General features: G+C 39.5%; 1 protein-coding gene across 4 annotated transcripts; it reads left to right on the top strand.

Annotated features, from left to right (window-relative positions):
* Positions 1 to 16,160: 16,160 nt before the first annotated feature.
* LOC131217028 (probable protein phosphatase 2C 11) lies at positions 16,161 to 66,108 on the top strand. Of its 4 annotated transcripts, none has more exons than XM_058211711.1 (13): positions 16,167 to 16,385; positions 17,441 to 17,518; positions 29,711 to 29,780; positions 29,887 to 30,009; positions 35,752 to 35,815; positions 41,608 to 41,716; positions 42,331 to 42,484; positions 55,054 to 55,179; positions 55,308 to 55,431; positions 59,674 to 59,750; positions 60,411 to 60,463; positions 65,270 to 65,324; positions 65,683 to 66,108. In XM_058211711.1, the coding sequence occupies exons 4-13, from the start codon at positions 29,893 to 29,895 to the stop codon at positions 65,875 to 65,877; spliced, it is 1,074 nt and encodes a 357-aa protein (XP_058067694.1). In that variant the 5' UTR covers positions 16,167 to 16,385; positions 17,441 to 17,518; positions 29,711 to 29,780; positions 29,887 to 29,892; the 3' UTR covers positions 65,878 to 66,108. The 4 variants fall into 4 exon arrangements, with proteins under 4 accessions (XP_058067696.1, XP_058067694.1, XP_058067693.1 ...); XM_058211710.1 differs by having other exon boundaries at positions 17,436 to 17,518; XM_058211713.1 differs by lacking the exon at positions 65,683 to 66,108 and having other exon boundaries at positions 16,161 to 16,385; positions 17,436 to 17,518; positions 65,132 to 65,273.
* The last annotated feature ends 5,981 nt before the right edge of the window (positions 66,109 to 72,089 follow it).

Genomic DNA, 72,089 nt, shown 5'->3' with positions numbered 1-72,089 from the left:
AAGTAGGCCCCAGCTCGACTCGACTCGGATCAAATCCAGCTCGAATCGAACTCGGATCGAATTAGTTCGGTGACTCGGTTACTTTGCCATTGATGTTGCTCACCAACTGTTTGATAAAATGACTCAACGAAATGAGGCTGGTGGCAAGGAAGGTTTGGCTAGTGGCAAGGTGGCAAGGAAGGTTTGGCTGGCTGGTGGCAAGGAAGGTATGTACATGAAACAAATACCTTTTCTCTCTCTCTTTTTTTTTTTTTTGTTTTTGTTTTTTTATGTTATTTAAAAGGTGTTTGAGAAAATACCTATAAAACCATTGCCTTTGTTTGTAAAACAGTGGGATTTTGAAGTTGCAGTTAAGGTGTTTGTGGAAATGCCTTAATGGTGAACTCGGCTCGAACTCGGCCGGAGTTGCTGACCGAATCGAGCCGAGCTAGCCAGTCAGGCTTGAGGACTGAGCCGAGCCGAGTTTGAGCTGAGGTCAACCAATGTTTGAGCCGAGTCAAGCTGAGGCCAGCTCGACTCGGTTCGACTCGATGTACACCCCTATATGCAAGCCTAAGGGTGACACTCCACTCCCATTATCCTCCATGATCTGCCCTTAGTGTGGAAGCTGATTACATGGTATGCAACACACCACAAACCTCCCTAATGTGTTAATGTCACAGGGTTCAATGGATTCCACCATGATGCATGCGTTATATCCACACTGTCCATCTATTTTTTAAAATCGTTTAAAAGCATGGGAAAAAAATTTAGACAATGAAAACTCAAGTGGACCACATCACATAAAGCATTGAGAACAATGATGCACATCGTTGAAACCTTCCTATGGCCCACTATGATGTTGATTTTTCATCCAACCTGCTCATAAGGTCACACAAACATGGATGAAGGGAAAACGCAAATGTCAGCTTTATCCAAAACTTCTATCCCAAGAAGTTTTCAATGGTACGTGTCCAATCCCAACTGCTTTCTATGGTGTGGTCCACTTAAGCTTTGGATCTATCTCATTTTTTAGCTTATTTTTTAAAATATCCCATAGAATGGATGAACAGTATGAATATAACACATTTATCCTGGTAGGGACCACAAAACCTGTTCCCCGCAGTTCCTCGCTCCCACCACATCAATAGCTTCCTCATTGGTTTATTTATTTATTTTAATTTTAAGAATTCAAGTAATGCTTACAAAATGCTTTGAAAGTCACACTTGCCGAAGTATAATGTCTAAACTGGTAATCAGGTGGGACCCATCATGATTATTTCTTGGACTAAAAATAAAGTTTATTCACGTTCTAGAACTTTTATTTGCATTTAATGCGGTTTGTTAATTAATATTTTTCAACCGTCCATTTATTTTCTTGTCGTATTGCCAATTGAATGAGAAGGTCCTATCTAACCTTTGGTCCAAAAAGTCTATGTGATGCATTTGGTCAAAAAAAAAAAATCTATCTGATGGGGTCCACTTAATCAATGACTTGGATTTGACCAGTTTACTGTAGTAGCATTGAGCAAACTTGCAAGGCTCATGCAAATACAAGCTTTTCTCACGGAGGAGATGTTTTCAGGGGACACCATCCCAAGCTCTTTTGAGCCCACCATGAGGTCTATGTTATATCTGCTTGGTCCATCCGTTTCTCCGGCTCATTTTAGTGCATGATTCCAAACATAAGGGGGAATCAAAACTCTTAAGTGGGCCATATCATAGAAAACATAGTTGGTTTAATGCTGGAGGGCAACAAAAGTAATGAATTAAGCTGACATTTGAGTTGTCCCGCAATGGGAGTCACCTTAGGAAGGGTTGGATGAAATATATACATCACAGTGGGCCTCAAGAAGGTTCCAATTTTGACTTTTCTATCCCCACATCAATGAGAGTTGATTGATGGAGATGGCTATTGTGCCGGACAATCTTTTTTGTTTTTTGGTTAGCTTATTAGTACGCTACATTGTCAGTCCACACTTCACTATTAGCCAACCCCACTGGGGATTGATACCAACACCTCGTTGTCAAAACCAGGTATCTTTCACTCAGTCTACCACTTGAGCTATGGATCAGGTTGTTTGTGCCGGTCAATCTATATTCCATTCTTCAAGCATAGTTTCGTAGGATGAAGATTGGCAGGTGACTTATCCTTTCTCCTCTTTTTGATGGATAAAAATAGCTTTTTATTATGGGTGTTCTGTATTGGTCTGCCTGATTAAGTCTTCCTTACTGGCTATGAGAATCTGCGCTTGGTTGGAGAGATGATCTTATGCTTATGCATATACACCGACTCAAGGCGGGCAGTGTGGCCCACTTCAGTTTTGGATCTTACTCATATTTGAGCTCATAGGCTAAAATGAGTTGAGAAAATGGATGGACGGAATCGATATGATACAAACATCATAGTTTATAATGCAAAGATTAGGGTTACATGAGATTATGTAACCCATTACAGCCAAGTTGCATCAGTTTTTTTTTTTCCATGACCAAAGCTGCTTGTATTATCCGGAAAGTTTTTATTTGTTGACTTATATAAACGGTTCAGATCATAGAAGATGATCAATGTTAAAAGGCTAAAGTACTGGTGGACTGTAAATTACGTTCGGGATGTATTCAAGCAAACCTCCCCAAGGAAAGTTCCTATAAATTGAAAATGCAAACCCTCAAAGGAAGTGGATTTTGTACTTAGTAAATTCTGTGAGGCCCACGTTCGAAGTATATATCTTATCCCTGACTTCGATATGTTTTTCCATATCAATTTTGAGCATAAATCCCAAAATTAAAGCATATCTGAAGCTCAAGTAGACCACATCACTGGAAAAAGTGGAGACAATGATGTCATAGTTGAAAATGATGTTTATTTGTCATCCAATGTTCATGAATGCAAACATGAATGAAGGGAAAACATAAGTATCAGCTTGATCCAAAACTTCTATGTCTCCTAAGAACTTTTCAATCATAGGTGTTCAATTCACAGTGGTGTGGTCCACTTGAGCTTTGGATATACTTCAAATTTGGTCTCATGCCCTGGAATGAGGTGGTCAAATGGATGGACGGTCTGGATAAGACATATATTATAGTGGGCTCCAGATAGTTTACTCAGAGTGTACTAACTATGCAATCCACTTCTAACACCCAGCAGCAGTAGGGGTGCTATTACTAACAAAGTGCCATGTGGGTGGACCTTTCATGAGATCTACACCATCCATCAGGTATATACCCATCTTTGTTCCAAACATCAGTTGAAGCACGCCAAATGAATGGACTAGATGGAGTATAAACATGGTGGCGGGTCCTACACATAACTAATGGTGACATTGCGATTTTCTATAGCATGGCCTACTTGAGTTTTAGATCATCATGCCTGCCTGAGTTTTGGATCATCATGACTTTTGTTTCTAGAGCGAACGTGGGGCAACTTAGTCAATGTACTGGTCAATCTCATTGAAATCCCGTCCACCTACAGCAAATGGGTATGTACACTAATGGAATGGACTAGCTTGGGAGCTAGTAATTAGAGGTAAATGGGAAATAGAATTGGAGATAAATGAATTGAGAGTAAATAACTTACATAGTTGTGTTTGGATGGAAGTAAATGAAATGCATTTGATATCCAGATATTCTATTTGGATGAGAGTAAATGGGAGGAATTAAAATGCATTTGAATTTTTCGATATATTTATAGGAATATATGTAACATCTCAAATTAGCTTTAATATCCCAACTTAGTTACATATTCAATATTTAACATAATGATTGTAATAAGCATATTGAAATAAATATTTTAACAAAAAAATGAGGAAATTTCAAACCTTGAGTAAACTACAAAGGTGAGATTCACAAACAAGCAACTTGTCGACTTATTTGACCGTCCTTTTATATGGCCATCCTTTTGACGGTTTTGATTATTCTTTTAATGTAATTTTAGTGATGTTATCGATCATTGAATTATTTTGAAGTATTGTTAGCATGACACATGTATGACTGATATACGTGTACCTTTGTTTATACATGCAACTCTCTAAAGGAGCTTAAAAAGACATTTAACCCAATTTACTTCCAAACTCTCTTTTGTGGATATGATTTCATTTATATGCACATTTACTTTCATTTCATTCAATTAACATGCACCTACTCTCATCCAAATACACTTTAATTACCATTTACTCTCAATTACACCCATTTACCTCTAGTTACTCTTGTCCAAACGGCCTAAGTCAATCTTGAAGTTATGGAATCTCAATTTGGTGGTGACCCCAACACCACCCAACTAGTCGATGTAAAAGCCCTATGGGCCCCACCATGATGTATATATGTGGTTTATCCATGCCATCCACATATTTTTTTCAGCTCATTTTAGGGCATAACCCAAAAAATGAGATAGATCCATAGCTCAAGTGGACCACACCATAAAAAACACTAGGGATTGGACGCCTACCATTTAAAACTTTTTGGGTCCATCAAAGTGTTTATTTGCCATCCAACCTGTTCATAAAGTCATGTGACCTTAGATGAAGGGAAAACACAAATATCAACTTATCCAATCCTTCCATGGCCCCCAGGAAGTTTTCAATATCGGGTATTCAATCCTCAACATTTCATGCAATGTGGTCCACTTGAGCTTTAGATCCGCTTCATTTTGGGCTTGTAAACGCTAGAGGGCGAATTCACTGAAACTATGAGAGATCTACTATCTTCTTTCCACTTGGTTGCCTCGCTCTATGGCTTTTGTGATGGAGTAAAAGTAGCTCATTTTAGGGCATGACCCAAAAAATGAGATAGATCCATAGCTCAAGTGGACCACACCATGAAAAACACTAGGGATTAGATGCCTACCATTTAAAACTTTTTGGGTCCATCAAAGTGTTTATTTGCCATCCAACCTGTTCATAAAGTCACTTGACCTTGGATGAAGGGAAAACACAAATATCAACATCCAAAACTTCCATGGCTCTTAAGAAGTTTTTAACATTAGGTATTCAATCCTCAACATTTCATGCAACGTGGTCCACTTGAGCTTTAGATCTGCTTCATTTTAGGCTTGTGAATGCTAGAGGGCAGATTCACTGAAAGTATGAGAGATCTACTAACTTCTTTCTACTTGGTTGCCTCGCTCGATGACTTTTGTGATGGAGTAAAAGTATTATATTTGACTAGAGTTGTCACTAACCAATTATTACAATTATACAGCCGGTTAGAGCTCGTATAAATGCTTAAAATTGAGAACTTGAAGATTCTTAACCCTAAGATGACTCATGAGTTTACGTTTTAGAGATTCTAAGGGACCACAGTTATAGAGAGGGAAGGTGTTAGGCATCCACTATGCCCATACGGATGTACGGTCTTTACTTCACAAGGTCTAATTAATTCCTGAAGAATAATGACAATTCTCATGTGCAGAAAATGTAATGCCATGCAATGATACTAGTGATTAATCAATCTGAATTTCTGATGGGCATGATCCAACTATATCTCCAAACCGTAGAGCATACGTTTAAAACGATCAAGTGCATGACGCAAATGATGCTTGATGTTGTATGTATGCTTATGATAAAACGATGGTTAACTGATTAAGGTTTCTGGTGGATATGTTGTGATTATATCGGTAGATCTCAGAGCATATGCTTGCTAGTAAGATATGATGGAAAATAATGGAATGTAACGTATATGTTAAACGATGACCAATTGGCTAATGTTTATGGTGGGTAAGATCCAATTATATCGGCAAGCCATAGAGCATACATCCGCCAGTTAGATGCGTGAAAACAATGTAATGCACTATGATGTTGATGTATATGAGGAGCATGGGAGTTGAGAGGGGAATGAATGTTGCACGAGGCTAATGCGCTGATTTGATGAAACTAATAGAGGCTTGAATGGTTAGATGAACGGTAGTGTTGCAAGGTTAGATTGAGTGGCTCAGTGTTGAACTTGGTGGCTTAGGTGGCTTGGACTCTGGCTAGGCTAGGTTAGACCAGGGCTGCTCTCTCTCTCTCTCTCTCTCTCTCTCACACACACACACACACACTCTCTCTCTCTCTCTCTCTCTCTCTCTCTCTCTCTCTCTCCCTCCCTCCTTGGTGAAGGGATGACTAAGGCTAAGGCTAAGAGATTTCTGAAAATGGGAGTCGGTTGAAATGAGAGTGGATCATTGTTTATGATGCTTGGTGTCTGTCTCTTGAAATGAGAAGGGATGCTTGAAATGAGAAGGGAATGAGGCTATTTATAGTCTCTCAACTTGGTTTTCTTATAATTCATGGTGATCCCATGGGCAAAATGTGGTTGAATGACTGTGATTGGAGATTGTCATATGATATCATCTCATGGGTTGAATGAAGTGGTAAAAAGTTAAATTTGGAGTAAGAAAATGGGCATTAGAATAAATGCACCTCAACCACACACTTAAGGTTCGCAAAAAGGAGAAACTGCCCGAAAGAAGGGGAGTGCCACGTGGTAGGCGTCAACCTGGCTACCGCCGGTCCCCACTTGGACTCCCTGCTTTGGCAGACATCATCCTCTAAGCATGTGAAAGTTCTACTGTGAGAGATGTTGTTATAAGGTTTCGACCATTTCTCTGATTGAGCTTGGTTTTGGGCTTAACTGGGCTGTTAGGTTGGGTAGGCTAACTGGGTGAGTTGATTCGCTGATTTGACTCAAGGCTCTAGGGTTTTAGGTTATGCTAACCAGGTTAACTACTTTGAATGGGCTGAGTTAAGGGTTTATAACTAGGGTTCCTAGGGTTTAGGCTTCCAGGGCTATGATTTAGGATTGGGGTTTAGTTGTCCATCCATCCGTTCAAACTCAATCAGCTTGTTAGTCTGGGGTGGGATGTCTACATGGCTCTTCCCTAAAATAAGCTGGTAAGATAGATGGATGGCACGGATAAAACATATACATCATGGTGGGCCCCACATAGCTTTTCCACCAGCTAGCTGGGTGATGTTAGGTCACCACTCAATTTGAGCCTAGACTTTATAGTCCATCAAAAAGTCAAGGGTACAACATGATTTAGATAAATTTTTAATGCGGTGGTGCCATTCAATTTAAATCGAGGTAGGAGGGTGTTAAAAGTAGTTATTTAATGAATGCATAATACTCCCACTGGGACCTACCTAGATCCGAACGATATTGTTCAGGGATCCGTGGGGCCACATGATGTGTGTTTTATGTAAGCCATTCATCCATCTTGATGAAATCAATTTTGGGCATGAGTCCAAGAAAGAGGTAGAATAAAGGCTCAAGTGGACCACACCACAGAAAACAGTGGGAGTACATTCCTATTGTTGAAAACTTTTCAGGCCCACCATGATGTTTTTTTGTTATCCAACCTATTCATAAGGTCACATTGATCTGTACAAAGGGAAAACATAAATATATCCAAAACTTCCATACCCTCAAAAAGTTCGAAATATATGCTTTCAATCTCCATTGCTTCATGTGGTGTAGTTTATTTGAGCCTTCAATCTACTTCCTTTTTTAGATCATGCACTAAAATGATTGTTAAAATGGATAGACACTATGAACAAGACATAATATATATGAGCAGCTGACATGTTATAGTGGGATGTGGTTTGGCTAGCAACCAAATGCCGTCCTGCTAGTTTGGTGTTGTAACGCCCTGAAAATCGGGAGTCGAGCAAAGCTCAACTCCCGAGTTCCAATACATCACTTATGCAATATAGATAATGATGTTTAAATGTTGTCCATATTAGTGCATTAAACATGAGTGAGATAACACTAAAACAACATATCATACTCCAGAGATAATCAAAATAAACGAGTGGAAGACTGAGATAGGTATATATAGTATGTAATTGTTTCTCAATCCTCAGAGTATGAGTATGATTCCAGGCTAAATATATACATGTATTGTTTCAAAATTTACAAATATCAAAGTGTAATTGTCTAACTAATCCATGCAATCTTATAATCCCGTCGAATCAGAACAAGGTCTACGAAGACCCGCCTGATAGCTAAACATAAGAGAATTCCTCCTCCTCGTCCATGAAGTCCATTTCAGTTGTATAGACTTCGCCATCACCTGCATCTAAACCAGAGTCTGAGTGGTGTTTTAAAACACCATCCTAGGTGGGAATGAGTAGCTAATTCAGTGGAACTATAAAGAAAATGTTAACATGTTATCAATTTAGTCAAGCAGTAATGATAAAGCAGTACAACAATCATGTCCTAAGTACTCTTGTTAATGCAGGGATGATATGCTATAATGATGCATGCCCTCGCCTGCACTCTCTCAGCGACATCATCTCATGGTCGCGCATGCAACACTCCCGCTGTGCTCAACTCCATTGCCAAAGGCACATGTAATGTGGTGTATGTGCGTGTTAGCCAAGTTCTTAATTAGACCTATTCATACAGCAGGTTTGGGAAGCTAAGGTACCTCCATTTATATCATTTACCAAAACAATGATCTATCTGGGGTTGTCAATCCTAATTAATCACATACGATAGACAAGTTTGAGAGTTTACACTCTATGTCGCTACGAGAGGCTCGTCACCGTCATTGTAGGTCTATTTTGTACTCGAGATCATACCACCAACACCCTACCAACTGACAGTTTATTTTCGAAGGCTCATCACCAACCCGATTGGGGACCACAGTCAGGCTGTGCCAGGGTAGGCCAACAGTTTGAATACAGTGTCCCATACCACAGTATTCGGCTCACGAGTTCGGGTTGCTCACTGGTCACTACGGGGAGGCTCGTCACCCCAGCGTAGGCCGACAGCTCGACCACTGTATCTCATACCACCATGCCCGACTTATGAGTCTTAGCGGATCGTGGTACCATGGTGAAAACAGGTTTTACAATGGTAAGCGGTACATTAGGTTCAAGCAGTAGCGTCCATACATGGTAAACACACAATAGGCTAATCGGGTTATTTGATAAGTTCGATTGGTACGAGCGTACGCTGAATTAATTGACATAGAGTGCGCAAGCCCTCCACGTGGCCTAACCACTGTCGACAATCACCATACGGATCGGATTCATCGAACGTATCTAATGTGGCGAAACTAGTTCGGCCACTTAATCGGGAACCATTGCCGATTGCTTGGACTACATAGTAGTCCCAATCATACTCAATTGCAAATGGTAGTCATATATATTAAGCATAACAACATTTAACGAACAATTCAAAAATAAATCTCATTTGAGCATTTTATTAAACACTTAAACTATACATTACTACATACATGACATAAATTAGTTATAGCATATATTATGGCAAATCCTTTTATAAAGGAGTTGTCATGCATACAACGATCATGCATTATAGGTTATTTAGTCATGGCAAGTACAAATCATAAATTCAATTTCATTCAATCATTTCAACAAATACATGGAATGCATTTCGTATTATACATAGACTAAGGTAGTTACGACATATATTATGGCAAGTCCTGTCGCAAGGGGATTGACATACATCGATCCAACAAACATGAATCCTAGATTAATAGTCATGGCAAGCTCACATCATGATTTCATATCCATTCAAACATTTCAACAAACACGTGGAATACATAATATATTCAACATAGTTCGCACATGTATAATTCATCGAAAACGTCGTAACTAAGATCATATGGCAGCAATTAAGTCAGACATAAATCATTAGCTGACATTGAAAGCCTTGAAAACCATAACCTAAGCGTTTATAGTCCGCACCTTTCGTCAGAAACTCGTTTCGAACTCAGTTCGAATCCTACGCTTCCGTTTACAGAACAATGGCTACCTAAATCACAAAATAGGTTAGCTATAACGTCGATTACTCTATTTGAATTCCTAAATCAATATTAGGGTTAGGATTTCTTACCCAAATCGAAGTTGGAATCGATGGCGTAGTGATGGTGGGGTGGTGATTTGACATATGGAGTCGTGGGAGGGATTCTCAGCAACGATCTCCCTATCTCTGCTTCTCCTCACTCTTTCCTCCTCTCTTCTCTCTTCTCTCACCTAGGTTTGAGAAAATCGTATGGAATGAGAGAGGGGTGGGTTAAGGCCCTTATATATGCCCAGAACCGATGTCAATGGCCCTAGGGCCATGGTATACTTGGGTTATAGCTAAAAGGCGCTTGTTTCTGACAAAAAAGGCTCATCTGGTGGTCCGTTACTCATTTATGGTGTAGGGTAAGTTCCCTAACCATGGATCTAAGCCAGGTTATGATTTAAGTATGATCGGATTAGCGGATCGACCGTGAAGGACCCGTATCAAATCAATGGTCGTTGTTACTCGATCAGGGCCATAAGTATAACAATAGGTGCAGAAAAATTTTCCTGATCGATGGGTGTATTTGGGTCAGAATATGACGGTCCAAAATCTTCAAATTCGCCCGCAAGCGAATGACCTAATTTACTTAAGTTTGAGATCTTTTTCTAAAGATATTCGCATATCTCACACGCTTCACTCAAGGATCAACTTGTGCGTTTCTGGATACTATTTGGGCTCGATTCTTGCGATGCTTGTCAAGCCCAATAACACGGTCATAACCTTATAGTTTCGTGGTAATCGGACTTTCGACGCGCGGTCCAGGCCCGATACGGAGTTTCAATGTGCTCCCGAGAGCAACTGGGTTTTGAGGTTGCTCCTACATTTTTAAGTAATGTTGAGTTAGTAATTTTAATTATTTTGGGTCTTGTATTTTGTATAGAAAGTGGTTCAAGCTAAATCTGTCAATCGTTTAGTTTATTACTTAACTAAATTTCGTCATAATTCCGACCGAATAAGGTCCTAGGGTAGTTCTATGCTCCCTTTTTGGCACTTTTATTTAGTATATTATTTTAATTTTTTTTATAGTAGTTCATCATCAAGTCTACTTCATCTCTACCAAATTTCATTGGATTTCATATTGTAAAAAATTTTAAAAAAATTTAGAAGTAGCAGCTATTTGGACCAATAATTTTTTGATAGTTGTCACATCAATCTAGATTTAACTATATTAAAATTTTTATTATAATTTTCACTTATTTTTATATGAAATTAGACATATCAAGTTTCAATCTGGCTTTTGAATCACCTAAATCGAAGTTATAATAAGAGAGATATGACTTTTTAAAGTCGATCGAAAAGTGCAGAAATTCGTGGCGAGGGTCCACCAAAACTTGGTGCACCGGCGAGGCATCGCGGTCGGCACGATGCCATCACGGTTCACTGGACCTAGGGCGATGCCGTCACTGCTTGGGCGAGGCCTCGTGCTCACCTGGTAGTGGTTCTGCCACTCGCTTTCTTGAAACAGGCGTATCTTCCAATCCAGAATGAGTTACGCGACGTGTCATATATGAATTTGAGGTAAGAGAAGCTGATCTATCCAAATAACTTATTTACTTTGGGAGATTCCATAAGGTTAATGGTCAAAAACCCATTTTATTTATAAATTTACTATTTATAGTAAATTTTAGTTTAAGTATTGTTCTTCATCATTTATACTTTAGGATTAATGTTTAATATGAAAGTACTTAGAAAAATTTGAAGAATAAGGTGGTGAAAGGTGAGATTTTTGAATGAAATGGGTTGAAAATGAGATTTAAGACTTTGAGATTGAGTTCTGAGGAGGAGTAAATAAGGTGTTATGATCGACCCATTGCTTAAGGATGTCTAACTCCAAGTTGGCAAAAATCTGGAATGTTACAGGTGTAAAAGCTCTATAAGCCCCACCATGATACATATGTTTTATTCATGCAGTCTATTCATATTTCCAGCTTATTTTAGGGCATAGTCTAAAAAATGAGGCAAATTCGAATCTTAAGTGGACCATACCATAAAAAAAGGTATTGACTAACGTCCATGATTAAAAACTTAATAAGGATAAGTGTAAGGGCCTGTTTGGAACCCCCTAGATTTGGACCCACCAGAATTGGAAACCCCATGGATTGGCATTCTTCCCCGTGTGTTTGGCACCCTGGAGTGTGAATCAACTTTAATTCAAAAATACCTATGCACGGTATATTTATAGGGGTTTGAATTTAATTACTATATAAACTTTAATATCCCTAATTAGTGAGATATATAATTTTTGACACTATGGTCGTGATAAGTCTGCTGAAATATATGCTTTGCTTGAAAATGATGAAATTCCAAGTCTTAGATGGACCGTAAGCTTAAGATTATATCTAAGGGACTAACCAACAATTTTTAATCGGTGATTAATATGGACAATGTTTGGATGGTGCTGATCATCATTAGTGGGCCATGTGCCCAATAGAATAATAGTGTACAGTGACACACATGTTACACATGCAACTATTGAAATGATTTTAAGTGTAATCCAAGCTCTCACCCCAGATTGCAAACCCTCTCAAAAGAGGGGATTAGAAACCCCCCAATTTGAAACCCCCAATTACTTTATGGCACCAAACAACCAAGGGGATTTAAAACCCCCTCCAAACCACGATTGCCAAATGACCCCTAATATTCATTAGCCATCCAACTTGTTGGTAAGGTCAAATATACATAGATGAATGGAAAACACATAAACATCAACTTACTCCAAAACTTTCGTAACCTCCAAAAGCTTTTGGAAGATAAGTATTCAATCCCCACCGTTTTCTTCCTGTGGTGTGGTCCACCTGAGATTTGAATGTGCCTTATTTTTGGGCTAGTTCATTTTTAGGCACATGTCCTGTGATTAACTGGGAAAAATCGATGGACAACACATAAATCATGGTGCTGCCCATGGAACTTTGACAGCACATAACCGGCTGGTGTTGGGGCCGTCTCCCACACGCGGACAGACGCGGTTTGGCTAGCGACGCCGCCACCAGCCAGGTGGCTGGTAGTCGGTGCTATGTGGACCCCACCATGATGTATGTGTTTTATCCACGCTGTCCATCCATTTTTAAATATAATTTTAGGGTTGACCTCAAAAAATGAGGTAGATCTAAGTTTCAGGTGGACCACACCATCAGAAAACGGTAGTGATTGAATGTCCATCATTAAAAACCTCATAGGGCCCACTGTAAGGGTTATTTGACATCTAACCTGTTGATTAGCTCATACAGACTTGGATGAAGGGAAAAAAAAAATATATAGCTTGATCCAAAACTTTTGTAGCCACCTGAGAATTTTTTAATGGTAGTGTTCAATCAACACTGTACAGTCCACTTGAGATTTGGATCAACCTCATTTTTGGGCTCGTATCATAAAATGATTCGGAAGAATGGGTGAACGGCATGGATTAAACACATAAATCATAGTGGGGCCCACAGAGCACTAACCACTAGCCATTGGCTAGGTTTTTAACGGTGGGCGTTCAATCAACACTGCACGAGTGGCAGGTGTACCCCAATTCAAACCGTCCAAATCGCGGGACCTACTGCAAATATGCTCTATTCCCAAAATATCATACCCATCTGTTAAATGCACATAAAAAAATGTTATTAAAAAGGAAAAATCAAACGGTAAGGAGTTTATTAAACAAATCGTCATTATTTGGAAGGTCATGATCTCTCAATAAATATAAATTTCGATTTGGACAGTTCATATGAAAATAGGAACATGCCGTCCCTAAGGATAAGTAAAAATATTCCATGCTCTCACGGAGTATGGTGTAATAATTCTTCCAAATCCGATTTCCTGACGAAGCCCTCTTAACCACATATATATAAAAATTCGATTTTAGGGAGCATGTCATATCGGGTTAAGACACCTGTGATAGTCCACCGCCATTTTAAAATGGTGGTGACTCTCTTCATCCCTCCACGTGGCATAATTGCATGCAAGACACTGGGATTTAGACAACTCACTATTCCACTTTTTACGATCCATTAAATAACCATTGATTGGACGGTTAAGATTTATTCGACGGTGTAATTTTATAGACATGTACACCCTCAGCACGTGCGGCAATGTGGGGAGGCGGACTGACTACTGACACCGTGGGCCCTACCATGATATATATGTTTTATCCACACCGTCCATCCATTTTTTCATCTCATTTTAGTATGAGAACAAAAATTAGGGATATAAAAATATCAAGTGGACCACACTACAGGAAATAGTGGTGATTGAATGTCCCACTGTTAAAAACTTCTCAAGTCCATACAAGTTTTGGAAAGCTGATATTTGTGTTATCCCTTCATCCAGCTCTTTGTGATCTGATCAACAGGTTGGATGGTAAATAAACATTAAAATGGGCATTTAGAAAGTTTTTAACGGTTTCTGTTCAATCACCACTGTTTTCCTATGGTGTGGTCCCCCCAAGATTTTGATTTACCTCATTTTTGAGCTCATGCACTAAAATAATGATCCAAAATGAATGGACGGCGTGGATAAAAAACCTATATCATTTTGTGGTGCACACATAGCACCGTCCAGTAGCAACGTCCTACTTAGCAGTGTCAGTACGCAATCCACGTGCAATTTAACGGACACTTGCTGCTGGAAGTGCGTGCAACGATGATTTGTGTGGCCTACCGTAATGAGTACGTTACATCCACTCCGTCCACCAGTTAGGACACATCATGTTAGTTTTTGAACTTAAATTTCATTTTGATCAGAGACAAATGTGGGCCACACCACGGTGAATAGTGAGATGGATGCGCACCGTAAAACCTTCCTGCAGTGACATTTTTTTTCTCACGTGACATCGAAGGCAAGCTCCGCCAAAATGAAGACAATTCCAGAGCCTGTTACTCACATCCTACGGGTTGGACAATAAGTTGGGTCCACCCATCGGACAACTTCCAACATTTCATGCTAGTTCAAAATCGAACCCGTCCAATAGATTTGAACAACAATAAGGATCACCTTATGAAAAAAATCAGCCCCATGATACACTCATCAGATGGGCTGTGAATAAATAAGAAAATTCATATGTGGTCTCCCTGATGTGTGGATGGAGGTGATTCTTTGTTAAAACAATCCTTATTGTGCAGTCAAATTATTGGACGGGATGGATGCAGTAGATACATGATATCTTGGAAGTAATCCGTTTGCTGGACCACAACCTATTATTCAACTGGTCGGATGTGATCATTTATCTTGGAGGTTTTAGCAGTAAAATTTCTTTGTGAGCAGGTTCTGGCCCACCTGAGATTTTCCCATTGATCTTACTTTTGTTATGTACATTTGTACGGATGTGCCGCAACGGATGGACGGAGTGGATTTCACAAAACGTGAGCTCCACAAAGTTCAGGTGTTGCATGTGCTCCCTCCATCACTGGGGGTTGTAGAGAATTCCAGTACCATGAGAGGTGAAAGAATCTTCTACATTCAAGTCTGTGGGCCCTCGTGTTGCAAAATCCACCCCGTCCATCAGTTTTCTATCCTCATTTTAGGCTAGGAACAAAAACCCATACCAGCAACTGAGGTGGGCCATACCACGGAGAACAACCGGAATGAGATGCCAGCCGTAGGTTTACCAGTGGAGTCAACATATCTGTATGTATCTTTCAAAAAATCCATTAATCGGGCGTAAATGACCACGATGAAACGAAGATATAAATATCATCAGCATCTAAAATTCAGGTGGGCCACAGTGCGTGAAATCAGAAGTTATTGTTCCCATTGGTGTGGCCCATCGGATGAGTTTTTTTTTTTATCAGTCCTATTTTTCTAACGGTTCAAATAAGGGTTCTCACATGATGGACGGAGAAGATTCACATATTACGGTGGCCCCACAGCTTGAATATTTTTTGCGCTCCGTATTGTAGAGGATTGCAGAGGATGAGTCACCATAAGAAATACTTTGATATTCCGACAGAACATGATGGATGATACGCAGGCACGTCCGAATTACTCAGAAATTGCTTACGTAGTCTACAAATAATTCAAACTAAACAGTCTAACCATTGGCACAGTTTATATGCATCACGAAACCAAAAATAATCATACATTGTCATGGACATATCAGAGTATTCAATGGTCTTTATTTCAAGAACCAACTGTCCACAAATCAGAGGTTAGGATTGTTCAACCAACTTGATTTTAACTCAAAGGCAGTGGTTTACACAATTTAATCGGTTTAATTTGTGTTAATATGACCAGGTGTAACATTTACAAGTGCTCGAGTATGAAGCGTCACACTCGGCCAGAGTATCAAATAACTCCCATTTCAGAAAACCACGGGGAAGTGGATGGAGAGTCTAGCCCGGTAATTTCAAAATACACCCCCCTTCGCTTTCAATCGCACTACAAATCTCTTTCTCTTGAGAGGCAGGAATGCCCCACATTCTGCCGTATTACCCAAAACACCAAACAAACGTACCGAGAAAAGCGAAAGTAAGGGAAGAGAATGTATAAAAAATAAAAAAAAATCACCCAAACGCTCCCACAAGATTAAAATCCAAGTCGTTGAAATGTCTATCTTCTCTTCTCATTTCCTGTGCTTCGTTCCTCCGCTTCATTTTTCCCCTCTTGGAATTTCTCTCATCTCTTGAGGATAGATAAGTGTACGGAAACCCTAGCCCTATCTCTTTCTCTCTCTGAAAATGCGAATCTGATTTTGTTTTTGTTTTGTGGTTAGTGGATCGATCTGGAATCATTTGTTCGTAATTTCGTTTTTGAAGTCTGGATTTTGAATACGGATATCGATTTTGTTTGATCCTGTTTGGGTAGTTTCTGGGAAAATTAGACCGATGATGGTGGCAATCTCTCTCTCTCTCTCTCTCTCTCTCTCTCTCTCTCTCTATAATCGTTCTTTAGAATCGTTTTTCTATGCGTTTTTTTTTTGGTCGTAGAGATTAGATTTTGGCTTCTTTCTGCGAGATCTCTCAGTTTGGGATATTAGCAGATTTTTCTTCAGGGGATTTGGTGGAATTTGCTAATGACTTTATGGAATTGTGCGGTGGAGATTTGATTTCTCCATTTTTTGACCTGAAAACGCCGGATTCTGTTTGATACAAAATGATTTTCGGGATGATCTGAGATGGCTATGTTGGGAATTGATTGGACCGAGGCTGACCTGATGAGATGCGCTAAGGATGCGCCGAAAAAGCTAGAGAAAAGGCGTGATGTTGCACCAGTGGGCCCCGCCATAGGACTTTCAGATCATAGGCTGTTCGACAATATCCTTTCTCTTCTTAACGCATCTTGATTCTTGTATGATGTTTGCAACCATAGCTTGTGAACACACTAATGATATTTCACAAACAGGTGTGTAGAGAATTACGTTACACTGGAATCTCTTGAGGCCTTGTTTGGTAGGCGGCCTAAAAATGAGTTAATCTCATTTTAGCCAACGGTAATTATGCATTAGAAAACAAGATCTCTAATTCATAATTACTGTTGGCTAAAATGAAATCAACTCATTTTTAGCTGTCTACCAAACAGGGTCTGAATCTCTATTTCCTAAAAATTATATTTGTTGATGCCTATCCATGAATCTGAAAACATGATGGCGTGTAAATATTGGTCATGTATTGTGTACTTATGGAAGTTAGGAGTTGACCTAATCTCCCCATGGCATGCTTTTATTGTTTTGGTTGGTGTCTGTGCGGCAGATCAGCTTTTGAGGCGATATAAATGTATGGGAATTCATCATCTGCATATCTGGGGGCTACATTTCTGACCTTCTACTTAACAGGTGTTCTGGCTGCTGTTTGTTAAATTTAGCTATCTTTTAACCTTCCTTTTAATGTGTATTTGGTTTTGCAATGATCATGGAAGAGAAAAAGGATTATGGTTCTCTCAACATTATTATTTGCATCTTTTATTTGATATCAGAGTCATTTATTATTCCTTAATGTCTTTTGGATGATTTCCCTTCCCAATTCTTTTGATAAATCTAGAAAATTCAACTTCTCCTTCGAAATTTACTTGTAATGTTGGTTTTTCCCCATTCTTATTTATGCTAACATCTCCTACTTGGCCATCGTGGCCAAATGTTTCATAAGGTTTCACTCTTAACATTCTCAGTTTTGAGTCTTTTGACAACATATTCCTATTATGACGTTTATCACATTCGCAAGGTTATGTCTCTCACAACTTCACCATTACAAGTGCTTTTGGAACTCACAACATCCTTAAGTCCCAGGGGTGGAGGAAGACAGTTTATCGAGGCAGGTTATAGTAGCAAATATGGGTTGGAAGAGGGGACATGGTTCAGCAAATCCTTCCCAGTGTATGGCAGAACTTTGGGGGTATTGGAAAGCTAATTTTAGAATAGTCGACTGCTTGAAGAAGGAAATTATCTTCATGGTGGGTAAAAGGAGTTGCATTCAGTTTTGAGAGAACATTTGGTGTGGTAGTTGCCACAATTCTCCTCCATGTTTGATGTTTTCCAGATTAGCCGTATTGCTTTTGAGAGGGAGATGCCTATTCCCAGTTGCTTCTCAACTGTAGGAGTTGAGTGGTGGTCTCCTTATTAGAGGAACTTGCATGAGGATGACTTGGAGGACATGGTGAGACTTTCGGACCTTCTGTATAAGTAGGTTCCATCTTCGTCTGATATGGATGGTTTTGCATGAAGGTTGGAGAGGTCGGGTTGTTTTTTTGTTAGACCCTTGCATGATGCGTTGTGCTCTACTTTTCCTCGTGCCTCTTATGACCCAATGGAATTTATTTGGTCGTACATGAACCTGAATAGAGTCGTTGCCTTCACTTGGTTAGTAGTGAAAGACAAAGTACTGGCTAGCAGTTGATAAGGTTATGAAGAGCACATGATTATCCCTAATGTGTGTTTGGGGTCATTTGGATTGGAGCAAGTGGGAAGAATTGCGAGTAGATGGGGGTAAGAGGTGCGTTTGGATGTGAGTAAATGGAATTGGGAGTGAATGGGGTTGATTTTTGAAATCCTGAGGAAGGGGAGAGGTTTGGGAGTAAATGGGGTGAAATGCCTTTTTGGGCTCCTTTGGAGAGTCACACAAGTAAGCGAAGGTGTCGCCATGCACGTGTCTACCGTACATGTGGCACGCTGATGATACTCCAAAACAATTTGATGTAGAGTGGGTTGTGGCCAAGATGGACCAGAAAAGGCCCGTCCGACGACAGAAGTGATCCAGACTGTCAAACCTTAAATCGGGCGTATCTCGCAATTCGGACTGAGTTATCGGACGTAAAATATATGATTTTGGGGTAGGATGAGCTACTTTAGCCACCCAACCCCGCTATGCCGCGTTGCGCAAGCTGAATTTGTGAAATACCATTAGATCGACGGTTGTTTTCCTATTTTAATTCCGTTTTTACTATAAATAGTAAGTTTTAGTTTGATTATAACTCTTCATTCGTTGGATTTAGGAGTTGTGCCCAATGTGAAAAGTGCTTAGAATAATTAGGAGAACAGTTTGGTGAAGCCAAATAGGACACTTACTATTTTTGGTTGAAAACCTTACGCACTAGTAGACATCACGACTGTCTATAAATAGTAAGTTTACTATTTATAGTAAGTTGCGAATTCTAGGAGTTTTAGTTGTAGTATGATTATGAAATTTCTTTCATTGCTCGGTATCCCTATTTAAAGGGTTGTGAACTTGTTTATTTCATTCATCAATCGATTTTGAATTTTATAGAATTTAAATTTCTATTTTCTTGTTCTTTTCCTCGTGGATTCGAGGAGTCTCTGTGAGGAGTCCAGAGAAGTTTCATGGATTCGGAAGTGTTATCCCCCTGAGGAAGACGGTGCTTGACCTTACGTCCTTCCCTGAGTCACAATCTAATTATCGGTTACATCACTAAAATCACAGTAATAGACTGATCCAAACTGTCCAAACATTGGCAATCTAAATGGACGGTTAAAAAACATTGGCAAGTTGCTTGTTTGTCCCATACCCAAGTCTTAGAATTTCCACATTTTTTGGCTAAAATATTTTAATGGGCTTATTACAATCATTCTGTGAAATATCATGTATGTACACTAATTTGGGATATTAAAACTGATTTGGGATATCACTTATGTTTTTGTGAATATATTGAAAAATTCCAATGCATTCCAATTCCTCCCACTTACTCTCATCCAAACAGAATATTTGGATTTCAATGTATTTCATATACTTACATCCAAACACAATTGATTAAGTTATTTACACTTGAAATGGATTCCATTTACCTCCATTTACAAGCTCCCAAATGGCCCCTCATGCCTTCGATTGGCTCATTAATGTGGCACTGGGGTGGTTTCGGCTAGAAAGGGATTGTCCTACGGAGACTTTCATTCTTTCTTTTTGTTGTTGGTCTTTAGTTGATCTGGTAGAGCGCAACAATAGATGTCTTCACAATCACTCCAACTAATTTCTGGGATGTTAATTCCTCATCTTCACTTTGTCCTTTTCTTTTCTTTTAATAGTTTTTATTTTTATTTTTATTAATGAGTTCTGAAAAAGGAAAAAAAAGGAAAAGAAGTTCCATTAAATTTTGATTCTTTGAGAATAATTTTGTTCCTACACCCTTTGTCAACAGACCAACTATCGTATCACCTAAAGGTAAGTAACTCATGGTTAACTCCATCCTTCGCAACTACGTCCGGTATATGATGATATTGTGCCTCTTTTATTTAACTCTTCCTGGAAGTAAGGTGTTAGTCGGTCTCAAGCTTGGGTAAAAGAGTGAGGGTTGATGTTAGGGGGGTAGCGATCATAAGACTTTTTCCCAACTATCATGAAAACTCCTAGCTGGCCCTGAATAGTTTGGTTGAGGTTAAATGATGATGAAGATAAAGATGACGATGTATTGTTTTCCCTTGGTAACATTTGTAACAAGAATGAGTATTGAGACAGTGATGCAACCAAATTGAAAACTAGAATTTAACTGCATAAATCTGAAAATACATATTACCAATTCTAGAAGCTGAATTCAATTGTTAATCTGAAAATACATGTCGAACAATACATGCTAGCAACACATGATAAAGGGATAACACAAGCTGGGAGAGGAAAAACTTAAATATAGAAACCTCAAAATAAATTTTGCATTCAATCAATACTTCATGCCTTCAAATGTGTATGGCTATATGTATTTATAGCCTTCACATAAATCTGTATTTAATGCAAAAAGTCCAAGGAAAGAATTTTCCCCAAATCTGTTTCTAATCTTAACTCCCAATATGCCTGCGTTAGGCTGTGTACTCCTATTCGACAGTGTATAATTGCAAAAAATAAGCATTGGATGATGCATATGACCATTAAGTATGCTGGTTGACGTCACTTAAAATCGTATTAAATATCTCACAACAGCAACTGTATGTGCCGTTATCTGTTGCCTGCAACCTTATGGTACATGCCTACTCTAGGGTTGTGTATAGACCTTATTTTCAGCAACCGGTTGATATCTCCGGACAATAATGTCAGTCTAGACTTGTATTTCAACTAGATCTCTTGATAGATCAGCTGTACAGGTATTTATGTAACTTTATTTACCGCTCATGTGTATGATTTGACAGCACATGCTGTACGGAATTCATCGATAGGCTGATTTATAGGGACATTTAAAATCTCTCAATTTGATGAGTGAGATCTACAATCCAATTGAGCAGCTAAAGCTTCATCCAATTGAGATAGTGGGTCTACATGACAATTACATGTGGGTCCAATCTTGGGCCCTATTTGATGACCCTATTTGATGGTTAGGCTTGGCCTGCACCATCTAGTAGTGATTTGTGTGATAATCATAACTATCAGTTGCCATTTGCAATTTTACTTCTTTAACGGGGGATTGAATGGCATACCATTTGTCTGGAAGGATGATGTAACATGCTGCATATTTGATTCTAGATAGGAGGGGACAAAGGGTACCAGAATTCTTTTAGTTCCCAGAACCCATTGCACAATCATGAAATAACTACAAAACAAAAGGATTGTTGAAAGGACTTAAGCCATTTTCTACGGCATTGCTGTTAGTAGGATCAAATCTGTCAAACCTACCATATAATGTTGTATAGTTATTTAGGAAATAGACCTGTCATTAGGAGATATTATGCTGTAATTAGGGGATATAGATGCTGCTGTAATTAGGAGATATTATTTTGTAATTAAGGGATATAGATGCTGCTGTAATTAGGAGATTATGCTGTAATTAGGGGATATAGATGCTGTTGTAATTATGAGATATTATGCTGTAATTAGGGGATATAGATGCTGTTGTGCTGTAATTAGGGGATACTGTAATTAAGGGATATATTGTAATTAAGGAAAATGATTTCTATATAAGAAAAGGACCACTCGATTGAGGGTCATTGAGCAAATCTGACATGGTATCAAAGCCACTCTCTGCAACCTTGTCTTTGGTCCAATTTTCATGGTTCTAGGCTCTGGTTTTTTGGTTTCTTGGGTGCGGATTCTGGTTTGTAGTTTTTTTGGTGCATTTCGAGAGATTCTAGTTATGGCTAACAACTCCAACTCAGAAGTCTTTCAAACTCGGTTTACAGGGAAGAATTATGTTGCCTGGGAGTTTCAGTTTTGACTTTTTGTCATGGGAAAGGAGTTGTGGGGTCATGTTGATGGGAGTGATCCAGCACCTATCGATCCTATGACGTTAGTTCAATGGAAGGTGAAAGATGCTCGTGTGATGACTTGGATTCTTGGGTCTTGATCCACTGCTTATACTCAATTTAAGGCCGCACAAGATGGCTAAATCGATGTGGGAGTACTTGAAAAAGGTCTATCATCACGATCATTCCGCCCGGCGATTTCAGTTGGAAATTGATCTTGCTGCTTATTCCTAATGTACACTCTCTGTTCAAGAATATTTCTGTGGTTTTTAGAATCTTTGGGCTGAGTTTTCTGACATTGTGTATGCTGACGTGTCGGCCGAGTCCCTCTCTGCTGTTCAAGCAGTCCATGAAGTAAGCAAAAGAGACCAGTTTTTAAATGAAACTAAGGCTAGAATTCGAGTCTATTCGCTCCAACCTGATGCACAGGGATCCTTCATCTCTTGACGTGTGTTTTGGAGCACTTCTTCGAGAGGAACGTCTTTTTACTCAATCTTCGCTTCCGCAAGAGAATGCTGTTGCATACGCTGCTCAAGGCAAAGGGAGGGTTCGAGACATGCATACAGTTCAGTGCTATAGTTGCAAAGATTATGGGCATATTGCTACCCATTGTGCTAAAAAGTTCTGCAGCTACTGTAAACAGAAGGGGCACATCATCAAAGAATGCCCAACACGTCCTCAAAACCGACTTGTGAATGCTTATCATGCTACTGCTACTGGCCACACTTCGGATGGGGTAACCAACGCTCAAAATCTCGCTCCATTGTCATCTTCCACTGCTGCTATACTTGCCCTTACACCAGAAATGGTGTAACAAATGATTGTATCGGCATTTTACGCTTTAGGGCTGCAAGGTAAGGGTACTATACGTACTATATCCTCTCAATCTTGGCTTGTTGACTCCGCTGCATCCAATCACATGACCAGTTCTCTTGATATGCTTAACAATGTTCGTAAGTACACTGGTTCTTCTAATATTCAAGTTGCTAATGGCCATTGTTTACCGATTACTGGGGTTGGTGATATTGCACCATCACTTACTAATATTTTTGTATCACCTGGGCTTTCTATGAGTCTTATCTCGGTTGGACAATTAGTAGATGATAATTATAATGTTCAGTTTTCTCGTGATGGTTGTCATGTGCAGGATCCGGTGTCGGAGAGGACAATAGCGAAGGGGCCTAAAGTTGGGAGACTGTTTCCATTATACTTTTCTATTCCTAGTATCATTTCTTTAGCTTGTACTACTGTCTTCAATAATTATGAAGTATGACACAAACGTTTAGGCCATCCAAACAATGTTGTTTTTATCTCATTTGCTGAATTCTGGTTCATTGGGAAAAAAAGATTTTTCTTTGCCTCATGCTGTCTTTTGATTGTTCTACGTGTAAAATCGGAAAAAGTAAGATTCCTCCCTTCCCTTCTTCAGGGAGTAGGGTAAAGAATTGCTTTGACCTTGTTTATAGTGATGTATGGAGCATTACTCCTATCATTTCTCATGCTCATTATAAATATTTTGTGACATTCATAGATGACCATAGTCGGCATACTTGGGTACATTTTCTGTGCTATAAGTCTGAAGTCTTCACTGTTTTCAAGTCGTTTCTAGCATATGTTGAGAATCAATTTACCACTAGCATTAAGACTTTACCATCTGATTCTGGTGGAGAATATATGTCTCATGAATTTCTTGAGTTTCTTCGTCACAAAGGAATTGTTTCTCACCGATCGTGTCCTTATACGCCTCAATAGAATGGCGTGACTGAGCACAAAAATCGACATTTGTTAGATGTCGTTAGGACCTTGTTACTTGCATCTTCTGTTCCTCCTAAATTTTGGGTTGAAGCTTTAGCTACAGCAGTATATTTGATTAATAGGTTGCCTTCTAAAGTGCTAAATTTCGACTCTCCATACTATCGTCTGCATAACCAGCACCCTAGCTTTCTTGACTTGTACACTTTTGGTTGTGTTTGTTTTGTGCATCTACCTCCGCATCAATGTCACAAACTCTCTGCGCAATCTGTGAAATGTGTCTTTATGGGATATAACTTGTCTCAAAAAGGATTTGTGTGCTATGATGCTTCTTCCAATAAATTTCATATATCTCGTAATGTCATTTTCTTTGAGCATCAATATTTCTTTCCTAGTTCTATTACATCATCTCCTACAGTTTCTGTTCTTCCTCACTTCGATGATTTGATGTGCCCTCTTGAACGCTTCAAGCCTGGTTTTGTGTATGAACGCTGCCGACCAACTCTACCCCTTCCTGAGTCTGATCTGCCACCTGATCCCGTTTTGCATCCTCCTCAACGATCTGGCCGTACTTCTCATCAACCGGATAGGTATGGTTTCCCTCATACCTCCTTCACGGCTACCTTATCAACTGTGTCGATTCCTAATTCCTACTCACAAGCTGATAAACATGAGTGTTGGAGAAAGGCTATGTAGGAAGAACTTCAAGCTCTTCAAAAAAATCAAACTTGGGACATGGACCCTTGTCCTTCTCAATGCAAGCTAATTGGGTGTAAGTGGGTTTTTCTGTGAAACTTCGGCTTGATGGGTCTGTGGACCGTTATAAGGCTCGTTTGGTTGCTCTTGGTAACCACCAGGAGTATGGGGTTGACTATGAGGAAACCTTTGCTCCTGCCACTAAAATGACCACTGTGGGTACTATTATTGTCATTGCAGTCTCTCAGGGATGGTCCCTTTGCCAGATGGATGTGAAGAACGCATTTCTTCACGGTGATTCACAGGAAGATGTTTACATGACACCTCCTCCTGGCCTCTGCTTGTCGTCGACGTCGAATGTGTGTAAGCTGAAGCGCTCTCTGTGTGGTTTGAAACAGGCTCCCCGGGCTTGGTTTGATAAGTTCCGGGCTACCTTACTTCGATTTTCTTTCATCCAAAGCTAGTATGATTCTTCGTTGTTTCTTCGTACGACTTTTGTTGGTATCGTTCTTCTTCTGGTTTATGTCGACGACATTGTCATCACTGGGACTGATTCTGCTCTCATTGATCAACTTAAGCAGCATCTTCATGATTCATTCCATATGAAGGATCTTCGTCCTCTTCGGTATTTCCTCGGTTTGAAAGTTCAGTCCGATTCCTCTGAGGTTTTCTTGCATCAACATAAATACACGGATGACTTGATTTCCTTCTTCAGTGGATACCCCTTTGGAAGTGAATGTCAAGTATCGACGTGAGGAGGGGGATCTCCTTCCTGATCCCATGGTGTTTCGACAGTTAGTTGGTAGTCTCAATTATCTCACTATTACACGGCCTGACATCTCCTTTGCTGTCCAGCAAGTCAGTCAATTTATGCAGTCTTCTCGCCACCTTCATCTTGCCACGGTCCGTCGAATTATTCGATATCTCTGGGGTTCCTCTCACCGTAGCTTGTTCTTCTCTACTGGTATTCCTCTTTGCCTTGTGGCTTTAGTGATGCTAACTGGGTAGGATGTCCTGATACTTGTCAGTCTGTCACCGGGTGGTGTATGTTTCTTAGTGATCCACTTATCTCTTGGAAGAGTAAAAAACATGATCGTGTTTCCAAATCTTCGACCGAGTCTGAGTACCGTGCCATCTCGGCAACCTGCTCGGAGATTGTGTGGCTCCGTGGCTTGCTGAAATAGGTTTTCCTCAGTCTACTCCCACTCCTCTTCATGCTGATAATACGAGTGCTATTCAGATCGCTACCAATCTCGTCTATCACGAGCGTACCAAACATATCGAGGTGGACTGCCATTTTATTCGGGAAGCTGTTGATACTCGAGTTATCTCTCTTCCACATGTCTCAAGCGACCTTCAGATAGCGGACGTCTTCACCAAAGCTATGACACAACTACGTCATCAGTTTCTTGTTGGCAAATTGATGCTTCTTGATCGACTAGCATCAATTTGAGGGGGGATGTTAGTAGGATCAAATCTGTCAAACCTACCATAAATTGTTGTATAGTTATTTAGGAAACAGATCTATAATTAGGAGATATTATGCTGTAATTAGGGGATATAAATGCTGCTGTAATTAGGAGATATTATGCTGTAATTAAGGGATATATATGCTGCTATAATTAGGAGATATTATGCTGTAATTAGGAGATATAGATGCTGCTGTAATTATGAGATATTATGCTGTAAGTAGGGGATATAGATGCTGTTGTGCTGTAATTAGGGGATACTATAATTAAGGGATATATTGTAATTAGGGAAAATGATTTCTATATAAGAAAAGGACCACTCGATTGAGGGTCATTGTGCAAATCTGACAATTGCACCTTTAGGGAAAAAAGAAAAAGAAAAAAGAAAAGCATAATTACTTTACAATCCAATCTTTGTGGGCATAAACCTCAGAATTTTTATTGAATAATCATGTCTCTAATATCCTTAAAAAAATCACGTCTCTAATCATGCATAGGGTTTATGTGTATTTATGCGAATGTGGCTATCTTTCTTTCCATCCCTGCTTCTTAATTGAGGGCCTATTTGGATTGAAGGTGATGCAGGACAATTAACCACTTGCTCTAAAAGCTTGAAGTGTGCCCCTACATCTCACAGGCAACCCCACTCGAACTCAGTATGAAAATGCCCGTGCATTAATCACCCTTGGTAAGAAGTGTGCCCTTGCATCTCACAGGCAACCCCACTTGAACCCAGTGTGAAAATGCCCGTGCATTAATCACCCTTGGTGAGAAGTGTTCGGATACCACTTTAATGCAGGACAATTAACCACTTGCTATAAAAGCTCGAACTGTTAGAGCATGACAAATCAATCCCTTTATTTTATAGCCTTGGTCCCATATCTCATGGGTTAGGATCTCGAACGAACCTCCCTCGTGGGCCCTAAATCACATGGGTACCGCCTCACACGAGCCACCAGCCTCACACGGGCCGCCCACCCTGAGCGTGCCCCTGCATCCCACAGGCAACCCACTCGAGCCCAGTGTGAAAATGGCCCTGCATTAGAAGGTAAACTAGGGGTATGCGGGGAAAAACAAAAATATAACATAAGCAAGAGGTAAATTGACATCAACATTAGGGAAAGCAAACTGATACAGGACAATTAGCCACTTGCTCTAAAAGATCGAACTAATAGAGCATGACGAATCAATCCCTTTATCTCATAGCCTAGGCCCTACATCCCATGAGTTAGGACCTCGGCTGAACCCCCCTCGTGGGCCCCACTTCACATGGGTTCAGCTTCACACGGGCCACCCACCTTGAGTGTGTCCCTGCATCCTATAGGCTACCCCTCTTGAGACCTGTGTGAAAATGCCTCTGCATTAATCACCCCCGGTGAGGAGTCTCGAACACAAGACCTCCCGCTCTGATACCACTTTTATGCAGGACAATTAGCCACTTGCTTTAAAAGCTTGAATCCCTTTATCTCATAGCCTAAGCCCCACATCCCATGGGTTAGGACCTCAGCCGAACCCCACTCATGGGCCCCACTTCACATGGGTTCCCACCCACCTTGAATGTGTCCTCACATCCCACAGGAAAATGCCCCTGCATTACAAACCCTCTGCAACTATTTGTTTTCCTAAAAGAAAAGTACTGGAAAATGCTTTTCGTTTGTATTTGAAACTGTTTGGATTCCAATCCCACAAAGAGAAACCTCCGCCCCAAAATGTCATTTAAAATGTCACATTAGAGGCAAACTCATTTTCCCTCCATTTGATTTTTTTTTTTTATATATATATATTTATAATAAAAATAATAATAAAAAAAGTTGGTACTCTCTTACTGGGGAGGAGAAAGCAAATGCAAAACTTTGTCTTCGCGGGCACAACTTCCCAAACAGGCGCAAATGTCTTGTCAATGCAAACTGATTGCATTCTATCCAAATGGGCCCTAGTTAACAACTAAAAAATAAATACAGCTAATAAAAGGTGAGCTTGTTTAGTGCTTGCCTCTAGAATAGGGGAGACTTGTTATTCATTCTTGATGATGTACAGGTTTCGTTCTTGCTTGAACCTAGTATATTGTAATCCAAATTGAAAAAAAAAAAAAACAAAACAAAACTGCTAGGCCATTTTTTTTAGAGAAAAAAAAGATTTTATTAAAAGAGCTCATGAAGAACGAGCAAAGAATATAGCTCCAAACCAACTAAACCAAGCAAGAGAATGACCGAAGAGGCTTATACAAAAAAGGCCCTACAATCTAAAAAAATAAGATACTTTTCTAATTACCCCCTTAGTCCCTGCCCGAACATTTCTAAAGCAAAACCTGTTTCTTGCCCCCCCATGTTGCCCCCAAAACCACCATTATAAGCAATCTCCACTCCACTTATTCAGGTTTCCCTATGCCACCATGCCAAGCCCAAAGGAGATTTCCACCGTCGCGAACATTTCCCAATCTGTCTGAAATATTGAGAGGAAGTGACCCCACACCTTGATAGCAAAAGGGCCATGGATACAGAGGTGGTCAATCGTCTACTCACTAGCCATACATAACAAGCAAACATTAGGAAGAATCATAGCCCTCTTTTGCAAGTTATCGACAATGAGGATTCTCTTATGACAACCAATCACACGAACACCACAACCCGAGGGGGAGCACCATAAAACCAACGATGGAATGGATGGGAGGGGAGGCATTGCCTAGAATCCGAAATCAAACCAAAAAGCAACTTGACGGAGAATTTCCTAGAGACATTTCTTGCCCACACAATAGAAACTTCCTCCTACATTCCTTGGTTGACCTTACTAAGAATTTCAAGGAGGCTAGCGAAGTCATCAATCTCAGCATCCAACAAACCTCTGTGAAATGGAGGCGCCCACACTATCGAGTCCGCAATAACAGAGAAACAATCCGCCACTGTGATGAATCGGTTGGGAGCCAAGCGAGCCAGTCTAGGAAAAAAAAACTTGCAGCGCCAAAAAAACTGCTAGGCCATTACCAAAGTAAAATAGGACACTTACTAGTTATTTATTCAACCCGTGCTAGGTGTCCATCCAACACATGCTAGTTATCTCTCCACTCCTAGGCTGCATCAGCGATTCGAAGCACTTTTTCTTTGGGTTGTGGGAAGAGTGACTGATGAGCATTGGCTTTGACGTAGCAATGTTAATAACTATTGCCACCTATATTTATCAAGAATTTGATTGAAATGGAAGTTGGCATTTGAGCTATAGAAGTCTAGAAACTGAGTTTTGCTCTTGTTTTGATCATCAGATCTTCACTTGCATAGCACTAGACTATTTAATTAGCATGGTTTATTCGCAGCCTTCCCATTTCTTTTTCATATTAGTTGTACAATACTTGTTTTCCACTAGTCTTTTTCATTTTGAGTTTTCGACTTTTCTTATTTGTGAGCATGTGATTTTGTTGTACTTAAAACTGTCTCTGTATCAACAGGAGAGTGTTGTCCTTGGTAGGTTTGGCCTAAGATTGAGCTGAATTTTGCCCTTGCATTAAGTTAACTCAGGTTTGTCATTTCATGTGTACTATGTTGTCTCTTTGGTTTAATTTCTTTCTGTTTTTAGTGAAATTGTATCCTAGATTACTCATTAATACTATTATCTTGATCTCAGCTGGAAATGGGAATATATCTCAGCACCCCGAAAACTGAAAAATTATCCGAAGACGGTGAGAATGGCAGGCTTAGGTTTGGTTTGTCCTCAATGCAAGGGTGGCGTGCAACTATGGAAGATGCAGTGAGTTCTTGTTGAAACTCATGTTACCTTTCAACTTATTTTCTGTTGATTTCTTTTACTTAACAAGCAGACAGATTGGGTACCTGGAATCTGATCACATTCAGCCACTTAGGCATCCAAGCTATTTGTCTTGACTGCCATGATTAGTGAGATATCTTGTATTAGAGAGTTGTTATGCTATATGCGTTGGGATTTGGGAGCATGCAGATCTGGTTAACATTTGTAAACACAAATCTAAAGAATAGCTAATCTACTCTAATACAATGACTAATGTGCTTGATGCAGGATAGATGTATCGAAGCAACATACATTACGACTGATTTGATGTTTTAGGTTTGATGCCGCATAAAACCTGGAACTTCAGGTTGAGTAACACCACCAATAACCAGCTGAGTCCTGTTCTGTAACATAATTCAATTGCTAGATTAGTGGAAAAGAAATTAAAGAAATAGTTCCATTCAATACTATTGAGAAACCCTCCCGTCCCCCTCATGTCTATCCCCCCAGACCTTTTCCCTAGGGTAATCTGAGACTTTCCTCACCCCTCGAAGCTCTTCCTTGGACCCGGACCCTCAGGCAAACCCACCCTCACCCTCACCCCCACCCCCATGCTCATCCCTGTCGTCCTCTCCCTTCCCTTCCCCTCCACACCCTTGGCCTCCTCGCAATGTGCATTCCCTCACTTCCCTACCTCTAACTTTGTCTCCTCACCCATACCACCTTCCCCTGACAACTTCTCCCTTGCCCTAGTGTTAGTCCCCGGGGATCTTATTGATGATGGCTTATCGGAAGAGTTAGGGCGTGAATCTTTGTTTGTAGAAAGGGATGAGTTCTCTGACACTATGAACGTGACTCCTCTCCAAAGGGTCTCCTTGGAAGAAGTCCCAGGTTCCAATCAAGGCGGAATTTATCTCCTGAGGCGTCTGCCAGTAGAGGTCAGAATTTGGTGGCTATGGTAAGAGGTAAATGCTGGATCAGAGATGCTATTTCCCATGTTGGAAGACTCCTAGGTATGCTCTTCGATGATAGAGATGAGGACTAAGTGGACTTGTTCTGGCTCGTGATTCAGAGAGGTTGTATGCCGGACAACTCAGTGGTTCGAAGGAAGCCTGCGGTGCATAGTGAGGGACAGAGAACTATCAAACCCAGGGTTAGGTCAACTCCAAGCTAGTTAAAAAAGGGCAATCGGGGAAGTTTAGTCTCCTAATGAAGATGCTTTCTTGGAATTTTAGAGGTTCGAGCTACCAATAAAAGCGTATGCAGGTCCGGATGTTTGCAAGAGATCTAAGGCAAGCCTAGTTATTCTCCTGGAAACAAAGCTTTAGCTCATTGACTCAAAGGTTGTGGAGTCAATTTGGGGGCATAAAAACGTTAGTTGGCTGCTGCTCGATGCCCAAGGCTTAGCAGGGGGGATCCTGATTGTGTGGAACTTGACCCTCTGGTCAGAGGTAGATAGGGCAGTTGGGAGGTTCTTGGTTTTTGGTGTTGTTGAAGGAAGTCGGGTCTAGTTTTAAATGGGGCATTTGAGGGATATACGATCCGAACTCTCCTGCTTAGAGATCCCTTCTATGGGACAAGTTTTCGGTTAATATGGATAGATAGAGGGTACTTGGTGCATAGGGGGCAATTTTAATGTAGTCCAGTCTCCTCACGAGAAGTTGAATGCTAATCGCATGTCCACTAGTATGCGAGGATTCTCGGCCAGGGTCTAGTAAATCTCCCCCTCGCAAGCATCAGATTTTCTTGGTCTAATGGCTGGAAAAGGTAGCAATGTCCAGGTTCAATCAGTTCTTAATCTCCCCCTCGTGGTTGGACCACTATCCGTTGGTGATTCAAAGGAATCTTTCGCTCTGTTTAAGATCACAACCTTGACCTTCCGGAGATAGAAAATGAGAATTGGGGTCCAAAGCTCTTCCATTTCAACCTAGCTTGGCTTGAAATGGAAGGTATTCAACGGCTAGTATCTAACTGGAGGTCTGATTTTGCGGTTGATGGACCTCCACAGATTCATCTTTTTTGAAAACTTAAGATGCTAAAGGAAAAAAATTAAGGTTTGGAAGAAAGAGATGTTTTGCCTAAGGGATCATGAAACTGGCAACATTTTGCATCACATGCAAGTGTTGGACGCAAAAGAGGAGTGGGAATCCCTCTCGGGTTGTTGATAGGGAACTCCTTGTGGAATACTAAGTCTCTTGAAAGAAGATGAAATTAAATGGCACCAAAGATTGAGGGTGGCTTAATGAAGGTGACCAGAACACCAAGTTCTTTCATGGGATAGCTAGTGAGAGGGCTCGTGGCAATAGAATTTTCTCAATGATGGTGGATGGTCACAACGTTGAAGATAAAAGGCTTATCACAGAGGCAATTACTTCCTTCTACGCTAATTTTTTATCTAGGGAAGATTTGAGTTAGCCATCTTTGGATAGCCTATCTTTCGACTCTCTTTGAGTCAAATGCTGAGTTGGAAAAGCTTGTATCAGAGGAGGAAATTAGAGAGGCAGTACTTTCTCTTGAGAGAGATAAAGCTCCCGAGGCTGACGGGTACCCTTTTTTTATTTTTTATTTATAAAGATTTTTGGGGAGGTGATTAGTCTGATTTGCAGGCTTTTTCATCTTTGATTTCTTCCAATTAGATCACTTACCTCTGGAGATGGGCCATAGCTTCATTGTTCTCATTCCAAAATCTGAAGGAGCAGAGAATCTAAGGGACTTTAGGCTCATAAACTTGCTAAATGTCCCCTACGGGATCATTGCGAAAATTCTAGCTTAGAGATTTCTCATCCGTCTTCCGAAAATTATATCTCAACCGCAAAACGCATTTATCGGGGGGAGGCAGATTTTACATCGTCGTTGGTGGCCTACAAATGCGTCGATTCATGTCACCAAGCATGATCCAAGGGAGTAGTTCTGAAGCACGATTTAGAGAAGGCGTATGATCACGTCGATTGGAAGTTCCTGGATTACACGTTGAAGATGGTTGGGTGTGGGGACTAGTGGAGGAAGTGGATTCAGATTTGTAGCCAATCCGCCCGCTTCTCGGTCCTAGTGAATGGTTCCCCTTTGGGTACTTCTCAGCTTCCAGAGGCCTCAGGCAAGGTGACCCTCTTTTGCCCTTCCTATTTTTGGTCATCTTCGAAGCACTCAGTCGCATGTTATCCAAAGGTCAGGAATTGGGGTTGTTTCAAGTGTTCAAGGTGGAGAATGTTCAATCCTAGGGGTCTCACCTTCAATTCGCAGATGGCATGTTAATATTTTGTGAGGTTAATGATCTTATTGTCTACGACCTTCGTAACATTACTACGTGTTTCGAAGTTGCGTTGGGGCTCAAGGTGAACATATCCAAGTATGAAATTTTGGGTGTCCACCCTACAGAAGCCGAGGTGAAGTTGACTTCTATGTTCGAGTGCATGTCAAGTTCCTTTCCGTCATCTTATTTGGGGTTGCCTCTTTGTATAGGTAAGCCATAAGCCCCCTAAACACCTTTGGGACAAGACCTTAGAAAGGATGGAGTGAAACTATCTCCTTGGAAAAGCAGGCATCTTTCCCTTGGAGGTAGATTCAACCTCATCATCATCCTTGTTGAATCTTGCACTCTGTTTGTTCTCGTTGTTTAAGTAACCTAAAGGTGTGATTTCTAAGATTGAGAAACTGAGGAGAGATTTTTTGTGGCAAGGAGCTGCGTCCAAACACAAGTTTCATCTCCTCGACTGGAATGAAGTTTGTAAACCTTTTTCAGAAGGTGGAGTGAGAATAAAAAAAAATGGTGGACATCAACCTAGCTCTTTTGGGAAAGCGGATATAGAGATTTGCGTGCAAAGGCAGCAGTTTGTGGCACGTCATTAACAGGTCCTTGTCTCGACACTGAGCCCCATATTGCATGTGACAGATGAAAATGGATAAAAAAATGACTAAAATTTTCAGCATCTCTCAGGTATAAGCAACACCTGTTGGCTAGGGTCATCCAAAGATTTTTCCGGTCCTTGCTGTTGCTGGACTGGCTGATTTTGCATGCATTGAATACTTAATGGATAGACTATGGCATGACCCAAACCGCTTTACATTGTCTCAACAACCAGCCCCATATCGCATGCGACAGATGAAAATGGACAAAAAAAGTGACTAAAATTTTCAGTATCTCTCATTATAAGCAACACCTGTTGGCTAGGGTCATCCATAGGGGGTTTGTCCTCGTAGAGGTTTGAGAATCCTCAAAGCACATTTTAGAAGCCAACAATTTCATCATGGACAATTTAGATTGGTCCCAACAAAATAGAATGCTATCATCTCCGCCTTGATCTATCATCACTGTGGATAGCAAACTCTTCATCTCCTTGAATTCTGTCCCAGGCCATTAGAGATGTTTGGGAATCCTCAAAGCACATTTTAGAAGCCAACAATTTTACCGGGATCTATTTAGATTGGTCCCAATTCAATAGAATGGAATCCTCTCTGCCTTGACTTACCACTGAGGATGCCAAACTCATCATCTCCATGAATGCTGTCTCTTCTGCCTCATACAAATGTCTTTTTTAAGGTCAGATTCCACACAATCTGACCGTCCAGTCTCATAGCAGTCTGCAACTTTGGCTTCCTTAGCCACTGCCATTGAGAAGAGGAGGGGTACGTGGAACTCGCAAAAAAGAAGAAGCATTAGTGAATAATCTTTCTGAAGGAGGCAATCTTGACATGGCAGAGGATTGTCTATGGTTAATCAAGTAAACATCATTGGAAACAGCTTTAACCCAAAAACTGATGAATAACAGAGGTTGAGAGTACCAATGATTGTGATGTTCGTATTATATAGCAATGCTTAGCTAAGTAATGCCATTTTATTGAGGGTGAAAAAACAATATTTCTGATAGATGTTACCATGGGATTCTAGAAGTCTCTAAATGCATCACAAACAATTTCCCCTCTCGAGTCAGAATGGAAAGTTTAAATTGCAGAAACTGAGTATTGATTATTATAACAAAATCAGTACATATCCTAAAAAATTCAGAACAATGTTGCACCATATAAATCAATGTGTATTGAGAATGATCATCAATGCAAATGACATAATATGATGGGATGCCTTTAGAAATAAGAGGGGCTGGGTCCGAAACATAAGAATGTACTAAATTGAAAGGTACATAAGAAATAGTCACACTTTTCTTCAAAGGAAAGCTTCATAAAAGCTAACCAATCCTGATGCTCAGTCTTAGTGGAATACAACTCTTGCATAGGTTGATCTTCCTGAGAGCAGCTACCAACACCTATTTCAAGCTGATAGGCCCTGTGAAAGTTAGACTGCACAAGATGTCTGCTTAAGTATATGCAGGAAATAAAGTTGTGGAAACTGACTGTATCAGTCTTTGGTCTGAAATATAATATTTGAAACCTAAAGACAGATGGTTTCGACCTCAATTGGGAGATGAAACCCTAGGTAGCCCCAGTACCACAATACTATTGCATTAAAGAGTTGTCACACTCATTGAGAGATTCTAGATGTGTTTTACATCTCTATAAATACACAAGGAAATGCTAATCTACCCCTGTTATATCAATGACCAGTATACCTCGCTCTATATATGACAGACAAAAAATATCCCTATTCTAACTATTAGAAGCAATGAGTTATGTTGGTTCTGAGGTGGTCATTTAAATTACTGTTTTTAATGATTTGTACCTTTATGTTATCTCTGTACCAATTTGGATCATTGCACCCCCCATGCTTGTATCTTTAAAAGACCTGTTCTGTAGCATGCAGCTTTGCCGGATCTCGACAGTCGCACGTCATTCTTTGGTGTTTATGATGGCCATGGAGGTATTCATCGGGACTTTGGTACTCTTTTTTTGTGTGTATATTTTGATTTTATCTTCCCCCGATCAAGATTGCCTTCTGAGTTTTTTGTCACTTTCTAGCTCTTTCTTTATTTGTATATACGTCTTAAATTTCAATTTTGATTCCCCTAACATAAAAATCCCAGATGGTGCTTTGTCACTCTACATCTTATTAGATGCATGTGGGGTCAATTTGTTGAGTTTCTTTACAAATTTATCCAAAGGCATCTTTAGACCAGTAAACAATGAATATAATTAAATGTTTGGTTAATGGTCTGGGAAAGAGATCTTGTACAAGGTTACCATGCATTGATTTGTTGGTTTGGAAGAACCATAACTCACATAGGATAATGCTCAATATGTTCATAAGCTTTTGGATGAACCATCATCATGCTATGACTAAATGTAGAACCCATACTCATATGACCTTGATGAACTTTCAGAAGACAAAGATTCAAGATGGTTGGGCAAGATATAGATTATGTGTTGTATTCGTGCTTAACAGGTTTGTCTGGCACTGCATGACCTCAATTGTTTGCAAATTTCCTAGCTCACAATAGTTGTGCTAATATGCAGTTTCAGTGACGAACTGTGTTGGTACGTGAGTCGTGTTCAGTGAATTTGTGGGCTTTTTGTTATTTTCTGTAACCAACTGCTCAAGCAAGTCCTTTTTATTTTTGCTTTGATGGTGGTATGTGTGTGCCATCGTTGGCAGCAGGCCCGTTTGACACTGAGTGCTCTAGACCTAACCATTCACAAATTCCCCTTTGTAGGTCGTGCCTTGTAGTTGGCTAACATGTAACGTGGGGCATGATCTTGTAGGTGTGCAAGCGGTGTTCAATAAGCATGGATCGGTGGTTCCTTTCTGTTCAGTGCAGCCAACTGCTCAAGCATTTACTTGAGTATGACCATCCGTGTGAGACTTGTGCTCAGTGGTATATGGGTGGCAACTACCCATTACTGACCCTACTTCGCTTGCTTGCCCTTTGGGGCATGCCTGTAATACTTTTGCTAGGGTTAGTACTTGGTGCAATTGTGTTGTCAATATGAGCCTCTAGCATGTCCAGTTTCCAGGGGCTATGTTTGGTGGGCAACCTGTCATACTACTTTTCCCAATCTAACCCTCGTTGGGAGCAATGTTTGAAATATTAGTATCGCATCCTTGGGATACAAATATGTATCGGTTCTCGCACGGGATCTATCATTTGTATGGGGTAATTTATCTCACTTTTTGGGAAACATGGGGAAACATTGGAAAATGCTTGAATTTTTCAATGTAACTTTAGAGATTGTTAAAAAAGACCTTGATACACACTTTTAAATCACTACATCTCAAAAAAGAAGTGCACATTGTATAGGGTCCTAAGCTATGTATTGTTTGACTGAACTAATGCAACTATATTAAAATTGAATGCATGTCATTTAGAGTGTAAGTGATATCATTTCAGCAAACACTTCTAAATACTTTGAAATTAGTCTCAATTGACAATTGGTTGAAAGGAAATTTTTTTAAAAATAATTTTTAATTAAAAAATGATTTTTATTTTTTGAAAATTGACAAGGACTTTGCAAATCAGTAGATAAGCCCTCATACATGCTTGATTTCATGTTTGGAGTGCAACATTGCAAGCAATTTGGGAGAAATTGGGGAAATTTCGAATTTTCCCCAAATCGAACCACCTTCTCTCAAGTTTTGATATTAGAGTGTTTGTGATGATCATTCGTCAAATGCTCCTAAATACTTCGAAATTATTCTCATTCGATAGGTGTTTGAAGGAAAATTTCGAAAAAAAAGAATGGAGAACATGAAGAACTAATGAATCCTATTTCACCAATCAATCCTATCTAAGGCCCTATCCTAGTTCCTAGATAACTCACTAAGCCTTGTTATCCCTTCCAACCACCTCGCTTCAACATTGTTTAGACAACTATAATTGATTTTTCACAATGGCTTTCATGAATATGTAAGCTTAAATGAAAGGCATACATCTTTTAAGCCGTTGGAAGACTTTAGTTTATTTGTTTAAGCATGAATTTTTTTTTTAAAAAAAAATAGTGTGCCCCTTCCCAATAATGAATGAATGTCCCAATATTATAGGATAACTATAAGTCCAACCGTGCTTTATGGGATAGAATGTTGGGCAATTAAGGAGCAACATGTTCATAGGATAAGTGTAGATGAAATGAGGATGTTGAGATGGATGAGTGGCAAGACGAGTAAGGATTCAAGGGAACTTGGATGAGTGAATACATTCGAGGGAACTTGGAATAGCACCAATAGGTCATAAGTTGAGATGGATGAGTGACAAGATGAGGAAGGATAAAATTAGAAATGAATGAATTCGTGGGAACTTAGGAATAATGCCAATAGGTCATAAGATGAGGTCAAGTAGGCTTGGATAGTTTGGTCATATGCAATGGAGACCAACAACCCCGCAAGTTAGGAGTGAAGTGGTACAAGTCGAAGGCTCTAAAAAGGCAAGGGGAAGGCCCAAAAGGACGTGGGTGGAGGTAGTAAGAAAAGACTTCATGAATATAGTCTAACATGAAGTTATGGCCCTTGATAGACGATGACGATGATGATAGAACTTACCTCAGTTGTGTCCTGGCCCGACCTGGTTTTTAACCTAAGTCATTGGACTTGAGTTCGACCAAATTATTTATCTGACCTGAATTCCGATTCATTTCCAATTATGTCGGATAATATACCGTGGATATCCATGGATCTGGATACCCAATGACAGCTAAACATGCAAGAGAGAATCATTGTGTATTTAGCCTTTCTGTTCTCCCTTGGGTTTCTTTTGGCTGGTGTAGCATGAAATTATGTGGTGACACATGGACTAGGATTTTCTTCCTATCAAAGTTGGACAATATTCACTTTAATCAAATGTCAACTGAAGAATCTTCGTTCTTAGGAAAGCCTATAGAGTAGGAAGAGGTTTGAGTAGTGTTGCGGTCTATGTGTGGGGATAAAGCCCTCGGTCTTAATGGATTACCCATTTTGTTTTTTTAGAAATTTTGGCATGTTGCCGGGAAGGACAATTGATTTTTTGGCTGAATTTATAGAAATAGGGCGGTCATCCTCTTTCATGGGTGCTTCCTTTATAGTGTTGCTACCAAAGGTCGAAGGTGCTGAGCAACTTAAGGATTTTAGACCGGTTAGTCTTATTGGAGCGCCGTACAAGATTCTTGCTAAAATTTTGGCTAATAGGTTCAGGGGAGTTTTACCTAATGTGATAGTGGAAAATCAGCGAGCCTTTATAGCTGGTAGGCAGATTCTAGACATTGCTTTGATCGCCTATGAAAGTATTGATGCAAGATTTAGGGAGAAGAGGAGTGGTTTAGTGTGCAAGTTCGATATCGAAAAGGCCTATGATCATGTAGATTGGGATTTCTTGGACTGTATGCTTTACAGGCTAGGTTACGAGCAAAAATGGAGGCATTGGATCAAGGCATGTGTTCAATCCCCCGCATTTTCAATTCTTATCAATGGGTCTCTTAAGGGATATTTTAGATCTTCCGGAGGTTTGAAGCATGGGGACCCTTTATCGTCGTACCTGTTTGTAGTCATTGGCGAGGCTCTTAGGACGATGCTTCCCAGAGGAGTGGAGTTTGATTTGTTCCAAGGTTTTCAAATAGCTTCTAATGGGCCCCAGGTTTCTCATCTGCAATATGTGGTTGATACGTTATTGTTCTGTGGAGCTCAGTCAATGGCAGTGGACAATATCCCTAAATTGCTAGTGTGTTTCAAGGCAACCTTGGGTTTGAAGATCAATGTTGCGAAATCAGAGACGCTAAGTATTCATGTGGGGGAGGAAGAGCTTTAGAATCCTGCTGATATCTTTGGGTGCAAGATGGATCGTTTCCTTCCACTTATCTTGGCTTGCCATTGTGCGTAGGGAAGCCGACCATTCATCTTTGGGATAGGGTGATAGAACGTTTTGAAAGGAAGCTTATGGGTTGGAAGGGTCGGCATGTGTCGTTGGGTGGAAGGTTGATCCTCATAAAAACGACGTTCTTGAACATGCCCATCTATTTCTTATCTTTGTTTCAATGCCCAAAGACGGTTCTTTTGAGATTAGAAAGGTTGAGACACAAATTCTTTTGGAGAGGTGCTAGTGAAGGGAGGAAGAAGTGTGCAAGCCAATTAAGGAGGGTGGGCCAGGCATCAAACCTTTGGGGGAGATGAATACTGCCTTATTGGGCTAATGGGTTTGGAGATTTACTATGGAGGAAGGTAAGTTGTGGAGAGAAGTTGTGGCCAATAAATATGGCATGCAAGATAACGGTTGGTTTGTGAAAACCACTTCGTTGTATAGGGCTTTGGCGGTTTGGAAAGCAGTAGTGGTTGGTATGGGCTTATCCTTCGCGGTAGGTGATGGGGTTTGCACTTGCTTTTGGTAGATGTGTGGTGCGACAATCAAGTGCTGCAGGTTTTGTTTCTGCGTATTGCTCGGCTGGCTCCTAACCGCTTCGTCGCTGTTGCGGAATGTTACTCAATCGCAGGTGAGCTGGTGGTGTGGGCACCTCCTTGTTTAAGGAATTTGTTAGATTCAAAAATTGAGGAGATTGTTAGCACTTTTAGAAGTGCTAAAGTTTGTCAAGATAGAGGGCCAATTAGAAGATTCTTTGATTGGGGGCCCGAAATGGCACCAGGATTTTTTTTTTTTTTTTTGGTGAAGTCATTATTTAAGGTTGTTTCAGCTCCAGGGTAGACTTCCCCTCCTCATCCTTTCCACCACTGGTTCTGCAGGGCTCCCCCGCGGGTGTCGGTGTTTGTTTGGTTGGTTTGTCGTAAGAGAATCTTAACTATAGATAACTTGAAGAGGAGCGATGATTCTCCCTAATGTTTGCTTCATGTGCATGGCGATCGAAGAGACTATTGATCATCTTTTTATCCACTGCCCTCTCTTGCCAGAAAGGTGTGGAGCCATTTTTTGTCGTCCTCCAACATGTTTTGGGTGACGCTGGGGATGGTCAATGATCTTCTTTGGGCATGGCAGGGAGGTGGCGTGGGTAAAATGGGTAAAGCAATGTGGATGCTTCTTATTATGGCAGTGTTTTGGACTATTTGGGGAGCGAGAAACGGTTGTTGCTTCAGGAATCTTCAGGTTTGAGTTGAGGAGGTTATTAGTAACATTTTGGCTCTCTTAGAGTGTAGGGCCTGATTTAGGTTTTGTGTGAGTGTTGTATTCTTTGCTCGTTTCTGCGAGCTTCTTTTATAAAATTTTGTCATCTCTCAAAAAAATATAAAATTCTTTCGTCTTTCATTTTTGTTGTTATCTTCGTTACATTGGCTATCTCAGCATTCTGTATTGGTGTATAACGATTCTCAAAAACTTGAAACATGCATAATTGCACACACTGTCCATGTGGCTTTGTTGAAATTTCCTGCTACTTGTTGCTGCACAGCTGTTGGAATTTATATTCATGTGTCTTCTGTATCTGTATATCGATTCTCAGAAATTTTGAAACTGAAATGCATAATTACACATATCGTCCATGTGGATCTGCTGAAATTTCCTGCCAGATTTTGCAGTACTACAGCTTGTTGGAATTTTTATGTTCATTTGTCAGTATTTTAGTCAATCTTGGAATCCAGCTTTATTATTCAAGCTAAAGTTCTGCTGTTTCTCTGTTAGATTCTGGGTCATATTTTGCCATGTGATATCATATTGCGTTTTGAAACAGTACAAGCAAACATGAATCTTCTTTTTTAGGTTTATATGCTGCTTACTGGTTAATCATCAATGAAATCCATTGCTGTTTCAGGTAAAGTAGTTGCGAAGTTCTGTGCAAAGTACCTCCACAATCAAGTTCTCAAGAACGAAGCATATTCAGCTGGAGATTTGGGTGCTTCTGTTCAGAAATCTTTCTTCAGGTTTTGTCATTCATTTTGTTTCTTTTTGTTCTCTTGCTGTTGCCTTTGTTTTGTTTTCTTTCTTTTTGAAAGAGATGTCACCGTCCTTTTTTACAATCAGATTATCAAAATCAACCAGGATATATATGAAATTGGATATTGCTTCTGGTTTGACATGTTCTCTGTAGGAGCAACTATATGTTCCCTGGGTGGAAGATAGGCTCAGATTACTTGAGTTTTCAGGTTGTACAAATGGGGCCCATGGTTCAGCGATATACAGAATTGGTCTGATGAGACATGCCATGAATGACTCTCCAAGATAGGAATATCACATGCACCTTTCTTGGGCTAAGATTCAGTTGAACGTGGAACATCATTGTATCTCTGTTGAAAACTGTTTATTTGTGGGCCACAAATTGAAAGTTTAGGATTCTCCTATTGTTGATATTTTCGGACATTGTCCATCGTTGGTGTAAGCCGACAGGCCCTTGATCCGGATCACGAAACCACGGGCCCTCTTCTACAAACTGAAAACCTGAGTATATTGTGAGTCCCTTGCATAAGGGCCACATAATCTCTCTCATATGTTTATGAATTTATTATTTTTGTACGTGGTGTCATTTGTATTGCTGCAGAATGGATGAAATGATGCGTGGACAAAGAGGCTGGAGAGAGTTGGCTGTATTGGGTGACAAAATAAATAAGTTCACTGGCATGATTGAAGGATTGATATGGTCCCCCAGGAGTGGAGAAGCTCATGATCATGTTGATGATTGGGCTTTCGAGGAGGTATGATCCTGCTAAAAATGCTTTAGTTATCATTTGTTAGAATCTATCAATTTGCTTTGGAAGCTTTCTGTACATGACTACATATTTCTATCAAACTTGCTAGGGGAATTGGCACGGGGTTAGAGATACTTTCGGAGGGGAGGGGAAAGAGGAGAGAAAAACAGAAGGAAAGGATGTAGCTACACTCACAGAGTGAAAGAGAAGGTTGCCAACTGTAGGCGACCCATTCACACATTTTCCTGTTTTGCAGATCACTTGAGTTCTACATCCGCCTCTTGTTTAGGCTGATGTCTTAGGAAGAGGTGGCATAACAGATGTATGCGTGGATGTTACAGGTCCAGCATAGCCTTTGTTGGATGGGCTTGTTGTGGGAGCTACACACGAGAGGGGTGGGAGCGGCCTACTGGTGCACGAAAAAGGAGCAGGGAGGAGTGGGTAAAATTCAAGTCGTCCATTGCCACGGCTAAAATTGAAGCCATCCGTTTATAAGCACGCAAATTTTCAAAATTCTAGGAATACCACCGATCTATATTGAAAACCTCATTTAATGTAAATCTCATTTAATGTCCAGTAGAATCTCAAAGGCCAAGATTTTCCTAGAACTAATTGCATGGGCAAAACTGTCCTTGGCTCCTTGCATTATATGTGGTAGGAATGATGTGTTTAATGTCTGCTCGAGCATCATCCATTACATCAGGTTCAGGGCTTCGGGCAAAAGTTTGATGAAACAACTTTCATGTTGTATCTTTTAACTGTGCTCGCTTATATTCTTACAGCCTATTGGATCACTGTTCTGCAACTCTCACCCTTGAGGAATACTTCATGGTAAATAAAACTGAAGTGTTCAAAATATGCAGAGGAATTATGTGGTCTTCCATATGCCAACATGTAGTATACAAATGTGGTATTCCATAGGTCCCATGATTTGGTGATCCAAGCAGTTGATCTGAGGGGTCCCACTCAGGATGGGAGATGCCCTAGAAATCCCGGGGATTGGAAAATCTAACCCTTCAATATTTGGCCTTTCTCTTTTGAATGTGGACTGTTACTGTATCTTTTCCCTTGACCTAGAATTTAGTCCCCCCCAATTGGAGGGTTGGCATCTTCCCATCAGGGAGATATCTAGGCATCCCCCATACTTGGTAAGGTCCATCTGATCAATGGTGTAGATCCATGAATCCTGGTTTCCGTGTCAAGAAGCTATACATATGTTGAGCCCATAACTCTTTTTTATAAATACTAAGAATGTTAATGAGCCAAATGACAAAGGAAAACACTACAGAGAAGAGGTCACAACTGCAAAAACACTTTGACATAAGAAAAGAGTCAGAAACTTAGAGTTCGCTTCTAGTTGTGAGAGTAGGCTTCAAAGTCCGCTTGAAGGCTGGCATGAGAGAGAAGGCATTGCAATCCATTGCTTGTGCCTATGCATTATCCAAAATATCTTAGGGCATGTTGGTGAATGTGGAAATTGTTGGAAATCGATTTCATTTCCATGTATATGGTGTTTTTCGTTGTTTATAATGTAAAAAGTACTTGTGGAAATTGAACATTGTGATTGTGCTTTTCCTTTGAAAATGAGTAAATCGATTTCTTCTTAAAAAGCTGTGGGCATCTCCACAATATTGTAACTCACTCATGTTGTTGACCATTGACCTTTCAACATTTTCATGGAAATCAACTTGAATAACAAAGAACACATATTTATCATTGACCTTTCAACTTTCCACGACTTTTCACATTGATCGACTTCCAGTGGAGTTTCCCTCATCCGCATTTAGGGAGTCTTCCTACCCAAACACCCCTTAATTTCCAAAGGAAATTGCTTAAGGACATCAGACCGAGGTTACCTTATAGGAGTCCTCTCAACCACTAACTGGTGACCACCACTATCTTGAAGGACTCTCAGACTGCAAACCTCTGTTCAAGCTTATGCTTCATTCAAGTTGCAAATTGCAATGACTTGCCTTTCCAAACTAAGTCAAAGAATAGGTGAACAGGAATAAACCCCATATTCAGCTGACCTGGGCCCCGGGTTAGAGAGCGATCTCCCTTCAAAATTCAACTTTTTTGGGATGCATGGGACTGTTCCCATCTACTGATGCAGAGAACATCCAAGTTCTTGCAGTTGTAGGAGATCACCTCCTGTCAACAATATCTAATTGCTTTTCTTATATTACTGAAATTTTATTAGAAAAAGGAGCAATATCTAAATTAAGGAAATTTAACACTAAGGTTTCCAAGCCAAAGTGAGTCCAATCACATATACTACAAAGCATGAATCAATACGCAACTAGTCTATAATCGATAGTGAGCTTGTGTGTGCTTTGCAAGTTAAGTGCTTAGCACACAATCCAATTCAAGCAATCATATTGTTTAACTAAACATGAATTGTGCTCAATCAATCACAAACACAAGCATGAATAGTGGTTCGGTTTCCCTACTCCAGTCTCGGTGGATGCACTCTCCTTGAGTGTACCGATATTCATAATCGGAGGTTTTAAATCAGGTTCACTTCTAACCTATGCAAGTGTATACTCCCGCTGGAGGCCTACACAAGGATTTATTAAGCATACTCCCGTTGGAGGCCTACATAAGGACTTATCAAGCGTACACTCCTGCCGGAGGCCTACACAATGAGTTACATGTACTTACCCATGTTGGTGGTGATGCGGTCCTACGCTAGAACCTACGCGAGTTTAGGTTACAAACTCTATACTTAATCCTACACAATGAAAGAGTGCATATTTTTATAATTGACAGCTTATCGGATTGAACCTCTTTTATAGTGTTGTTCTTGAGTTGCTTCTTCAAAGCTCTTCCATGCTTAAATCCACTCCTCAATTGCTCCCACGTCCGTTGATGCCGATGGTTCAGCTCCACGAATAAACACCTTGCATGTGATGCTCCATTTGAGGTGATCAAGGTGATGGGAGGGTGGTGGAATCTCCTACAACACTTGGGAATGTTGTAATCCAAGGGAATTCACCTAGATGGGTGTTCTAGATAGTTTAGACAAAGGATTTGCCAATAGGTTTATGCCTAATATCCAAAACAAGGTGGTGATTAAGTTGATCTTAAACATCGAGGTTGGAATCCTCATTAGAGTGTTTAAGCTCAAGAAGATGAATCTAATCTCATTGATTTAGAGGCTAGGAATGTGGGATAAGAGCGGAGAATCTTTTAAGCTTCTATTTTAGAAAAAACCAACCCAAATGCCTAAGAACCGAATCTCCTTTATAAAACATTTGAGCTCTAATGGTAAAAAAATGAGTAGAAATAGCTCCTATCGATCGATCGATCGAACTTAATTTAAATTTGGCTAGATATGTCGTTGGACAGTTTTAGCCCTGTTCGATCGCTCGACCGATTGATCGAAGATCGCTCAATGGTACCTATGAGTTTGCTGTTTCTGGGTATTTTAGTTTAACAACAACTTGAGACCTCTAAAGCCTTTCTAAGCATGTTCAATTGGGGCTCCTAAGGCCAATGGATGATCAATCAATGTTTTCCTATTAAGGCAATGATCATCTAGAGGTTGTGGGTTGTTTCGGGTCAAGGGTTAGGGTTACCATGGTATCCAATCTATCTACTCTTTGCTCCTTGATGCTTCATGTCCGCTTGTGTCTTCGGTCTTCCACTTCCAAGAGCTCAACCAACTCCCTGACACATGGAGTCACGTGATTGACAAACAAGGTGCACAAATAAGTGCACTAAAAACATGCACAATCCCATTCCATCAAGCAAGCAAACTTTGCTACTAATTCAAGAATAACCTATTCATCATCTTCTTCGTCTTAGCCTTCCAACATTTCGGTGTTAGCCAGTGTATTAAATAACGATTAGCGTGTAGCATAGCGTTCACCCCTTTGAAGTGCGAGACATTAGGTATATGGTGTGTGGCGTAAGCTACATGTGTGTAGTGTAAGCTACATGCTACTTCTAGATTTTAATCAAGGTTGCACCAATTTCATTATATTTTGTGCCAAATTAAATTAATTAATAATGAAATCTAATAGGATTTCATAATAGTTGGCAAACACAAAACGCAACTTGAAGTAATGGGAAAGGGCAGTGATTAAGTATAAAGGTAAAGAAAGAGCAACAAATTTGATTTAATATTGTTACTTATATTATTTTACTAAAAGCAATGAAAACATTAACTCCTCTCTTAAAAAAATAAAAATAAAAAAAATACAAAAATGTAATAAATAATTGAAAATATTAATTGATTTTAATAATATAGTGAAAAATAACTTTTAATATGAGCTAAGTAGTGCGTAACGTAGTCTATATAGTTTGTAGCATATGTAAAGTGTGGGCTACACGTGACTTGTGTTCTTTTCACTACCTACGTAGCATTAAGGCTAAGCTATGCTATGTAGTCTAAGCTACACGCTACAAAGTGTAGCTATTTAAAACACTTGTGTTGGCTTTAAAGGGTCGATTAGCAATTATTAAAGGATTGGTTGCCCTGGACATCAACCTTCTTTTACCCAAGCTGTTAGAAATCGGCAGTCGCAAAGCAAGTACTAACCCCTTCCCCAACTATTACATATATGCCCCAAAGGTGTGATATTAAAAAATGGTTATGTGACGACCATAATGGCTGTTATGTTAATGGTGACAGTGGGACTTGTTAGATGATGTTGGTATATAATGACTGTTCGGAAAGAAATTACCCGTAATGGACCTGTAACGGCGGAATATGGGGCTACTATAGTTTCTTCCTTCAAAATAAAATAAAGTAATTGACCACTATGACAATGAGGCTGGCTGAACAACCACCATTACTGTTATTGAATACCTTGCTCAAAGGGCAAGCGAAGCAAGATCATTGATGGGTTAGCTGTGAGGTATATACTATTGAGCACCACACACCAACGGAGAGCCATGGACTCCCTAGTCGCTACCCACAAAGGGGAATTTGGAATAGTTAGATCTAGAGCATGCAATGTTAGACTAGCGTACTGTGTCTGGTGGCAGACACATGAGCCATCACATTTATCACTGCCAACCCAATTGTTATACTCACAGTTAGCTACACAAAATAGCGAGGAGCTCACTGATACATGTTTACCAAACACCACTTGTGTGCCAACTAGTCATGCCTGGGGATGCATATTAGCCCAACTATCAGTCGATCACTCGCTAGCAATGAAGTGGATTTGTGAATAGTTAGGTTTATAGCATGCAATGCTTGACAAGCCTACTAAGCATGATGGCACACACGTATACCACCATTAGACCAAAAAATGGGAAAAAACGTGCTCAAGCAGTTGTCCACACAAAATTACAACGAGCACACTAGTACATGTTCATTGAACACAACTCACGTACCAACCAGGGTGTCCCATATCGGTTACGTAACGGCTGATACGTAACGGTAACGGTGGGGTCTGTTACGCGATACGGGGGCGTAACAGGCAATGCCCCGATTTTGCTACCGTAACGGCCGTTACAGGCGAAACGGTCGTTATTGACCCGTAACGGCTGTTACGGGCCTTAAAAATAGGGAAAAAAATAGTTACCTTTTTTTTTTTCTTTCTTTCTTTTCTTCTTCTGCTTCTTCTTCTTCTCGGGAAGTTGCGGCTGCGGCTGCGGTGGCCTGCTGCTGCTGCTTCTTCTTCTTCTTCTTCCTCTCTCTCTCTCTCTCTTTCCCTCTTTTTTCTTCTCCTTTCCCTCTTTTTTCTTTTCGGTTTCCCTCTCCCTTCTTTTTTTTTCGGAGGTGTACCGCGCACCAGCTGGAGGTACGTGTCATGCTAAGACGAGCGCTGACAGTCTTCGAGCTCCGAGTTGTACGAACGGTTCAAAGGAAATCAAAGTTACGTGGGCTCCACAGTGATGTATTTATTATATCTACACCGTTCATCTATTTTCAGAGATCATTTTAGAGCACCACCAAAAAAATGAATTATATCCAAAGATCGTCTGGACCACATCAAAAATAGCAGCGGAGATAATGATTTTCACCGTTAAACAATTCGTAGGGCCCACCGTAACGTTTATTTTCCATCCAATCTGTTCAAGCCTTAAGACGAGCTCGTCAAATGAATGGACGGTTTAGATATAACACATGTCAGCTTGATCTAAAACTTTTGTAGCCCCCAATAAATTTTTAATGGTGAACTTTTAATTATTGTTGTTTCTTATGATGCAGTCCACCTGAGCTTTGGATGTGCCTCATTTTTGGGCTCATGCCCTAAAATTATTTGGCAAAATGGATGGACGGTGTGGATATGACACATTCATCACGGGTGGGGCCCAAAAATCTTTGACACGTGTGCTACACTTCACCATCCGAGTCCCGCCTAATTCGGGCCCTTAAAAAATTGTACATGAGACATATATTAACTTAAAACTTACCAATTAAATTATGGACTGCAATTGCTAACTCGCAATGCCAAAATCAAATTGTTTGAATAGTTTTAATTGTTAATTTGTGGACTTTTATTTTTTAAAATAGGGCCTTTTGATTTTTTTCATGATTCACTATCCAATAAATGTACACCAATTCATAAGTGGGATAATGGCAATAAATTGCATGAATTTGAGGCTAATTTGGGGCATAGATTGGTCCTCCAAGTCAGCCCCAAATTGGCAATGCCATCTACCTGAATTTAATTTCATTTTTTTAAAGAACTATTGGGAGAAATGATATCAAATTGTTTAGTATATAAATTAGATATTTAGAAAATTAAATATATGAATTTTGTAGTCAAATTCAGGTTACCTGGTTCAAAAATTAATCAGACAGTCCGATACAACTTCTCACCAAAGAGTGGACCGTTACACCACCATAAACATGTTCCAATTTATAAATGAATGCATATTTGGAATGCTTAGAATATTTCGGATTTAATCCATATTTTTTTATATTTTTTTGGCAAAAAAAAAAAAAATTGCACCGTTACGGGCCGTTACGCCCTTGTATCGCCGTTACACCCTCGTATCCGTATCGGTTTCGAAGGGCACCGTTACGCCAACCGGTACCGATACGGGATACCTTGGTACCAACGCAGTCATGCCCCAGCCCGCATGTTAGCCCACATATTGCACGCTTCCTGCTAAGGAAAATTCTAGGATGCATATTAGCCCAACTATCATTCTATCACTCACTAGCAATGAAGTGGATTTGTGAATAGTTAGGTTTATAGCATGTAATGCTTGACAAGCCTACTGAGCATGATGATACGCACATATACCAGCATTAGACCAAAAAATGTTAAAAAAACATGCTCGAGCAGTTGGCCGAGTGCACTAGTACATGTTCATTGAACACAACTCATGTACCAACACAGTCATGCCCCGGCCCGCATGTTAGCCCACATATTGCATGCTTCCTGCAAAAGAAAATTCCAGAATGGTTAAGGTCTATGCACGCAATGGCAGACAAGCCTGCAAAGCATGAATACAGTAAATAATCTTTTTCTTACCCAAAATTTGGTTGACAAAGTTGTCCGACTAGATTGTAAGATTGAAGAAATGCCATATGAATGGAAGAAAGTACCTTGCTACCTATTTCTAAGAATAAAGGAGACATGCATTGTTGTACTAACTATCGTGGAATTAAACTTATGGACCATAGTAATTGAGCAAAGACTAAGGCATGATACAAATGTATTAGAAAATCAGTTTGGTTTTATGTTAGGGAGGTCTACCACTGAAGCTATTTTTCTACTAAGACAATTGATGAAGAAATATTAGGAGGGGAGGAAGGATTGTTGAGTGTGAAATATTGCATATTTTCCCTTTTTTATACCTTGGTTTTGTGAACATGCTGGTGTTTAATTGATCTATTTATACATGTTTTCTTGTATGATGTGATTTTGAGAGCTTAAGCTGAAAAGAATGCTAAAAGCATGAAATTGATGCTCAAAGAATTACCAAGATGAAGATTGGTTCTATGGAGGTCAAGATTGAAGATTTCAAGAGTCCAATATCCAAGGAAACCAAGTAAAGAAGGAAGAAAACTGAAGTTTCAAATTGCAAAAAATCGGACGTGCTGAATTCTACTGTTTGATGCCATCGATGGCTGGTTCGATGACATTGAAGTAAGTGTTCGATGCCATCGAAGCCACTTCGATCCCATCGCAAAATCAAGAAAAATCCGATTTCCTTGTTGGCCATATTTGGGACTCATTCGATTCTATCGAAGACATGTTCGATGCCATCGAAGGAGTGTTGGATGCAATCGAACTTTTAGCATTCTTTTCACCTTAAGCTATCAAAATTACCTCGCAAGAGAAAACATGTATAAATAGATTAATTAAAGACCACTGTGTTCACAAAACCAAGGTATAACAAATGGGAAATATGCAATATTTCACACCAAACAAGTATCTCCACATGGTCTTTGTTGATGTTGAGATAACTTATGATAGGGTCCCTAGATAGTTAATTTGGTGGGAGTTGGGAAAGAAAAGGGTCTTAAGAGGATATATTGACATGCTTAAGGATATGTATGAGGGGGCAATAACAAATGTGACGACTACTAGTGGAGAGACAAGTGAGTATCCAACTACTGTAGTCTTGCACTAGGGATTGGCATTGAGCTTGTACCTTTTGCATTGTTTATAGACGAGTTAATGAGGCATTTGCAGGAAGAGATCCCATGGTGTATGTTGTTTGCAGATGACATTGTTTTGATTGATGAGACGGGGGAGGGCATAAACACAAAGCTAGATTTATGAGGGGTGCTCTAGAATATAAAGGATTTAAAACTTGTTGGACTAAAACGGAGTATATGGAGTGCAATTTTAGTAACAATAGGAGTGGGAATGAGGAATTAGTTAAGGTTGCTGACATAGAAGTTTCCCAAAAGGACGACTTTTGACATCTTGGGATGAGAATGGAGAGGTAGAGAAGGATGTTGCCCATAGAATTCAAGTGGGCTGGAAGAAATGGAGATGTGCCTCTGGAGATTTATGTGATTGTTGTGTACCAATCAAACCGAAAGGGAAATTATATGTAATGACAATAAGTCCACCCATGCTTTATGGGGGCAAAATGTTGGGCACTTAAGTAACAACTTGTTCGTAGGATGATTGTAGCTGAAATGAGGATGTTGAGATGGATGAGTAGCAAGACAAGGATAGAATTAGAAATAAATGCATTCAATGGAATTTAGGACTAGCACCACGAGTTAATAAGATGAGGGAAAGTGAACTTAGATGGTTTGGTCAGGTGCAACTGAAACTAAAAACTGTGCCGATTAGGAGTGAGTTGGTCCAAGTTGAAGGCTTGAAAAGGGCGAGGGGCATGCCCAAAAGGACGTGGTTGGGGGTAGTAAGAAAAGACTTGAGATTTATGGTTTAACCGAAGTTATGGGCCCTTGATGGAGTAGAATGGTGGACCAAGGTTCATGGCCAACCCCTATTAGTTGGGATAAGGCTTAGATGATGTTTGGTATTATGAAAGTTTGTTGTGTTCAGATGTGTGGTCACAGCATGATGATGGCTCATTCCACATGCTTGTGAACAATTACATTGGGCATTGTCCTATGCACTGGTTTGATTCCAAACCAACAAATAATCACATGATATTGTTGAACAAGATCTCTTTCCTAAACCATGTTGTCTAATATGAAAGATATTCGCTGTTTTCTAGCCTCAAGCTGCCGTCTATAAATTTATGAAGGAAATTCAAGAAATTAGCCCCAAATGCATGTAATAAGCTGTGGGTTAGCGAAGTGACATAAAACTCAAGAGGCAATTCTGAATAGGCAAAAGAAAAAAGAAAGGAAAAGATATTCTAAATATCTACAAAAAAAAAAGGGGGGGTACCAAAGTTCCCTTGCAGACCTCCATGGCCATCTACAGACACCCTAGTCAACAATGTTAAGCTAATTAACCCATTTATCATGGAAAAAGGGGGCTTTCACATTGTATTAGGAAAAAGCGTATTGTAGAATTTTTCTAAGTATTCACCTTAAAACCCATTGCAAGGCTCAAGCATAGCCCAAGCTCACCTATAGCCCAAAAGATCACATCTAAGTCAGAGAACTCAAGAAATTGGACCAAAGATGAACCAAAATGTTGTGGGATCCATCCTAACCCAAATGTGGGCCCCACACCTTTTCTTCTGGAAAAATCTGAGGATGCAAGAAAAGCTTTTCTTCATGTCAGGGGCCGAAACCATAAAAAATGTGGCCTTGAATGTAGGAAAGATTGTCTGCATCCAAGGCCAAATTTTGGGTCAACTTAGTGTTCCAACTTCTTAAGTTCTTGATGTCCAAACCCTATGATCCATTGGTCCATCTTAAAGCCCTTCAAATTTCCCTTCTGATGACCCCAATTCCAACTCGATCCAATATTCGGGTGCGATTTTACGGTCAAAATACAGAGTGCGTGATTGATCATTCAACAATTGTGGAACCTGAATTTGACCTGACTTGTGGACCCCACATCTCCCAAACCCCTAGGAATTTTTCTCCCAAAGAATAACCATTAGTTAGCCTGCCAAGTATCCTTATAGATCACCCAAATCCAGTACCTAATCCCCGAGTTTCGATTAGAAAACCGAAGGGTGCACATGCTAGACTGTGTGCAGGAAAACAATATTTGAAATTACCATTTTCTCCTTGCACGAAAATGCAAAGCCCGATTTTCATTTTTCATTGACCTTTTAACCCACCTTTTTACCAAAACACCCCTAAGAGCCTTAGTTTGACCCTAAACTATCACCTTTTTATACAAGTATCCCTCTAACTTAAGCAGTGAAATACCAAAACTACCCCTGTTTTAAACCATGAGATTCTCCCTAGTGTCTTAATCTGAATCATTCATTTCCTAGCCTCTAGAAACCTCTTAGAACCTTTCCTAGACTTAATTGCCCTTTATTTCTCTACAATATACACCCAAACCACCAAATTAACCTCCAAGATCTTGCCATTTGTCAATCATCCATAGTTAGCTTAACCTTTAGAGCATACCCAACTTGCCTTCAATTTATAATATTGCCACCCCTCCTCTGTAAATAGATGCCTCTTGGTACGAGGGAGGGGTCTTTGCCTCAAAATTCCTGTCTCCATATTTAGCTCAATCCTAACACTTGGAGAAATTCTGCAAATCCTTTGGAGACACAAGAGAAGATGAGCAAGAGGTTAAGAGCTTGGGAATTCCATCTCCCTCAAGGCCACGGAGTAAAACTATACTCTTAGGGCGTGTTTTTGATTTTCCAAATCGCGTGTAAATGCATTGGGAATTAGTAATTATTACTACTTCACCTGTTTGAAAATGCACTTGCATTTCTGTCTTGAAAACCGAGTCAAAAATTTTAGCGTAACAGTTTAAGTCATGAGCCGTCCATTGGGTTTAAATTTTTGGGCCCCACCATGATATATATGATATATCTGAGCCGTCCATCGGTTTTAGCGTAACATTTGAAGTCATGAGCCAAAAAATGAACCTGATCCAACACTCAGGTGACCCACACTAAAGGAAACAGTGGCACCGATACGTTTTTAACGGTAGATGTTCGATTCCCTAAATCTTGTGCTGTGGCCCACTTGATCTTTGTATCAGCCTCATTTTTTTGGTCAAGTCCTAAATTCAGCTGGCATAACAGATGGACGATGTGGATAAGACACAGACATCATGGTGGGCCCCACATATTTTATAGTGTCCTTGGGTTTAGAGCTCAAAAAAGTAAGTATCAAATCAAGCATAGACAACAACACTGTAATTACCCAGTGAAATAATTATTACTCACTTGTAGTGTATTTACCAAATGCTTGGAAAATCAAACATGCCCTTAGGAGTGGTTAGCCAAGGCTTCAATAACCTTGAGGGGTAGAGGAATTCACTTGTTCTTTGCCCAACTCTTGTTCAGCCAAGGCCTTTGGAGGACCACTCGTTCTAAACATTTATTAATAAAAGTCTAAAAAAATGTGAGGATCTCATATATGTATTTCTTTTGGTTTTGGACATGCATATAATGGTGTAACCAGCCACCCTTTGATAAGAATTTGTTTGTTGGGCAGTGTTAGCTTGAATTGTTGAATGTTGACCAAGTAGGCCCTAAATGAACACAAATAAAGTATGATTTGGTGGATTAGTGCCTGTTTCATATAAATACAATCAGAGAAGATGGAAAATTTGAGGGGGGAGGGGGGATGGTTCAATATTTCCCAAAAAGGTCCACTCCACTTTGATTTATAGAATCCGACTCAAATTTTGTGTTTTGATCCTCAAAAGAGGCATGCATCTGGTTTTTAGTTTGAAATTAGTTTCAAAGCTTCCTTCATGGATGAAATGAAAATAAAATTTTCAAAATGGGCCATATTGGCCTTGTAATAGTTGCCGATACAGCCCCACCCCCTTTTTTTTAATGATGGACTGATTCACCCCCACATCGCATAACGGGAGTGACTGTTTCCTTTACGTATAGGCCAATACAAAACCATTTTTTATACTATGTGCAGCAGACAAACCATTACCCCTGGGCCAAAAGCAAGAGAAAAGGAACCTTAGCTTGTATCTAATTTGTTTCTTTTTTAAATCTAACTGTGTTTAACATGTAATAAAATCCTTTATGTTTGCAATAATTCTTGTTTAACCTGGGATTAGGGTCCCCATGCTGATTTTGCTGGACCAACATCTGGAAGCACTGCCTGTGTTGCAATCATTCGAAACAACCAACTTATTGTTGCAAATGCTGGTGATTCTCGTTGTGTAATCTCAAGGAAGGGTCAGGTATGTTTTACTTCATATGCATCCCTAAGTACACATTAATATTCAGAGGAGAGTTTATATGCTTCTTTTGGAAATATCTTTCCAAAAGAATATCCAGACAGTGCTTGATGTGGGCTTTCTTTTTACAGGCATACAACTTGTCTAGGGATCACAAGCCGGAACTTGAGGTGGAGAGAGAAAGGATCCTAAAAGCTGGTGGTTTCATCCATGCAGGGAGGGTTAATGGAAGCTTAAACTTAGCAAGAGCAATTGGTACTTCATGGGGCTTTATCATCATCATCATCATCATCATCTAAGCCTTATCCCAACTAATTAGGATTGGCTACATGAATCCTTTTCCTCTATTCCACTCTATCAAGGGCCATAACTTTAGGCAAGACTATATCATGAAGTCTTTTTTTACTACCTCCACCCCAAGGTGTTCGAAAATGGTTACGTATCGGCCGTAGCGGCTGATACGTAACAGTAACGGTCGTGACTGTTATGCGTTACGGGGTCATAATGGCCACCCCCTCTTTTTTGTGCACGTAACGGCCGTTGCGGTACTATAACAACTGTTACGGGCCTAAAGAAAATAGGAAAAAAAAAAAAAAGAAGGAAAAAACTTACATTGTTCTTTCTTTCTTTTCTCCTTCTCCTTCTCCTTCTTCCTCCTCTTCTTCTCAGGCTGCTGCGGCTGCGGCGGCAGCAGTTCCTGCGGCCCTTCTTCTTCTTCTCTCTCTCTCTCTCTCTCTCTCTCTCTCTCTCTCTCTCTCTCGTCTTTTCATTTCGTTCTTGAAAAATGAATGGACTGACAGCCATGCACTTCAAATTTCATTTTTAAAATGGTCTGCGGTGCACAGTGCACTTGCACTGTTTTCTTACGTGGGCCCCACCTTGAATTATGTGTTGTATATCCATGCCCTCCGCTATAATGTTTATGTTCAATCAAACCTGTTCATAAGGTCACATAGACTTTGACCTTGATGAAGGGAGAACACAAATAGTAGCTTGATAAATATATATATATATATATATATATATATATATATATATATATCTATCTTAAGAATTTTTTAATAGTGAGAATTAAATCCTTATTTTGTAGTTCACCTAAGATTTGGATCAGCCTCATTTTTTGGACCACGCCCTAAAATAAGTTGGCAAAAAGGATGGACCACGTGGATATACAACAAATGCATTGAGGTGGGCCCTACTTTTAAAGGGATACTCACTAGTGGTCCACCTAAGATTTAGATCTACTTGAATTTTTGGACCATGCCTTAAAATGAGTTGGCAAAACAGATTGATGGCATTGATATACAAGGTGATCAAGGTAGCCCGCACAGCCCACTAGTGATCCACCTGAGATCTGGATTTACCTTATTTTTTTTCCAATGCCCTTAAATGAGTTGCCAAAATGGATGGATGACATGGATATATAATACATAATCGAGTGGACCCCAGTACATGGCCCTAAAAATTTATACATGACGTATATATCAACTCAAAATTAACCAATTAAATTTTGGGACCATTGTTGCTAAGTCACAATCCCAAAATTAAATGACTCCTACAATTTTCACCATTAGTTTGCATACACTTGTTTTTTGAAATAGGACCATTTGATATTTTTCATTTTTCACTATCCAATAAATGTCCACCAATCCATTAGTGGGATAAGTGCCAATAGATTGCATTAATTTGAGGCTAGTTTGGGGCATCAAATGGTCCCCAAACCAACCCCGAATCAACAACACTATTTACCTCAAATTAATTTTAATTTTTTTAAAGATTTGTGGGGGAAAATGATATCAAATTGTTAGGTATATGAATTACAAAATAGGATGCAAAAGTCCCTAAACTCTATATATTGAAATAAAATGCATGCGAGTCACGAAGTATGCAATGTGCTAGCACTATAAATAAAAGGAAAACTTGAAAATATAAGATATTTTGGTATTACATTCATTATAGTAAATTTATATAGATATTATATAGTTAGAAAACTAAATATAAAAGGTTTGCAATTAATTCCAGGTTATCATGTTCATAAATCCATCAAACAACCCGATATAGCATTCTCACCAAAGAGTGGACCGTTACACCACCATAAATATGTTCCAAATTATAAATGAATGTATATTTAAAATATTTAGAATATTCCGGATTTAATGGATATTTTTCCATAATTTTTTGACCCAAAAAAAATTAAAAATTGCCCCATCACATACCCTGTATCGGCCGATACGGGGCGTATCCGTATCGGTAACGGTGGGCATCGTTACGCCCACCGATACCGATACCGAACACCTTGCTCCACCCACATTCCTTTGGGCCTTCCCCTTTTCCCTTTTAGAGCCTTCAACTTCATGGGGCTTCTTGTGAACTTTTATTAACATCCATCCTATTCGTATCTTAGACATTTGCATGGAGTGTCAAACATGGGTTTTCTTAAAAAAACCTGATGCACTAGCATATCTCTACATATATATTGAACTCACTTATAAGTGGATCTGCTGGCTTTCTTAAAAGCTACCTTTGATTAAAGCTCACTTGGAACGTCCCTCGTTAGGAAGCATGCCAGAAAGCCCCATTCACCCCCTTAACCGAACCTGAACAGTTGCACTGAAATTTGTTTCGCTTGTAATTAACTCTAAGAATGAAGTTTTTAAAGATAGAACAGTTTTAAGAATTTCAATGGACAAGGGAAGCACACAGGCACCACTGTGAACCTAAGAGTCACCTACGCAATAGGGCTGAAAGTTGGACGGGTTCAACCTGACCGACCCGTGATCGACCCATCATTGGGTTGGGCTCAGGCAGGATGCATTGAGTCCGATCTCGGGCTTGGGCTATACAAACACCAACTCGATAAAACTTGGGTCGGGCTTGGGTTGAGGTCTTGGGTTGCCCGACTCAACCCAAACCCGATCAATATATAAGTTACTAATAAATTATAATTGAGTGTGGATTGTTTGTGTTGAAGGCATAGGAAATTCCGGTGTTGTTGGGTCTCATTGATCGACATCAATTCCGATGACTCAAGCTAATAAGATTTGCCGGATTCCTCTCTCCCAAATAGATTGCGTGCTACACAACATGACTTTTAAAGAAATAGTTGTCCTATCTTTTAACTTGTTTGTTTAGAAAAAAAAAATGAAGTTCTTTACTATAAATAACTACATATATAATTAATAAAACTATAGATACAAAAAATAAGACGTGTAATGAAATACAATAGACAAATGTAATAATGAAAATATTATCATGTATCCAACCGACCAAACCGACCAAGCCCACTTGGATTGGGCTTGGGTTGAGAATTCCCAACCCGAGGTTGGGTTGGGTTGGGTTAGGTTAGGGTTGAGGTACAGGAACCTTGGGTTGGGCTAGGGTTGAGCACCAACCCGACCCAACCCAACCCGCCCGACTTTCAGCCCTACTGCGCAAGGAACCCTTCATTTTCTATATTGGATTGATGAATCCCACCTACCCTAAAGAGAAGAACTGGGCATCGGAACTGGGAAAAAAGAGTGACTCCCATGCCCTAAGTAGATTGAGCTTGATTCCCTCACCAGTTGATATTGAGGGATAGAGGCTTTTAATAGAGAATAGGGGCGAGAGCGACTGTATTTGACATGTTTGCCCTTAGATCTCAAGAATAGGAGGAAGTCAGCTTCATACACCCCTCAACTGCCTCGAGCTTCTATTTATAACAAACAAACTTACACACACACACACACACACACACACACACACACACACACACACACAAACACACACAGGGAGGGAGGGACTGTCCGTGCCGGGTAAAGATGATTTCCATAGAATCATAAGCAAGCTATGATAGGCCCAGCAATTATATTGCTCAAATGGTTTATTGGAACAATTCATATAAAGAATCTGGACCAACTATGTATAGGAGATATTGGTTGGATGGTTACAGTTGTCCAATGGGTGGATTTTTTCATGGTAGTTTATGAAATGTGCGATGAACCTAATGGACAGTCCTGATTGATCAATTGGACTGTCCATGTATAATGATGCAACTAGGAGTACTATGCCTTCTCTTTCTCTCTCTCATAATATATGCATGTACCTTTAGTTCATAAATGCAATAGATATAAGAAAATGTATCTACGAGGTTATAACTATGTCAATTGTGCATAAATTCTACTGGGTGTACTATGAATTGACTGCCCAAGTATCATGACGCAACCAGGAGTACTAGATGCTCTCTCTCAAAACCTCTCTGTCTCACATAATATGTTCCCATATGTATAGTTCATAAATGCAGTGGATATGGAAAAACATATCCATGAATTTATACATACGTTGATTGTACTTCAGTTCTGCTCAAATACAAGAATTAAATACAAATGAATTGCTTTTCCTAATAGCTGCATCAATGTGCATTTGACACAGCCTTTTTTTAAAATAGAAAATGCAGTGTCCTTCTTATGTAGCTTCCTATTGTCTTAATTTTTCAACTGTATTCTATATTTATTGCAGGAGACATGGAATTCAAGCAAAACAAATATTTGCCTGCTGAAAAGCAAATTGTGACTGCAAATCCAGACATAAACATTGTCTGTACTCCATGTCCTTTTGCATCATCAGCCTTCTGTGATTTATTGAAAGCTTGTAATTTAAGATCGACCTATTTATTTGGTAGAGTTGGGTGTTCTGAGAAATTGTGATTTCCAGGGTATCCAAGTTGAACTTAATGTGCTTGGTGGAGGATGGGTTGGCAATTCCCAGGCTTGGAAAGGTCTCAGGCCTGATATTTGAACTCTAGGTGTCAGGTGCCTCTGGCCTCCCAGGCTGGGCCTACTAAAAAAATTTCTTCTGCTCAGCGCGGGCTTGGCCCATTGCCGGTCCTATTGGTGGTGGGATGGAAAGTGCAAGTTCCATTAAAATCACTAATCTTCCTCTTTTTCTGCCTCAATTTGTGGTTGGGACTTGAGATATAGGTTTTGTTCTCATTACAACCACCTCATCAACAGCCCAATTTAGTGGAGGATGGAAAGTACATCTTGTATTAAGCTTGCTGTATTTTGCAGCATTTCCTCCTAATCATGGTTGAGAATTGAAATGTATGGTCATGGATGAGAAGATTCTGTTCTCATCTCAACCCCATTTTGGTGGTAGCACACCCTTTCAGCCTTGGGAATTGCGAACACCCTAGTGGTATGCTGAAAGTCTTTTATAACCATGTGCTTTTGCTTATTGTTTTTGTTATTTCCTAGGTTGATCTTTGTGATGATGATGAATTCATTGTTCTTGCATGTGATGGCATTTGGTAAGTCTCCCATACACATTTTCACTATTGAAGACTTCTGTACTAGTGATACTTTTGTTTTTGTATTGGATACCATTTTTCTAAGGGTGTGTTTGGTTGTAATAAATATCATGAAATTTCAGGAGATTTTTGCACTAACTTAGACTGATTAATAATCAAATACAATGATACTTGGTGCAACCAAATGCACCGTAGGAAACCTACTCTAAACGTGTTAAGATGCATCGCATCATAATTTACGCTCATCTCAACAAAGCTCACTGCTAATCAGGCAACTCGAGAGTGGTTACTAACACATCAACCAGTCTTTCTCCTCAACCAGTCTGTTTTACTTTTTGTTTCATCAAGATAGACATCCTTTATTCTTTCCATCATTTAATGGAGTAGTAGGCCGTCATCATCACCATCATAGCCTTACAGAGTCGGCAAGTATAGTATCAAATCTAGAATATAATCTTTTTGGCACAAAACTTTATAAATGGCTATAGATGGTTTACCGAGGCCTAGTTAACTTTATGTATCCTTGAATTCTTGATGCTAAGAGTGTTTTGGTGCCCTATTGATTTGAACTGCTATGATGAGATCAATAGATACCCTGGCATTTGATACATAGAAGATGAATGTTCCTTTTACTAAACTGCAAGTGAAAAACTACATAGAAATGAATTCAAGTAGAGCACTGAAACATTATTCACCTTAGTTGCATGCAGTGTTTTAAGTATTGACGATACTGGCCGATATATCCCACTATATATCTTGTATCCCAGCTGTGTGATACGAAACGCAGGAGTAGTGGGATATATCCCACATGTTCAATCCAATGAGCATTTTCAGTTTTTGATCTTTTTTTTTTTCTTCTGTAAATCATGATAAATCAATGTCAAACTACTACAAATCCACGATTTTTCATGTTTTGCAGGAAAATTAATGGATTGCGAGCTTCAATTTCGAGATTTGGCGGAGATGGGCCGAGTTGCGGAAAATTGGAAAAAAATCAAAATTTCTCAATTTCTCGCAAATTGGTTGCAATCTTTGTGTCCAAACATAAAATCAAACATATATGTAACCTAATGTAGTGATTCTTCTTTTACTTTTGAATGTATTGCTTGTGTTTCCACACGTCTTCTTACATTTATAAATTATATGAATAGACTTTGAATATACTTGCATCAATTCAGTTAGACAACGCGCATAGATTAGGACCCCATATAAAGAAAACCTATTATGTGTACTTGTTTTTTTGTTACGTTTTGATTTATAAGTGTGGATTGATGTCTTTTTTAACAATCAATGAAGGTTCATTGAAAATTCAACTAATTTCCCTATGTTTCCCTATGCTTCCCACAACAACGATACATTACGCGATACAACCAATATATCTCATGCGATAACCGATACATATCCATATCTGAAGGGTGCGATTCGTAACGCGATACTGATATTTTGGACACTGGTTGCATGCAATGTTTTCCGTGTCATTATCACGTAATGTATCACACCCTTGGGATACGGATACATATCGGTTATCGCATGGGATACATTGATTGTATCATGTAATTTATCGCTGTTATTCAGAAACATGGGGAAAATATTGGGAAATTGGTTGAAATTTTCAATGAAACTTCAAGGATTGTTAAAAAAAGACACCAATATACACCTAATTTTTTTTTAAAAAAAAAAAAAATTCACAAAAAACAAGTGCACATAATGGGTTTCCTTTGTATAAGGGCTTAATTTATGCATTGTTTGACTGAACTGATGTAGCCATATTCAAAGTTAGGTCATAAAATTTATAAATGTAAGAAGACTTATATGGAAACATAAGCATTACATTCAAAAGCAAAAGAAGAAGTATTAAATTAGAAATATACTTGTGGATTTCAAAAAAATAATAATAATAATTTACATTTTAATTATTTTTAATTAAAATTGATTTTTTTTTGCCAAAAATCGCCTAATTTTCAAGAATGTGTAGATCGGGTTATATACATGATTGATTCTGTGTTTGGACACACTAAGATTGCAACCGATTCTGGAAAAATTAGGGAAATTTTGAAATTTTTTTTTTTTTTTTCAATTTCCCGCAACTTGGCCCATCTCCCCAAATTTTGAAATTGAAACTCCAAATGTATAAATTTTTATGCAAAACATAAAGAATCATGAATTTCTTACCATTTGACACTATCTATAGCATATAAAAATGAATCAAAAATAAAAATAAAAAAAAGAAGAAAAAAGAGCATATTTTAGAATCTGGCTCCAAGAAGTTTCCGATTGCGATTACGGAGAAATTTTGAAGAATTTCTTCCAACAAACTAGAGTGGATTGTTTGAAATCATCTTAAGATGTACTAGGAACTTTTTTGTTTTGCAAACAAAAAAAAATCAAAATTTGTGAGTTTTTGATGATTTTCTAGACAAAACAATGCCAGTTTCCTTTTATCCCTTTCGATATCACACTCAGTATCGATATATCGCACGGTACATTAAGAACTTATAAAGGGGGAGTGTGGATATATCATACGATACCATGAAAAATGGATATTAAAGATGGGTTTCGTGTCGCCCAACTGGGATAATAGATATATCGTGGGATATATCGGTGATATTGTAGGATGCTAAAACGCTGGTCGCATGAACCTTCCACCTTGGTGCCACTTCTACTTCAAATCTCTCCCCAAACTTGCACTCCCTCTTCCTAGCTGTTTATAAACTGAAGAGTAGATGAGGAAAGGGAAACCTCACATTTGAGGAAAACTATGGAAAATGAATTCTGTGGGAAAGAATCCTTAAATAACCTGTTTGTTTTAGCATGCACGATTTCAATAGAAATGTGGAATGGTCAGTCAAAAAAGTGAATTCTGTCAAAAAGGGTTGAAATGTCCATTTCTTAGGTTTTAGAGAGGAAAAGGAAATGCTCCTTCTTTTGAGGAAATATGAGGAAAAGGAAATATATTTCTTCAATCCTCGTCTTTCGCAAATGAGGGGACCATCACATCTAAAGATATCAATTTCCTTTCATCATGTTACTTTTTTATTTCCACCACTCCAAAGAGCTCCTTTAGTAAGCACCTTTGGTACCCCCACATTGTCGGATATTATAAGACATGGTGGGAGACATGGCTCAGCCTTTGAAAAAAAAAAAAAACATAATATAAGTCGATAGAATTTTTTACAGTAAAAAATATTTAAGTATTAAATACTATGATTTGGGATCAATATGTATCGTTTTCGATGCATAGTGATAAATTCAGATGCATGCTTCTGCTGTGATACCTTGAGATTGCTTCATTGATGGGCGCCCCTAAACTAAAAAATAAAAAATAAAAATTGTTTCTCGGTCATACTTTGTACTATGAAGAAGAGCCCTTTATCCCTTTTATTTTTATTTTTTTTAACAAAAGTCTTTTTTTTTTCTTTGAAAGAACCCACCGAAGCAACAACCAAGGTTTGGAAAGAATACAGCCCAAACAATTACAACCAAAAAGTAGAAAAATTACAAACATCCATGGCTTTCGAGCCAGACACCCAGCCCACCACAGATCCACTCCTATTTTGAAAGCAGCAACTATTCTGCTCCTGCCAAATAATCCACAAGACTGGCATTAAGACTAGATGCTATATCACTGTTCCTTCTTCCCAAGCCCTCCACCATGCCATGCCAACAGAAGGCCTTCAATCAATTCCTACAGCACCCAAGAAATGTTGAAGATTGCCAGGAGATGGAGCCCTTCACCTCTTCTGCTTTTCTTGTATGGAAAAGATAATAAAATCAGCTTCACTGTCTTTGTGCTTGTATTCCCAAACTTGAACATCTGTGCCTAATCTCTGAGAATGAGGGTGAGAGATGTGATCGAATCTCCCTCTCTTCATTTCCTGTGATCTTTTGCATAATGTCCACTGGAACGTCCATGGATTTTATCATCAACTTGATGAATTAATTTCAGGATATAGGACTTTCCTATTATTACAGGTTGTTCAAAAGGATCTCCTGTTCTTCCATCAAATATTCTGCGTTTTCCTGGACACTCGGGTTCAAATACCCATGGATTTGCTGTTTGCTTACTGGCTGAATATAATTCAGAAAACACTAGTTTTCTCGAAGCCTCTTGCTCATATCTCTCATCAAAGAGTGCTATTCTATGATGTCTGTCCAGCAGGTCCCTGACTAACCTGAGCGAGCATTCAAATATCTGTCCCACATTCATTTGCGAAGTTACTCCTAATGGGTTGAAGACCATATCAACTGGTGTTCCATCTTGCAAATAGGGCATATCTTGTCTAGGCAAAATTTTTGAAATGATACCTTTATTCCCATGTCTTCCAGCTACTTTTATCACCTACTTTGATTTCATGTTTCTGTGAAATATATACACGAATCATTTCTGGATTATAACTGGAACCCCCCTTTTTCTGGATCCATCTCACATCAATAACTCGACTCCTTCCCCCTATAGGTAGTTTTAGACAAGTTTCCTTTGCAGTGGATACCTGAATGCCAAGTATGGCCCGTAATAATCTATCTTCCAGAGCATACGATGATTCTTTCGCTGTCTGAGGCATTAAATTACCTACTAAAATATCACCTGTTTCTATCCAAGATCCCAGCATCACAATTCCATTTTTGTCTAAATTGCTGAGTAATATATTTTCATTCTGTCATTAACAGTGGCTTGGTTATCATTCAAAAAGATGCTCCATCACATTTCCTCGCAAGATGCTTCTTGAAGTGCATCTTGAATTTTATTTATTTATTTATTTATTTTTGGGTTTTTGGGTAATTGATGATTGCTGCTGCTGTTGCCAGGGACTGCATGTCAAGCCAGCAACTTGTAGATTTCATAAATGAACACATAAACTCCGTAAGTAGGCAATGCCTCTCTTAATTGGATTAGTCATGTAACCAAAAAAGAAAGGAAAAAAAAACCAGAGCCGTCTGCTTCTTAGGAGGCAATACACATTTGATCAATTCAACTTTTGTTTAGCCTGGGACATTCCCCTGAAAATTTTCCCATCAGGTGATCCAAACAGTCCTATTTGGCCCCTGTCATGAGTTCAGTCCATTTCATGACAGGGCCCACCGGATTATAGGTTTAGTTCACTAAAAGGTGGCTTTTCATTGCTGGGATGAATGAAAAGATGCCACTTCTATCTGTTCTGCATTGTGTAATATCCCTTAGTTTTCTTCCCTCCATCTAAATGGTGTATGTATTCATGCAGGAAAGCAACCTCTCTGCAGTATGTGAGAGAGTTCTTGACAGATGTTTGGCACCATCAACGGCCGGTGGAGAAGGATGTGACAACATGACGATGATTCTGGTGCAGTTCAAGAAACCCATCAGCACCACTGCCAGTGGAGCCGAGCAGTCATCTGAGCTCGAAGAAGCTGAATCGAAGTCAGTCGAAACGAGTTAGGGCCAAGATAATCAAATGGTGCTGTTTTCACGCACTTGAGATTGGTGGGGGCACACATGAAATTTGATTTTCATGGTTTCTATGTTTCAGACATGAATTTCTCATCACATATCTGTAAATGTAGGTGATTAGTACAAATGATTACATAAGCACTCATAGCATGTTCGTGTGTAGATTCGCCCCACTTAACCGATGGATCATTTGAATAAAGTGTACAGGTACTGCTGATCATCGGATCTGCTAAAAACCATATGCAATTTCAGCCACACGTCCGGTTTCCACATCTATACCAACAGGATGTGGGGTTACTTGAAATATGAAAGGCCCAATCCACTACAATGTTTTTAGAATAAGCTTATTCCAATCTAGGTGGGGCCACTACCATGTAGGGCCCATCCTATCTGTTCAAAAACACAGGTAGGCCACACCACAGGCAACACGGGGATGGGGACACCCATCATTGAAACCTTATATTTTGTGTATGGAGCACACTGTATTTTGTATATGTCAATTGGGCTGCTCCTTGATTAGTAGGAAATCCAAAATAAAATAAAATCAGTGCATTCCAAAATTCAGGTGGGGCCACATGATTTTATAGGTTTTAGATATGATTTTACAGTGTGGCCCACCTGTGTTTTGAATCACCCTGATTTTTGGGTGTAAAGGAGAACACGAGGAATTGCATGATGGATGCATGGTGGGCGCGACGCCATGTTGTGGAACAAGCTTATTTTACAAACCTTGTAGAGGATTGGGCCTCATATGAAATAGCCATTCGTAAAATAAACCCCCCCATTGTATACCATAATCAAAATTTTGAGTGGGCCCAGCTCAATGAGTTCAAAATCTGGTCCCAAACCAATCTGACCGTTGATCACCCTATGGTCATTGTTTGTGGTAGAAACAGGAAAATTGGGGTGGGTGAGTATGGTGAGTTCTCTTCTGATGGGATTTACTGTGAGTGGTCCACTGAAGAGATGGGCCGATTGCTTTTCATGATTTAACAGGTTAGAAATACATTGGAACAGAGAACACACCACTTGATGGTCATCTCGTCCACAAGATCTGAACTGATTCGTATGGGGCCCATTGTTTGTGGGCCATACCTTTCTTAAGAGAAAATTGGATTCGGTAGAAATTGCTTTTTTCCTTTTTGATAGGATAAAAGTTCTATCAATATTATTTTTTGTTATGAAGATTTCAGTACTAACACCTTTTATACGACTATGAGATCTGGACCTTTCAATAATTGGGTCCAATTGTTGATTGATCGTGCACGCTGAAAAGTATTCCGTGGGCTAATCTTAGCCATTGACTGAACTCTGGGGATAATGACGACCAGTCCACCGTTGAAACATTCCTAGGGCCCACAAGTGATGTTTATTTGTCATCCAACCTGTTCATAAGGTCAAACGGACATGAATGAAGGGAAAAAAAATAGCATCTTGATCCATAACATAACTTCTGAGGCCCCCAAGAAGTTTTCAACGGTAGGCATTGAATTCACACTGTTTCCTGTGGTGTGGACCACTTGAGCTTTGGATTTGCTTCAATTTTTTGGCTCCGTCCCTAAATGAGCTTGTAAAACGGATGGATGGCGTGGATAAGACACAACACGGTGGGCCCCACAGAGTTTACTGAGTTATGAAGTTGCAGCTGCACATCACGAACTACTTACCGACCCTTGGATGTGTTCCATCCGAAGCTCGTATTGAAAAGGGTCCAACCAACGGTTGATATTCAAAAGGCACACGGTTGATTTGCAAAGGGAAAAAGACTATCATCTGACTGGTGATTTTGGGAACATGATCTATCAGGTAGGGTACAGTGGATCAACATTCCTGGCCTTCTACATGAGTGCCACATGCATGTGGGACCATCTTTGATTGATCATCCCACTAAGAATAACTTTAGTAAGATCTTGCTGAAAATCCAAGCCTCAACGGCTTGGATGGAATGAACTAGAATGGGTGACATTTCATCAGGTCGGATTCACTTTTAATTGTCCATCCCTCCCATCCTGGTGATGGATAGGAAATGAATGGTATATATGTATTTTCTGATCAATGATCTAAGTCATCCATCATGTACAAACTACGTTTGAATGCCGGTCCTTCCCGTCAAATCATTTTTGCCGGATGATCTAACCATCTGATCAATGGTTAGAAAAATAGATGAAAAATATCGATATAATAGAGAGTTTTAATCACTTTGATAGGATGATCCCAACCGTGCACTAAAAAGTCAATGATCAGATGATTCAATGCATCTCATCTATGGCTAGGAAAGTGGACAACTATACTAATTATAATAGAAAAGTTTTTATCATTGATTTGGAAGTCCATTGTGAGGGCCCACCTTTGGTTCTCATCCTTCATAAAAGTCACTTTAGTCATTTTATACTAATTGTCTGATCAATGGCTAGGAAAATGGACAGTCAATATCAATTATACTAGAGGTCTGGTCACTAATTTAGACCATCCATGATGTGGGTCGACCCTTATTGCCCGTTCCTTAGAAAAAAAAAAGTTATTATTATTATTAGAGTAACCATTCAATTAATGGATAGGAAATGGACGGTTTAATCCTAAAAATGGATCTATCGTTGATCTTGACCCTCCATTCAAGGCCCACCTTTCACTATCAGTACTGGATGATCTTACCATCTAATCATAATCCATCATGTGGGGGCCCACATTTGATTAACCATCCCTGTCAAAATTGGACTCAGATTCGGTAGTGACCCTCCAGTAACGACGTCCATGCTGGTCGGTGCTGAAAAATGTGGGCTCCACCATGATTTATGTGTTTTAGCCATGCCGTCCATCTATTTTACTGGCTCATTTTAAAGTTTTGTGGCCCTTAGGAAGTTTTTAATGGTGGATGTTAAATCACCATTGTTTCCTTGTTTCCATGGGGTGTGCTCCACCTGAGATTTGGATCTCTGCTGACCCAAAAATAAGCTGGCAAAATGGATAGATGACGTGGATAAAACACACATCCGGCTGGCGGAGCTTTTCCTGCACCGAGTGGAGGGGTCACCGCCAAAACAAAGTCCCTCGGAATTACTTGGACAAGATGATGCTAACCATAAGATCAAGAGTTTAGAAAATTGGCAACCTCTGTTAATTAGATTAGAAAAGGTCATTCATTTGTAGCTTCCATCACAAGGGTCCACCTTTTTATTGTTCATACCATTCAAAATAATGCTTTAATAGGATGATCATAGTTGTTGTGGAAAATATTTGCATACGTTTGATAAAGGCAATGCAAAATTACAAATGAAAAGGCCTAAATAAATATCCAAAAGATAAATGGAAGAAATAAAAACAAGAGATAAGAAGCGGTAATAATATAGAGATTTCTTCTACACTAAAACAAGAAAAAAAATAAATACAAGACTTATCTCTTTTTCCCTCTCCCACTATATAAAAACTTCACACCAAAAAACATAATGTAAAATGAATGCATGAATACCTTTCTCTACCTGTAGTTCTCTTTTATAGACCACATACTATAAAAGAGAGTATGTGTAAAAGCCCTAGGGGAACTAGACCTCACATATGATTGGGAGGAGATGTCTTCCATGTAAAGACATGCAATGCACGTCACTTGCTTCAATAGTATCTCACTTGAAAACAAATTCATCTAATAGTGTGTAAAAAAAAAAAAAAAAAAACCTCATAATAACAGTTATCCAAACATCACTAATCACTATGTAACAACAAGCCTAAGAAAAGTTCTGTACTAAATAATTTTCTCCATTGCAGCTTTGTTAGAATATCTGCTACATTGTCATTAATGTGAATCTTTTGTGATGAGATTTGTCCATCTTTCACCATGTCACGAATGAAGTAATATTGAACATCGATGTACCTGGTTCAAGCATGAAATACTGAATTCTTAGGGCCTGTTTGGTTTTCTAATTACCCGTGTAATCGACGGTAAAGTAAGAATGATTACTTTGTGCTTGTAAAGACAGTGGTGGTCAGAGGAATACGATGATACTTACCCATTGCTTGATTTTTATAGTGTGTTGAATAAAACAGGCATCAATTCATTTCTTGGGTGTTTGGGCAGTGAATGTACTTGTCATATCAGACTTAGGGTGTCCAACACCTCATCTATCACATGAATGGAAATGTTGTTTGGATACGACTTGCATATAATGGCGGGTGTAGTAGCTGATCGTTTTCTGTTGAAATGAGATCGAACGCCCCAAAGGAGTGGTTCATCTCCCACCACTATGATCATTGGGGATTTTCTTGAACACATCAATACATGGGAGTAGGTCTGTCGTCCAAAGTGATAGACCACAATCTAATGGTCCACGCAACAAAATATTTCTACCAAACAACTCTCAATCCAAATCCAACCCATTCAGTTGCTACGCTCCACCATACCTTCATCTAAAGGTAGAGATTTCGCATTATCATGGTGTTGCACAAAATTAATACTAGGCATATAAAAGTCCAAAGTAGTTGTGTAAAACGTCAAACAGTCTCTTCTATGGTTAGATGGGGTTCATCATCTATCTCGCATGATCACTAATTCAGCGCAATGACATGAGCTGAATAGAGAGCACCATGATAAAAATTCTGAAGATTGACTTTATAATGATCACTGCATCATCTTTTCCATTTTTTTCAGCACATTCTTTGTGTGAGTCAGTGTCACCAGTGGATGGACAACTACAGGTCGGTTTTGAGGACCGATGTAGAGGATGACTGGTGCAATTGTCATTGCAACGCTCACTTTCTTTCGATGCTGGACTCTCACGGCCGTTTGGGATATCATCTCCTGGTACATTTGGGGAGCCACTTCTCTGATAGAAAGTTGTTCAACCTATAGATGCCTCCGCAACCGAACTGTAACTGCAGAAACATGCCCTGGATTATCTCTCCACTTGTGCACGGCACTCCCAATCATAATATATCCTGGGTCTATGGCTAATGAATACGACATATACCTTCTTAGCCATCTGCAAATTATGAAATAAACAAGCAAATATCAGGATTGTTCTAACAACTAGATGACGTGTGTGTGTGTGTATTAATTGGAACAAATCCTAAATTCTTTATGTTCCAATCATTAGAGGACCCTGTTTTTCTTGGGGATTTAAAGAACATACCTTTCCCTGATGATAATTGTAACACCTGCAAAATTATCTAAGAATAGGTGTTGCAGAAATAAACAGTGAAGTGACCGAAATAACTTAATATCCATTCAGGAATGCATGTTCAAAAGAGATTTCAGATTGAGCAAAATATCAAACATCCATACACAGCATTATCCAAAATATTAACAATTATCATCCAAAAGTTTTCGAATGCAATCAAGCAAAGACGTCCCGCATGCCCTGTTTTAAACAAGCATGCTCATTCACCTAGCCATCATAGATAGGCACCGAGCCTAAAATAATAGTCCAAAAAAATAATAACCAAACCAGGAAGATAATCCAAAATATAAAAAGAGGGAAAAAAAACATGTCCCATAGATCTCAGTCAGATGACTGATCAGGTGAAAAGAGCATTAACACAAAGTCCAGCCTCCTATGATATGGGGAGTTTGCAGGATAGTATTGATCAACCACCAGCTGGATTAAAGTCAAGAAACTACATTACAACTCTGGGATAGGAATGCATGTTGCTTAATATGGAATGAGATAGAAGAAGAACAATTTCCCAATCCAAACCAGAACCCACATTCGAAGAAATTGACCTCAAGTCCAACCAACCACAAATTCTGTCTCCGCAGCTCACGTTCGACCTTCACAGCATAGAAGAAAGTATCAAAGCCAATGAACAGAACCTGAGAATCATTTTTCGTTGACAACGAAAATATGGAAGCAATCACAAACGGAAACAACACCTAATATATATGAAGCTGAGAGACAAGAAGTGGGTTTGAAGAGAAGAAGTGGGAGAAGTAGATATCTCCCTATGAAACTCATTGTAGGTTTGAATGGGGTATGTTGTTTCTGATTTTTGACCCACCTGAGAAACGAGAAGTGGGTTGGAAGGACTCTCAAAGCGTCTGATTTTTTTATCCCTAAGAAACGAGAAGCGAGGTGGTGAAGAAGACGAGCTCATATCAGATTTATATTTACCTCAAAAAACGAGTGAACGACTAGCATTCTTACTCTTGCAAACCACCAGAACCCGAAACAGTCATTTCCACAGAACGCTATCGACACGTCCTCTCCCCTCGAT

This window comes from Magnolia sinica, chromosome 10 (assembly GCF_029962835.1).
Source record: "Magnolia sinica isolate HGM2019 chromosome 10, MsV1, whole genome shotgun sequence".
NCBI lineage: Eukaryota > Viridiplantae > Streptophyta > Magnoliopsida > Magnoliales > Magnoliaceae > Magnolia > Magnolia sinica.
This window is presented reverse-complemented; position numbering and strand designations above follow the sequence as displayed.

Coding starts and splice junctions, on each gene's coding strand:
- LOC131217028 (XM_058211712.1), top strand. CDS start 29,893: ATGGGAATATATCTCAGCACCCCGAAAACTGAAAAATTATCCGAAGAC. Junction 55,180..55,307: donor TAATCTCAAGGAAGGGTCAG/GTATGTTTTACT, acceptor TTCTTTTTACAG/GCATACAACTTGTCTAGGGA. Junction 59,751..60,410: donor CAAATCCAGACATAAACATT/GTCTGTACTCCA, acceptor GTTATTTCCTAG/GTTGATCTTTGTGATGATGA.